Source organism: Bombina bombina, chromosome 2 (genome assembly GCF_027579735.1).
Source record: "Bombina bombina isolate aBomBom1 chromosome 2, aBomBom1.pri, whole genome shotgun sequence".
NCBI classification, from domain to species: Eukaryota; Metazoa; Chordata; class Amphibia; order Anura; family Bombinatoridae; genus Bombina; species Bombina bombina.
Window position 1 is genome coordinate 191,970,469 of NC_069500.1, and position 72,089 is coordinate 192,042,557.

A 72,089-nucleotide genomic window follows, 5' to 3' on the forward strand; every position below is an offset into this window, starting at 1 on the left:
CATCATATAATAAATCAGCCACATAGAGGTAATCACTCAAGAAAATTCGGAAACTTAAAACGGGGATTGGAGAAATTAACCTATGAGGAGAGGCTAGCCAAACTGGGTCTGTTTTCTTTAAAAAAAAGGCGCTTGAGAGGTGACATGATTACTTTATATAAATATATTCAAGGCCCATATACAGAGATGGCAGAAGCTCTGTTTATTCCAAGAAAATTGTTTCTGACAAGAGGTCATAATTTAAGGTTGGAGGAAAGAAGATTTAATCTCCTGCAACAGAAACGTTTTTTCACTGTAAGAGCAATAAAATTGTGGAACTCATTACCAAAGGAGGTAGTGAATGCCAATACCATAGATACATTTAAAAATAGTCTGGATAAATTTCTGTATATAAACGAAATTCATGGATATGATTGCTAGTATTAAATGGGTCACATTTCAATGGGGTTATTGAAGCTTAACTGGAGCTTTTTGAAAGTATTTTAGATTTGTATAGGTTGAACTCGATGGACTTCAGTCTTTTTTCAACCTTATCTACTATGTTACTATGTTACTATGTTACTATGTTAAACCAGAATTGTTTCATCTTGGGGCAATCCCATAGCAGGTGCCCGAGTCTGGATTCTCGAGACAACACAACACAAACATTTCTAGCTTCTTTCTTCCACTTGGCCACCCTCCCTGGAGGTAATCCCTATGAAGTAATCTTGAGTTTCCCTCAAATACGCAGACGTAGTTAGATATTGAGTGTTATTAAGACTTTTTTGCAGTATTTTATACAATTGGGGAATTTTAAACATATCTATCCATTTATCTCTCAACTATCTCAATAATCTTCTTATATCTGTAGTTCAAAGTACTTTTTAAATTGATGAGAGCGACCATTTCTCAATTTGAATGAGATCAATTAATTGGTGTTTATGCCAAATGTAAGGAAAATGTCTTGCTACTTGAGCAATATAGTGTTTTATTGAAGAAAATAGAATTTGTGTCTAGTTTGAACTCTAGAAAAATTCTTCTGAAATTAATCAAAGGTATAGAGTTTCTTAGTAACAGAATCATAGAGATCTTTAATTGTTAACATTTTATTAGAAGACCATAAGGCAAATATGTTTGTTGTGGAGCCCAGAGGGTTCCCTCTACCGGCAACCACTTGGAGACCCTTGAAGTGACTCCCAATAATTTTATAGACTTTCTCTATTTCCCAAAGAATATCCCTAAATAGGGGATAAGTATAATAATTCCTTCCAAGATCTCTATTTGACGCATGAACTATAACATTTAGGGAGTGAGGATAGCAAACATACTCCTCGGAATTCCCTAAATAAATATCTAGATGTATGCAAGAACCAATCTTTTGTAAAGCAGAGAATTGTTGCATAATTATAAGATTCCAGGTGATCATAATTTAAGCTTAAAACTGTCTTACTTGCATAAAGTGTCCTTCCTTCTTCTGAATAAATAAACAATAAAGGCACCACCACCTTTTTCTGAGTATTATATTGTATTATATTGCAACATGTGTTTATCTGTCACATCTAGCCATGCATAGCAAGATATACAGCTTTCAAGCTAAAATTTGCCTTTCTAAAATTCTCTGAGGGACCTTACAGTACTGATGAGACTTCTTAGAAAATCTTGTTAAAGAGGTGAGCTTTAGATCATTGGGCCCTACATCTTTTTATCTGTTTCTCTATCTCTCCCCATTTGTCTCTTTTCTCCCGTATCACTCAGTCTGTCTTCTTTTCTGTTACTCTCACTGACCCCACATCCCTTTTATTGGTGCTAATCTGTCTCTGTGAAATATGTCTCTCTTAGCTCCTAATGATCAAAGAGTCTCCTGCTTGGAGAGAAATTGCAGTGCAGACTTCACAGGGGCTGAACTCCATGAATGGTCAAAGAAAAAGGGTGGAACTCTCCAGCACTGTGAGATCTCTCTCATTTCTGAAGAGAGACAAGCCCAGTGCTATCTAGCTCTGCATGATATGAGATTTTGTTACACTTACAATTTGTACATAACATTTTATATTACTTTGCACCTTAGATTGGGGTATTTCGGTATTATTACATTTAAACTTTGCACTTAGATCAGCAGTGATTTTACAAATTCTGATTATGTTTTGAAAGTTTCTGAGTTTCTGTTTTACTTTCACAAATCTTGTATCTTTTACAACTTACATTTTCTATTGTAAAATAAAACACAGCTTCAGAAAGTGGGAGGCACAGGTGTGTTCCATGGGCTGAACAGGGTAGTTCCCTGGGTATGTTTGAAGCACTCTCACAAGTCTTCTGAAATGCTGTAAGCATTTAAAACAAGATGGTTTTGCTGATTTTTCTTGCCAGCTGTATGCAGATTAAGTTTGCTCAAAATTCACAATGGGTAGCTTATGTTTTTTTTAGAGGTAGGTTTTTATTTTGGGGGGTTGGTTGGGTGGTGAGTTTTACTGTTGGGGGGACTTTTTTTTAACAGGTAAAAGAGCTGTTTAACTTAGGGCAATGCCCTACAAAATGCCCTTTAAAGGGCTATTGGTAGTTTATTGTAGGCTGGGGGGGGGTTGGAGGGCTTTTTTTATTTTTATAGGGCTATTAGATTAGGTGTAATTGTTTTTATTTTTGATCATTTTGTTTATTATTTTTTATAAGTTTAGTGTTTTGTATTTTTCGTAATTTAGTGTTTATTATTTTTTGTAATTTTAGATTTTTTTATTTTTTTCGTAGTGTTAGGTTTTTTAAATTTGTCATTTAGATTTTTTAATTGGTAGTATTTTTTTATTTTATTTGAATAGTTATGTTAGGTTAAGTTATAGTTTAATGTTAGGTTTATACTTATTTCACAGTAAAGTTTTTAAACATTTTTGTTTCGCAAATCTATAACTACTGGTCTCAGACAAAGGTATGGATCGTTCCATTAAAGGATGTAACGCAAGGTTTTTAGCCGGACAGCACAACCTGTAATACCGGCACTATGAAAAGCCCACACAAAAACGTCATTTTTTTGAGTACAGAATGGACGTTGCGTTACAGGCTAAAATGCTTGCGGTATAGCTATACCAACACTACTCGTAATATGCGTTTCTGGTAATTACGCTGGAATGGCCATTTTTTCAGTGTTAAAAGCCGTACCGCAACACTTGTAATCTAGCCGTATGTATTTAAAAAATGAGTGAAACTAGAAGGGTTGGTAAGGCCAGAGAAGCTGAGTGGCTAAAGACACTTTTAGAGTAAAGCTATGATGTCAAGTCAGTGTTATTGTGTAAAGCTCAATGACACAGATAAATAACTCCTCATGGTATTCCATTCCTTCCATGTTTGTAGTTAGTCAAGCTAAACGTTTTTGAAGTAATACCACAGAAATTATTGCTGATTGTTGTAATAAAAGCTAATTTGTCCTTACTTTTTATATCAGCGAACACATTAAAACCCTATTTTAAAGTTTTTAGTTGTTATTTATGGCTTTATTGTACTATTTTTGAAAATGTATCTTCAAATTTGCAGCAATAATAAGCCATTCTAGTGAGCAAGAAAATGTTACTTTTTCTGCACAGTAATTGCATTTAAAAAGCACTATTTTTACTCTGGTTTTACAAATTATATTATCCTCATGTACAGAACACATCAATAAATCTTTATTCTGAATATGAAGATAGTTAACGTAAAAATCCGATTATTCTTTCCCTGTGATTACATCATGAGGATAGTTTGTGAGAGACAAAATAGATGTATCTTCCAGACCTTCTGCATATATTTTAATAAAACCTAGTAATAAAAAGTCAATATAATATAATAACTCCTCAAACTATTTTTAGAAATGTGGAGGTTGAGTCATAACAACCGCAATAAAATCAAACTAAAGTCAACACAATGTCAAATAGAGACATTTTTTTTATGTGCATATCCATATGTGGTCCCAACTAAATTTAGTCCTTATCAATTATAATGTCTGCTTATATTGAATTACACGAACATATTTATAAAACAAATGTAATTCTTTGATCTGTCAAGGTTTGTAAAATGTCTAAATTTTGCTTTCACACATATTGAAGAATTTGTTAATACTTCCCCCCCCCCCCAAAATGTTTTTATTAGCATTTTCGTAGTTACAGAGATGTAGTAAAATGATAACAACAAAGGCTTTGTTAACATATAGTATACATTAGGTGACAAATTATGAACAGTATCACATTTCAAAGTCTTTCTAAACATACGGCTAGATTACGAATTTTGCGGTAAGCTTAAAAAGCAGCGTTAACAGGTCCTAACGCTGCTTTTTAACGCCCGCTGGTATTACGAGTCTTGCAGGTTTAGGAGCACCGCACACTTCTTTGGCCTTAACACAAATCAACTTACGTAAATTTTGTAAAGTCTTTTTTCAATGGGACTTGCATAGCGCCGGTATTACAAGTTTGTCCTGGGAGACCAAAAAGTGAGTAGTACACCCTCTACCTCCAAGATTCCTAACGCATTCTAAAGTTAGTAGTTATGAGTTTTACACCACAAAGCTGTAGCATAAAACTCATAACTAAAGTGCTAAAAAGTACACTAACACCCATAAACTACCTATTAACCCCTAAACCGAGGCCCTCCCGCATCGCAAACACTATAATACATTTTTTAACCCCTAATCTGCTGCTCCGGACATCGCCGCAACTATAATAAACATATTAACCCCTAAACCATCGCACTCCCGCCTCGCAAACACTAGTTAAATATTATTAACCCCTAATCTGCTGCCCCCAACATCGCCGCCACCTACATTATACTTATTAACCCCTAATTTTCCGCTCCGGACATCGCCGCCACCTACATTATATTTATTAACCCCTAATCTGCTGCCCCAACATTTCCGCTACCTACTTACATTTATTAACCCCTAATCTGCCATCCGCAACGTCGCCGCCACTATTCTAAATCTATTAACCCTATTAACCCTAACACCCCCAACGTAAATATAATTTAAATACATCTAAATCCAAATTACTATCATTCCCTAAATTATTTCTATTTAAAACTAAATACTTACCTGTAAAATAAACCCTAAGATAGCTACAATATAACTAATAGTTACATTGTATCTAGCGTAGGGTTTATTTTTATTTTACAGGCAAGTTTGTATTTATTTTAATAGGTAGAATAGTTAGTAAATAGTTATTAACTATTTAATAACTACCTAGCTAAAATAAATACAACTTTACCTGTAAAATAAAACCTAACCTAAGTTACAATAACACCTAACACTACACTACAATTAAATAAATTCCCTACATTAAATACAATTAACTAAATTCAATAAATTTAGCTAAAATACCAACAAAACCCCCCCACTAAATTACAGAAAATAAAAAACAAATTAAAAGATATTTAAACTAATTACACCTAATCTAAGAGCCCTATAAAAATAAAAAAGCCCCCCCCCCCCCCCAAATAATAAAACCTTTTGCGGGGCATTGCTCCAAATAAATCAGCTCTTTTACCTGTAAATAAAAAATACAAATACCCCCCAACAGTAAAACCCACCACCCACACAACCAACACCCCAAATAAAAGCCTAACTAAAAAAAAATAAGCTCTTAAGCAGGCGTATGTGCTCTCCTCACAGCTTGAGACTGGGCATATTACACTTTGCACTCGTAGAGGGCAGACTACGTTCACATCAAGAGATGATAGAAATACATGGGAACATATTCTTATCCTGGCTAAGATATCATCAACTATCACATTTTCTAATGCACCACAAAAACAAAACTGAATTCCTTAGGGATCTCACTCCTTTTGAAATCCTATGTACAGGGATTACTCCACCAAAAAGATTGATCTCAAAAATATATAAATTGCTTCTCACCCCCCCAGACACACAATTACCGACATACACTAGAACATGGAACAGGGATCTTAACAACACAATTGAGGAAGAGGAATGGCTTAAATCATTTAGACTGGTTAAGCAATCCTCCGTATCGGCTACTGTCCAGGAAATACAACTTAAGTTGTTAACTAGATGGTATTATATACCCGCCAGACTCCACCAGTTCTTCCCGGCGGCCTCTGCTTTATGCTGGAGGGGGTGCGGCGAGATGGGTACGCTCATACACATATGGTGGGCATGTCCCAAATTGACAAACTACTGGGCGACTGTTCTAGGGGAAATGACAAACAAGCTCAATACACACATTCCAGTCACACCCGAGACAATACTATTCCTGCATCTTCCCAACACTCTCGGCAGGCATGAGCGGGCCCTTCTCCTGATCATGCTTACAGGAGCAAAGAGGCTCATTCCCAGACATTGGAAGTCGGGGGAGGTGCCCACTCTTGCTGAATGGCGCTCTGCTGTAGATGAGTTACTAACTCTGGAAAGGCTACACTATTACAAGTGCGACCAATTGGATCAGCATGACATGATGCTGGCTGCTTGGAACCCCACTCCTGCAAAATCCATATAGCCAGCGATTCCTACAAGTAGAACTAACGTTCACATAATTACGGCCATATCCTTGCTAAAAGATGCGTTGTATGTCTTTTTTTTTTTTCCTCCCCCTCTTCTCTTACTCTCTTCAGGCCCCCTTTTCCTCTCCTCGTAAGCATATTTCTTCACTCTTCTTTTCCCGGTGTAGGTATGATGTCTTAACTTGAATTTTTTGTTTAAAAAAGGGTTTGTATAGTTGTTTGTTAAAAAATATGTTGAAAAGTCAAGCTTTGCTTAATAGAGATCACTGTCTTAGTACCCAGGCGACTCATTCACTATGTACGCATGGGCAGCTTGGGGCCCCATGGATCTTTAGAAGGGAACCCCCTCACGCCAAGCTCAAGAGTTGGACATTATCAGATAGTAAAAAGAAAGACTTTATTTCTATCCCACATGGGTACTTATTTTCTTAAATTGTATGTTTTGAAAATCACTTTTTGAACTGTATGCTTGAATTCACAATAAAGCTTGTTGGAAAAGAAAACAAAAAAAACTAAGCTCCCCATTGCCCTGAAAAGGGCATTTGGATGGGCATTGCCCTTAAAAGGGCATTTAGCTCTATTGCTGCCCAAGGCCCTAACCTAAAAATTAAACCCACCCAATAAACCCTTAAAAAAATCCTAACACTAACCCCCGAAGATTCACTTATCGGGAGAAGTCTTCATCCAAGCGGCAAGATGTCCTCAACGAAGCCGGCAGAGGTGGTCCTCCAGACGGGCAAAAGTCTTCATCCAGATGGCATCTTCTATCTTCATCCATCCGGCGTGGAGCGACTCCATCTTCAAGACATCTGGGGCGCAGAGAATCCTCTTCAATCGACGGCTTCTTCGGAATGAATGTTTCTTTAAGTGACGTCATCCAAGATTGCGTCCCTTAGATTCTGATTGGCTGATAGAATTCTATCAGCCGATCGGAATTAAGGTAGAAAAAATCCTATTGGCTGATGCAATCAGCCAATAGGATTGAGCTGACATTCTATTGGCTGTTCCAATCAGCCAATAGAATGCGAGCTCAATCCTATTAGCTGATTGGATCAGCCAATAGGATCGATCAAGCCGGATGGATGAAGATAGAAGTTGCCGTTTGGAGAACCACTTCTTGCCTTTTGGGTGAAGACTTCTGCCCATCTGGAGCAGGGCAATGGGGAGCTTAGGTTTTTTAGTTAGGCTTTTATTTGGGGGGTTGGTTGTGTGGGTGGTGGGTTTTACTGTTGGGGGGTATTTGTATTTTTTATTTACAGGTAAAAGAGCTGATTTATTTGGGGCAATGCCCCGCAAAAGGCCCTTTTAAGGGCTATTGATAGTTTAGTTTAGGCTAGGGGGGTTTATTATTTTTTGGGGGGGGGTTTATTTTTATAGGGCTCTTAGATTATGTGTAATTAGTTTAAATATCTTGTTTTTAATTTTCTGTAATTTAGTGGGTTTTTTTGTGGTAATTTAGCTAAATTTATTGAATTTAGTTAATTGTATTTAATGTAGGGAATTTATTTAATTGTAGTGTAGTGTTAGGTGTTATTGTAACTTAGGTTAGGTTTTATTTTACAGGTAAATTTGTATTTATTTTAGCTAGGTAGTTATTAAATAGTTAATAACTATTTACTAACTATTCTACCTATTAAAATAAATACAAACTATGTCTTGAAGATGGAGCCGCTCCGCGCCGGATGGATGAAGATAGAAGATGCCGTCTGGAGGACCACTTCTTGCCGCTTGGATGAAGACTTCTGCCCGTCTGGAGCACCACTGGAGCTAAATGCCCTTTTAAGGGCAATTCCCATCCAAATGCCCTTTTCAGGGCAATGGGGAGCTTAGGTTTTTTTAGTTAGGCTTTTATCTGGGGGGTTGGTTGTGTGGGTGGTGGGTTTTACTGTTGGGGGGTATTTGTATTTTTTATTTACAGGTAAAAGAGCTGATTTCTTTGGGGCAATGCTCCGCAAAAGGCCCTTTTAAGGGCTATTATTATTATTATTATCTGTTATTTGTAGAGCGCCAACAGATTCCGCAGCGCTATTGATAGTTTAGTTTAGGCTAGGGGGTTTTATTATTTGGGGGGTATTTTTTTAGGGCTCTTAGATTAGGTGTAATTAGTTTAAATATCTTCTAATTTGTTTTTTATTTTCTGTAATGTAGTGTTTGGTTTTTTTGGTAATTCAGCTAATTGTATTTAATTTATTTAATTGTATTTAATTTAGGTAAGTTATTAAATTGTAGTGTAGTGTTAGGTGTTAGTGTAACTTAGGTTAGGTTTTATTTTACAGGTAAATGCGTATTTATTTTAGCTAGGTAGTTAGCAAATACTTAATAACTATTTAGTAACTATTCTACCTAGTTAAAATAAATACAAAACTTGCCTGTAAAATAAAAATAAACCCTAAGCTAACTATAATGTAACTATTAGTTATATTGTAGCTAGCTTAGGGTTTATTTTATAGGTAAATATTTAGTTTTAAATAGGAATAATTTAGTTAATGATAGAAATTTTATTTAGATTTATTTAAATTACATTTAAGTTAGGGGGTGTTAGGGTTAGGGTTAGACTTAGGTTTAGGGGTTAATACATTTAGAATAGTGGCGGTAATGTTGGGGGCGGCAGATTAGGGGTTAATAAATATAATGTAGGTGTCGGCGATGTTGGGGGCAGCAGGTTAGGGGTTAATAAATATAATGTAGGTGGCGGCGATGTCCGGAGCGGCAGATTAGGGGTTAATAAGTATAACGCAGGTGTCGGAGATGTTGGGGGCGGCATATTAGGGGTTAATAAGTGTAAGATTAGGGGTGTTTAGACTCGGGGTTCATGTTAGGGTGTTGGGTGTAAACATAAAATGTGTTTCCCCATAGGAATCAATGGGGCTGCGTTACTGAGATTTACGCTGCTTTTTTGCAGGTGTTAAACTTTTTCTCAGCCATCTCTCCTCATTGATGTCTATGGGGAAATCGTGCACGAGCACGTACAACCAGCTCACCACTGACTTAAGCAGCGCTGGTATTGGAGTGCGGTATGGAGCTCAATTTTGCTCTACGCTCACTTCTTGTCTTTTAACGCCGGGTTTGTAACAACCCGTAATACCAGCGCTGCAGGTAAGTGAGCGGTGATAAAAAACTGCACGTTAGCACTGCACCCCTCATAATGCAATACTCGTAATCTAGCCGATAGATTGGAATTAAAAGGTTCTAATGTCCAGACTGGGGTAAGTCCTGCATATGAATGACGAAACATACTGTCAATCATGGATCAAGAATACTTTGTTGTAGTAGATTGTCTAAACTTATATTAGTGATAAAATTCTTGTTCAATTTAACTTTTTATAACCATAAGAATAAGGATAACAATAAAAAAGTGGGTTAGGAGAGGAGAGGTAGTTAGTTGTATCAATTAATATCATACACTAATATGCTTTAGGTGGGTAGTAAACTAGTGTGTGGGAGATTACAGAGTCCTGTTCTCTTTTTTTTAGTACAGAATTTTATCTAGGTATTGGTTTGATTTAGGGAAAAGGATGGGGAGGGGGAAAGGGAGGAGGGGAGGAGAAGGGGGGATGCCTTGGGGTTAATCACGGTTTCATCTTTTCCCTATTGGAGTTTGGAGTTGCCCCACAGGTCCAATATCTCCTGGAAGTAATCCAATTTGTCTGTTTTTAGATAATGGTAGCATTTTAATTGTATTAAATCAGACATTTGTGAGTGCCATTCCTGACGTGAGGGGATGGTACTTGATTTGCTATTAGTCATTACCAGTAGAAGGGATGTTTTAATTTGGTTCTGTATTTTAGGTATGTCTAGAAACAGTAGCAGCTGCATGCTGAGTGTTATGGCAATGAACATCTATAATTTTGGACATGTGTTTAAATAAGGATTTCCAGAATTCTACGCTAAGAGGGCATGTCCACCATATGTCGTGCATGGAGCCTCTCTGTCCGCATCCTCTCCAGCATCTGTTGCTGTTGTGTGGGTTAGTTTTATGTAGTCAGTAGGGGGTAAGGTACCATCCACTGAGAAGTTTGAAGTGTACCTCTTGTGTATTAGCAGAAGAGGAGGCTTTTGCTGCTGTTTAAAAGGCTTTGAGCCATGCTCTTGGGTCATGTTCTATGTTTATTTCCATGCACCATGCCCAGGAGTATTAAGGTAGTATTTGTTCGTCAGGTAGTAATAGGAGCTTATAAAGGAGGGAAATTGTATGTCTTGGGGGAGTTTGCTGAGTGCATAAGCGTTCAAAGTAAGTGAGGTCTCATTGCATTCTGGATTTGTGTCTATGAGTTGAGATGTAATGTGTGAGTTGCAAGCGGGATAGCCATGTAGAAAAGATTGTTTTGTGACATTAAATTATCTCGGTTGATTGCGAAATGGAGAGTTCTGTCTCTGAGTCTGTTTGTGGGAATTGTAAATTCCCTAATGGTAGGTCGGGTTCTGTTTGAAATCCGAAATGATTCCTAGAGGACTCTGTTTGCGCTTACCCTGGCATTTGGATTAGAGTAAAGGGAGAAGACCATATTGAGAAAAAAATCTCTGAAGTTCATTTTGGTCATGACCTGTCTAAGATAGAGCCAGTCAACTCTATCAAAGGCTTTTTTAATGTCAGTTGAAAAAAGGGTTAAGGGGAGAGAGTGATGTTTAGCATAATCTATGATGTGTTGTACTCTAATAGTATTCTCCTTTGCCTTTCGGCCTGGTACAAACCCCACCTGGTCTGTAGAAATGATTTGTGGGAGGAATTTATTGAGTCTAGTGGCAAGGACTTTGGCCAGTATTTTAATATCGGTATTCAGAAGTGAGATTGGTCGGAAGCTACCAGGGCTATCAGGGGTTTTTCCTGACTTAGGTAGAACCGAAATGTGAGCTTCGAGCATTTGTTGAGGCAATAATTGGTGGTGGTTAGGTCATTTTAAAGGGTAAGAAGATGTGGGATAAGGAGGGTTTTGTAGGTGTTATAATATTTGGGAGTGAACCAATTGGGCCCTGGGCATTTGTCTGAGGGCAGATCTTTTATCGCATATTCTAAATCCGTAGCGGTTATGGGGGAGTCTAAGGATTCCTCTTTACTCAGTTTTGCTAAGGGGGAGATCTTTTAGGTAGTCTGAGATGAGAGAGTGTTTAGTAGCATGCTGTGCAGTTAAGGGGAGTGTATGGGGAGTATCTAAATTGTATAGATTATGGTAATATTTACGGAATGCATTGGCTATTCCTTTGATGTCCTGTATTTCCCTTGTATTAGAGTACTTCAAGGTGTGAATGTATTATTTGTATTTTTTACGATGTATGGATCTGGCCAGCAATTTGCCAGGTTTGTTGTCATAGTATAGCTGTCAGAGATAAAGGGCTTTTCTTTGGGAGTTGGCAGTCAGGAGGTCTTTAAGTTCTTTTCTCGCTTGTGTTAGGGACATCATAAATGCTGAATTATTGGGTTCTTGTTTGTGTTCTTGCTCTAACTGCTGTATTGTAGTGTGTAGCTTTTCATAATGTGTCCTCTTCTCTATCAGTTTTTTTGCTCTGAGTTTAATCAATTCGCCTCTAATGACACACTTATGTGCCTCCCAATTGTTTGTGCAAGAGGTATCTGTATGTGGGTTGAGGGTGAAGAATTAGCTGTACCTATTTTTTCTGTTATCATTGGGTCTAATAATAAGTGGGCGTCTAATTTCCATACAAATTCTGTTAGTGGGGTCTCTTGCCAAAGAAGGGTGCATGTAACAGGTGCGTGATCCATCCATGTGATTGTGCCTATTTCACATAAAGTGATAGTTGTGAGACCCGTGGATTCTGTAAATAGATAATCAATGAAGGAATATTTTTTATGTACACTAGAGTAAAATGTGTAATCTTTGGTTGCAGGGTACAGCGTGTGCCAAATGTCATGTAGGTTTAGGGCCATTAAAGTGGTTCAAAATTATTTTAATACATTTTTGGGAACACTAGATGTACCGTTGGACGTGTCTTGTTGAGTGGGAAGTTAAAATCCCCGCCCAGTAGCACTGTTCCTTTGTGGTTGTCTAGAAGAAGGCATGTCATTTTTTTCATATGGCGGTGTTGGTTGTTATTAGGGGCGTAACTATTAAGAAGAGTGTTGGGTCTTCCAAAGAGGAGGCCCAGTATTGTCCCTCAGTGTCGTTGATAACTGACGAGGGTTGAAGAGACATGGACCTGTGGAGCAGCACCCCCACCCCATTTTTTTGCGGGGGGCAGGATGCAAAGAACGCAGTGGGGTATTTGGGGATAGACTACTTGGGTTCTCTCCCCTTTTGGTAGTGGGTTTCTTGCAGGAAAACTATGGAATGGTTAAGTTTTGAAAGTGCTCTTTTTACAATTGACCTTTTACCAGGGCTATTGAGACCTTTTGACGTTTATAGTGGTCAACGTTATAGTCTGATCTAGTTGGGAGTGTAGTTTAGAAGGCATGACTACAGGGGGCTGCTGGTGAAGGTCTTGGTGAGTGTGTTGTGGAGAGGGGGTAAGTCAAAGGCAAATAGGAGGTTGGGATTTAGGAAAGAAGAGGTTTTTTTGTGAGAAAAAGGCTCCGAAAGGAGGTGGGGGGTAGGGAGTGGTAGTAGGTATAGGAGTAGCAATAGGTAATTGTAGATTAAGTACAAGTTTTAGGGTTACTATCTGCAGATGTGGATAATGGATGGTACAAAGGGGTATTCAAGGGCAGGGGGTATACCAGTGAGGATTTACCCCCATGGAGCTTGTACAATAGTTACTTATAATCTGTGTTAACAGATGATGGGGGTATGCCCTCCTTCATCTATTAAGGCATGAAACCTAGTATGATCTAGTGGCCTGTGACGTCATGCCTTGGGAGGTAACGGGTATGAGGATGCTATTGTGTTCACCTGTTCTTGGTCTGCAGGTGAGATATAATAATAGAGGGGTTGGGCGGCAATTTAGTATAGGAAGGGAAAATGGTCCGCCCAGTGTTTTAGTAGAAGACATCAGCAATGCAGAAATAAACATAGCAGTTAAATTCTATAATATTTAAGAACTATAGCATATACATTTTTAAAGAGAATAATTCAACATTAAAATAGTGTTAAACAAGTTCCTCTACATATGTGAAATAATATTAGGCTTGGAATGTGGTTAACAGATAATTCTGGGCCCTGGTACAGAGCCTGGTTGTAGCCAACATGGCTATGGTGAGCTAACAATATTTTAAAATGTGTGCACATGCAATACAACTATAATCTATTATTTAATATCAATAACAAGTTTTTAAGCAATTAGGATAGTCAGTCTACCCGACCGGTGTGTCTGTAAAGCTCAAGAACTGCAGGTAAGGAGTTCTAGGTTGTGCACCTGAATAGTGTGGTGCACCTGTATTGTGAGGTCTCTTTTCTGCAGCTTAAAGAGTGTTTGTTACCTTTCCATCGAGTGCTTTAGTGTCCTTTATTCTCGGCATACTTCTAATGATCATGAGTCAGTTGGTCCTTGCTACGAGCGCCTATCTGGATCATCTGCTGAGGTGCTTGATGTCGTTGAGACACTTGGAGGTGGAACTTTGATGGATAGCTGTTGACAGAATTGTTTAAGATCTCCTTTTGTGTGGTAGATCACGTTCTTGTTGTCTTTTGTGGCAATTATAGAAACTGGGAATCCCCATCTATATGGAATTTTGTGAGCGAGCAGGGTGGCAGTAATGTGCAATAGGGATCACTTAAGATCACTAAAGATCACTAAAGATTTGGCTTGGGATACCTGCAATTTGAAGTGGGTGTTTAGCCCTTGAGTTCCGTAGTATGTCCTCTTTGTCCTGGAAGTTGAGGAGCTTGAGGATAATGTCACACGGTGGGGCGTTAGGAAGAGAGATCTGGCCCGCAGTGCTCTGTGGGCTCTCTCAATGGGTATATCTGCTGAGTTTGGAGTGCCTTTAATAGTCCTGAATAGGACCTGGAGGTAGCCTCCCAGGGCAGTGGAAGAGATGGACTCTGGGACTCCTCTCACTCACAAATTATTGTGGCAGCTGTGAAGACATTTTGGTAGAAAGTTGTGTAATATTTGTAGTGGATGAAGTTTGGTCTTCTTCTATTACTGTGATCCTTTCTCTCAGTGTAGAGATATCTTTGTGAAGTTCTTTGTATAGTGTTCTTAAGTCATGCATCACAACTTTTATATCATCTTTAGGTGAAAGATGACTGAAATCTTCTTTGATTACATAATTTGGTGGACGGTTATCTGCGTTGTATACCATTGCTACTGTGGTTTGTTGCTTGTTGCTAGAGTGTGTTTCTGGCGTAGGTTCTATTGGCTCCATTGGTTTTAAGTAGTGGCATAGGCCCTAGAGTTCTGGGGGTAGTGCCTTTTTCTTCTCTGGCTGGTTCCAGTGGTGTTTGCATAAAACAATGGTAAAGGTTCCCTTTAAGTGAAGGGTGCAGAGGGGTAATGCAATATTCTGCCTAGTTATTAGGCTGTATAAGTGAGGTGCTGCTGCCAAGAGTATAGTTATTTTGTGCTCCTCAGGGAGTGTTTCAAGGCCTCTTTGTGTGTTGCTGCTTGAGTTCCAGGACTTATTAAGCCGTGCCTCAGTTTTTGGGGCCTTAGGCTTAGTAAGCAGGTGTTTATGCCGGTTGTATGGGCAGCAGATTTGTGTTGTGAGCCTGCTTGTGTGTAGATCATTTAGGCCTAGGGGTGATTTACTGCCTGTTCCCTCTTCCCATAAAGGACTCTGAAGCCCTCTTTCTTACCACCATGGACAAGTGGGATGCGGCCGCAAATGCAGCGTTTCTTTAGTGGCGTCTCTAGGCGGGTTCAGGGTATCGGCTGCTGTTTCATCAGCAATGCGGGGCTGAAGTGTCAACTGATTTGATGTTGGGCTAGCAGGTCTTTGCTGGCTCGTGATTTGTGGCCGTAGATGTTGTAGGCCCCGATGCACCCGATTTCTTTTCAGTGCCGGTATTATGTAGCGATCTAGTTCTGGATGATGGCGGAACCTTGTCCCTGGTCCCCTCTACATGAGCCGTGAATTAGGCATAAATTGGAAGGCTTACATGCCTGGTATCAGCACCTTAGCTACCATGGGGCCTAGGAACTCTAACACAGTGCTGCCATCGGCCTGCGTGGCTAAGCTCCACCCCAATTTGTTATGACTTTATTGCTTGAAAAATAAGTAATGTGTAATATGGTAACCCTGGTATCTATTAGATAAGGTATGCTGCTGCATTGTTTGATGAGATATTCAGCTTGATAGGTGCTGTCAATCTTAATAAGGCCTAAGCAGAGCAGGTTTTATAACTGTTCCAGGTGAGACCATGGGACCCAGACAACACTTGAGAGATGCAGCACAGAGAGAGGGCTATTTTTGGATAATAACATTTGTTAAAGTAATTGAAAATTTGAGCTTTCTGCAATAGCTCATTATGTTATAATTATTATATATGTTGCTTACTTTTTTTTTTATTTAAAGGGATAGTCAAGTCCAAATTTAACTTTCATGATTCGGATAGGGTATGAAAATTTAAACACCTTTCTAATTTACTTGTATCATCAAATTTGCTTTTTCCTCTTTGCAGGGCCGGCCTTTGGGCAAGGCGGGTAAGGCGACCGCCTCAGGTCCCTGCCGCAAAGGTGAAAAAAATATAATTTTTTTAAAATTTTAATATTTTTTTTCCAAATTTTTTTTAACATTTCTCTTTTTTTTGGCGCCTTTTTTTTTTTTTTGGCCACACAATTTTTTTTTCAGGCAGGGGGAGGGAGGCCACGTCAGACTCAGCAGCACATGGCACAGCCAGGTGACAGCATCACTGAATGATTGGATGATATACATTTTTATCTCCAATAATTCGGTGCTGTCACTGAGGGGAGGAGGCAGAGCATGTCACCAGAGGGCGGAGGCGGAGCATAGCTGCCTGCTGCCTGTCATGAGGGACTTCAGTGCGCAGTAGGCAGCAGAGTGAGCAGCAGTCGCAGACCATCGTAGTCAGGTGATATGCCCTGCTTTGGCCCAGGCCCTAAGACAGTCAGACACAGTGAGTGTGACTAGTGCCACTCAGTAAGTTAGCATGTGGGGGAGACTGAGAGTCAGTCAGGCCGTCGCCGGACGGTGGAGTCACGGACCCGACCGAGTGTGACATAATCATTCATTTTTCGTATATGGATGGTGGATTAATTCATTGGATAGCATTTTAATTATTCAAAGGCACTCTGGCAGGTGCTGGGGGCATAATCTTATTGCAGGGGGCTGGGCCCTAGGCATAATTTTATTGCAGGGGGCTGGGGTATAATTTTATTGCAGGGGGACTGGGCTTCATTTTATTGCAGGGGGCTTCATTTTATTTCTGGAGGCAATTGAAGGGGGCTGGGGCATCATTTTAATACAGGGTGGATTAATTTTATTTTGTTGGGGGGCCGGGGGCATCAGTTTTGTGCTGGGGGCATCAGTTTTTTGCAGGGGGGCCTGGGGTATATTTTTATTGCAGGGGGCATCATTTTATTGCAGGGGGGCTGGGGGCTTCATTTTATTGCTGGGTGCATCATTTATTGCAGGGGTGCTGCGGGCATCATATTTTTGTTGGGGGCATCATTTTATTGCAGGGGCTGGGGGCATCATTTTATTGCAGGGGAGCTGGGCATCATTTTATTGCTGGGGCATCATTTTTTGCAGGGGGCTGGGGGCATCATTTTATTACAGGGGGCATCATTTTATTGCAGGGGGACTGGGCATTATTTTATTGCAGGGGGGTTCATTTTATTGCTGGGGGCTTAATTGTATTGTTGGCAGCATCATTTTATTGCAGTGGGGATGGGGCATCATTTTATTGCAGGGGGACTGGGCATCATTTTATTGCTGGGGATATCATTGCAGTGGGGCTGGGGTAATCATTTATTGCAGGGGTATTGGGGCATCATTTTATTGCAGGGGCATCATCTTATTGCAGTGGGGCTGGGGCATCATTTTATTGCAGTAGGGCTGGGGCATCATTTTATTGCAGTGGGGCTGGGGGCATCATTTTATTGCAGTGGGGCTGGGGCATCATTTTATTGCAGGGGGACTGGGGGTTTCATTTTATTGCTGGGTACATCATTTATTGCAGTGGTGCTGGGGGCATCATATTTTTTTGGGGGGGGCATCATTTTATTGCAGGGAAGCTGGGGCATAATTTTATTGCTGGGGCATCATTTTTTGCAGGGGGGCTGGAGGCATCATTTTATTGCAGGGGGGCATCATTTTATTGCAGATGGACTGGGCATTATTTTATTGCAGGGAGGTTTCATTTTATTGCTGCAGGCTTCGTTTTATTGCTGGGGGCATAATTTTATTGCAGTGGGGATGGGGCATCATTTTATTGCAGGGGGACTGGGCATCATTTTATTGCTGGGGGAATCATTGCAGTGGAACTGGGGGAATCATTTATTGCAGGGGGACTGGGGGCATCATTTTATTGCAGGGGCATCATCTTATTGCAGGGGGCTTCATTGTATTGCTGGGGGCATCATTTATTGCAGGGGGCTGGGGGCATCATTTTATTGCAGTGGGGCTGGGGCATCATTTTATTGCAGGGGGACTGGTGGCTTCATTTTATTGCTGGGTGCATCATTTATTGCAGGGGTGCTGGGGGCACCATATTTTTGTTGGGGCATCATTTTATTGCAGGGGAGCTGGGGCATAATTTTATTGCTGCGGCATCATTTTATTGCAGTGGGGCTGGGGGCATCATTTTATTGCCATGGGGCTAGGGCATCATTTTATTGCAGGGGGACTGGGGGCTTCATTTTATTGTTGGGGGTATCATTTATTGCAGGGGTGCTGGGGTCATCATATTTTTGTTGGGGACATCATTTTATTGCAGGAGAGCTGGGGCATTATTTTATTGCTGGTGGCATAATTTATTGCAGTGGGGATGGGGTAACATTTTATTGCAGGGGGACTGGGCTTCATTTTATTGCTGGGTGCATCATTTATTGCAGGGGTGCTGGGGGCACCATATTTTTGTTGGGGCATCATTTTATTGCAGGGGAGCTGGGGCATAATTTTATTGCTGCGGCATCATTTTATTGCAGTGGGGCTGGGGGCATCATTTTATTGCCATGGGGCTAGGGCATCATTTTATTGCAGGGGGACTGGGGGCTTCATTTTATTGTTGGGGGTATCATTTATTGCAGGGGTGCTGGGGTCATCATATTTTTGTTGGGGACATCATTTTATTGCAGGAGAGCTGGGGCATTATTTTATTGCTGGTGGCATAATTTATTGCAGTGGGGATGGGGTAACATTTTATTGCAGGGGGACTGGGCTTCATTTTATTGCTGGGGCATCATTGCAGTGGGGCTGGGGGAATCATTTATTGCAGGGGGCTGGGGGCATCATTTATTGCAGGGGGGCTGGGCATCATTTTATTGCAGGGGGCTTCATTTTATTGCTCGGTGCATCATTTATTGCAGTGGGGATGGGGGCATCATTTTATTGCAGGGGGGCTGGGGGCTTCATTTTATTGCTGGGTGCATCATTTATTGCAGGGGTGCTGGGGGCATCATATTTTTGTTGGGGCATAATTTTATTGCAGGGGCTGGGGCATAATTTTATTGCTGGGGCATCATTTTTTGCAGGGGGGCTGGGGCATCATTTTATTGCAGGGGCATCATGTTATTGCAGGGGGACTGTGCATTATTTTATTGCAGGGCACTTCATTTTATTGCTGGGGCATCATTTTATTGCTGGGGGCATCATTTATTGCAGTGGGGATGGGGCATCATTTTATTGCAGGGGGACTGGGCATCATTTTATTGCTGGGGGCATCATTGCAGTGGGGCTGGGGGAATCATTTATTGCAGGGGGCTGGGGGCAATTTTATTGCAGGGGCATTATTTTATTGCAGGGGCATCATTTTATTGCAGGGGGCTTCATTTTATTGCTGGGGGCATCATTTATTGCAGTGGGGCTGGGGGCATCATTTTATTGCAGTGGGACTGGGCATCATTTTATTGCAGGGGGGCTGGGGGCTTCATTTTATTGCTGGGTGCATCATTTATTGCAGGGGGGCTGGGGGCATCATATTTTTGTTGGGGGCATCATTTTATTGCAGGGGAGCTGGGGCATCATTTTATTTATGGGGCATCCATTTTTGCAGGGGGGCTGGGGGCATCATTTTATTGCAGGGGGACTGGGCATTATTTTATTGCAGGGGGCTTCATATTATTGCTAGAGGCATCATTTATTACAGTGGGGACTGGGCATCATTTTATTGCAGGGGGACTGGGCATCATTTTATTGCTGGGGGCATCATTGCAGTGGGGCTAGGGGAATAATTTATTGCAGGGGGCTGGGGGCATCATTTTATTACAGGGGCATAATTTTTGTGCAGGGGGCATAATTTTTTTGCAGGGGGCTGGGGCATAATTTTATTGCAGGGAGACTGTGCTTCAATTTATTGCAGGGGGCTTCATTTTATTGCAGGGGGCTGGGGCATCATTTTATTGCAGGTTTGAAGGGGGATTCATTTTATTGCTGGGGGGCTGAGGACATCATATTTTTGTTGGGGGCATCATATTTTTGTTGGGGGGCATCATTTTATTGCAGGGAAGATGGGACATCATTTCATTGCTGGGGGCATCATTTTCTTGCAGGGGGCTGGGGGGATATTTTTATTGCAGGAGCATCATTTTATTTCAGGGGGCATCATTTTATTGCAGGGGGACTGGGCTTCATTTTATTGCTGGGGGCATCATTTTATTGCAGTGGGGATGGGGCATCATTTTATTGCAGGGGGACTGGGCATTATTTTATTGCAGGGGGGCTGGGGTTTAATTTTATTGCTGGGGGCATCATTGCAGTGGGGCTGGGGGAATCATTTATTGCTGGGGGCATCATACATTTGTTGGGGGCATCATACTTTTGTTGGGGGCATCATTTTATTGCAGCGGAGATAGGGCATCATATTTTTTGCAGTGGGGCTGGGGCATCATTTTATTGCAGTGGGGCTGGGGTGTCATTTTATTGCAGGGGGGCTGGGGGCTTCATTTTATTGCTGGGGGCACCATTTATTTTATTTATTTATTGCGTGTGTGTGGGGGCTGTGTGTGTGGGGGGGGGGCTGTGTGTGTGTGTGGGCTGTGTGTGTGTGTGCTGTGTATGTGTGGGATGTGTGTGTGTGTGGGGGGGCTGTGTGTGTGTGTGGGGGAGCTGTGTGTGTGGGGGGGGTGTGGGGGGGCTGTGTACACCTGTGTCCCTGTGTATGTGTCTGAGTGTTTGGATGTATGTGTATATAAATATCTCTGTGTGTATTATATCTGTGTGTTTGTGTGGTACAGTGCATTGCCCTATTTCTTTTAAGTATTTTTTGTTCTGTGTAGAGGCCCTGGGCTGTCAATCTGCCTAGGGACCTGCACTTGCTAGGGTTGGCCCTGGCATCTCTAATGTTCTTGTTATCATAAGAAAACACATAAAAATAAGGCCCAGTTCAACTCAACTGTTCCTAATTGTCAGCATAATTCTTCTTTATATACATAAACAGTTGTTCCAATAGTACAAATGGTATATTGCAATATATACAATGTTATAGTGCTCCACATTAGTGGATTTATGTTTTTATATATATAAAATGTTGTGCATTACCGTAAATGATTTTTTTTTTCATTATAAAAGCTGTGGGGCGGAGATTGGGTGGGGTTGGGGTGGAAAGAAAGGGGGCCCCATTTTGTCATCTTGCCTTGGGCCCCGCAATGGCTTGGGCCGGCCCTGCCTCTTTGTATTCTTAGTTTAAAGCTAAACCTAGGTAGGCTCATATGCTAATTTCTAAGCCATTGAAGGCCGCTTTTTATCTTAATGCATTTGACAGTTTTTCACAGCTAGAGGGCGTTAGTTAATGTGTTTCATATAAATAACATTGTGCTCATGCACGTGGAGTTATTTAAAGGGACATTAAACCCAATTTTTTTCTTTCATGATTTAGAAAGAGAATGCAATTTTAAACATCTTTCTAATTTACTTCTATTATCTAATTTGTTTTATTCTCTTGATATTCTTTGCTGAAAAGCATATCTAGATATGCTCAGTAGCTGCTGATTGGTTCCTGCACATAGATGCCTCATGTTATTGGCTCTCCCATGTGCATTGCTCTTTCTTCAGCAAAGGATATCTAACAAATTAACGGCTAGATTTAGAGTTCTGCGGCCAAAGGGGTGCTTTAGCTAGGCGTGCTTTTTTTCCCCCGCACCTTTTAAATACCGCTGGTATTTAGAGTTCACAGAAGGGCTGGGTTTTCAGTGCGTTAGGCTCCAAAAAGGGAGCGTAGAGCATCATTTAACGCCACTGCAACTCTAGATACCAGCAGTGCTTACGGACGCGGCCAGCTTCAAAAACGTGCTTGTGCACGATATCCCCATAGAAAACAATGGGGCAGTTTGAGCTGAAAAAAAACCTAACACCTGCAAAAAAGCAGCGTTCAGCTCTTAACGCAGCCCCATTGTTTTCTATGGGGAAACACTTCCTACGTCTGCACCTAACACTCTAACATGTACCCCGAGTCCAAACACCCCTAACCTTACACTTATTAACCTCTAATCTGCCGCCCCCGCTATCGCTGACCCCTGCATATTATTATTAACCCCTAATCTGCCGCTCCGTATACTGCCGCAACATACATTATAGTTATGTACCCCTAATCTGCTGCCCCTAACACCGCCGACCCCTATATTATATTTATTAACCCTAATCTGCCCCCCACAACGTCGCCGCCAGCTACCTACAATAATTAACCCCTAATCTGCCGATCGGAGCTCACCGCTACTATAATAAATGTATTAACCCCTAAAGCTAAGTCTAACCCTAACACTAACACCCCCCTAAGTTAAATATAATTTTTATCTAACGAAATAAATTAACTCTTATTAAATAAATTATTCCTATTTAAATCTAAATACTTACCTGTAAAATAAACCCTAATATAGCTACAATATAAATTATAATTATATTGTAGCTATTTTAGGATTAATATTTATTTTACAGGCAACTTTGTATTTATTTTAACCAGGTACAATAGCTATTAAATAGTTAAGAACTATTTAATAGCTACCTAGTTAAAATAATTACAAAATTACCTGTAAAATAAATCCTAACCTAAGTTACAATTAAACCTAACACTACACTATCAATAAATAAATTAAATAAACTACCTACAATTATCTACAATTAAACCTAACACTACACTATCAATAAATAAATAAACTACCTACAATTACCTACAATTAAACCTAACACTACACTATCAATAAATAAATTAAATACAATTCCTACAAATAAATACAATTAAATAAACTAACTAAAGTACAAAAAATAAAAAAGAACTAAGTTACAAAAAATAAAAAAATATTTACAAACATTAGAAAAAAATTACAACAATTTTAAACTAATTACACCTACTCTAAGCCCCCTAATAAAATAACAAAGACCCCCAAAATAAAAAAATGCCCTACCCTATTCTAAATTACAAAAGTTCAAAGCTCTTTTACCTTACCAGCCCTGAACAGGGCCCTTTGCGGGGCATGCCCCAAAGAATTCAGCTCTTTTGCCTGTAAAAAAAACATACAATACCCCCCCCCCAACATTACAACCCACCACCCACATACCCCTAATCTAACCCAAATCCCCCTTAAATAAACCTAACACTAAGCCCCTGAAGATCTTCCTACCTTGTCTTCACCATGCCAGGTATCACCGATCGTTCCAGGCTCTGAAATCTTCATCCAAGCCCAAGCGGGGGCTAGACATCCATCATCCGGCTGAAGTCTTCTATCAAGCGACGGCTGAAGAAGTCCAGAAGAGGCTCCAAAGTCTTCATCCTATCCGGGAAGAAGAGTAGATCCGGACCGGCAACCATCTTCTTCCAAGCGGCATCTTCTATCTTCATCCGATGACGACCGGCTCCATCTTGAAGACCTCCACCGCGGACCCATCTTCTTCTTCCGACGACTTCCCGATGAATGACAGTTCCTTTAAGGGATGTCATCCAAGATGGCGTCCCTCGAATTCCGATTGGCTGATTCTATCAGCCAATCGGAATTAAGGTAGGAAAATTCTGATTGGCTGATGGAATCAGCCAATCAGAATCAAGTTCAATCCGATTGGCTGATTCAATCAGCCAATCAGATTGAGCTTGCATTCTATTGGCTGTTCCGATCAGCCAATAGAATGCAAGCTCAATCTGATTGGCTGATCGGATCGGATCGGAAGAAGAAGATGGGTCCGCGGTGGAGGTCTTCAAGATGGAGCCGGTCGTCATCAGATGAAGATAGAAGATGCCGCTTGGAAGAAGATGGTTGCCGGTCCGGATCTACTCTTCTTCCCGGATAGGATGAAGACTTTGGAGCCTCTTCTGGACTTCTTCAGCCGTCGCTTGATAGAAGACTTCAGCCGGCTGATGGATGTCTAGCCCCCGCTTGGGCTTGGATGAAGATTTCAGAGCCTGGAACGATCGGTGATACCTGGCGTGGTGAAGACAAGGTAGGAAGATCTTCAGGGGCTTAGTGTTAGGTTTATTTAAGGGGGGTTTGGGTTAGATTAGGGGTATGTGGGTGGTGGGTTGTAATGTTGGGGGGGGGGTATTGTATGTTTTTTTTTACAGGCAAAAGAGCTGAATTCTTTGGGGCATGCCCCGCAAAGGTCCCTGTTCAGGGCTGGTAAGGTAAAAGAGCTTTGAACTTTTGTAATTTAGAATAGGGTAGGGCATTATTTTATTTTGGGGGTCTTTGTTATTTTATTAGGGGGCTTAGAGTAGGTGTAATTAGTTTAAAATTGTAATATTTTTCTAATGTTTGTTAATATTTTTTTATTTTTTGTAACTTAGTTCTTTTTTATTTTTTGTACTTTAGTTAGTTTATTTAATTGTAGTTATTTGTAGGTATTGTATTTAATTAATTTATTGATAGTGTAGTGTTAGGTTTAATTGTAGATAATTGTAGGTATTGTATTTAATACATTTTTAGATAGTGTAGTGTTAGGTTTAATTGTAACTTAGGTTAGGATTCATTTTACAGGTAAATTTGTAATTATTTTAACTAGGTAACTATTAAATAGTTCTTAACTATTTAATAGCTATTGTACCTGGTTAAAATAAATACAAAGTTGCCTGTAAAATAAATATTAATCCTAAAATAGCTATAATATAATTATAATTTATATTGTAGCTATATTAGGGTTTATTTTACAGGTAAGTATTTAGCTTTAAATAGGAATAATTTATTTAATAAGAGTTAATTTATTTCGTTAGATTTAAATTATATTTAACTTAGGGGGGTGTTAGTGTTAAGGTTAGACTTAGCTTTAGGGGTTAATCCATTTATTACAGTAGCGGCGAGATTCGGTCATCAGATTAGGGGTTAATAATTGAAGTTAGGTGTCGGCGATGTTAGGGAGGGCAGATTAGGGGTTAATACTATTTATTATAGGGTTATTGAGGCGGGAGTGAGGCGGATTAGGGGTTAATAACTTTATTATAGTAGCGGTGCGGTCCGCTCGGCAGATTAGGGGTTAATAAGTGTAGGCAGGTGGAGGCGACGTTGAGGGGGGCAAATTAGGGGTTAATAAATATAATATAGGGGTCGGCGGTGTTAGGGGCAGCAGATTAGGGGTACATAGCTATAATGTAGCTGGCGGACGGCAGATTAGGGGTTAAAACATTTAAATAGAGTGGCGGCGATGTGGGGGGACCTCGGTTTAGGGGTACATAGGTAGTTTATGGGTGTTAGTGTACTTTAGAGCACAGTAGTTAAGATCTTTATAAACCGGCGTTAGCCCAGAAAGCTCTTAACTACTGACTTTTTTCTGCGGCTGGAGTTTTGTCGTTAGATTTCTAACGCTCACTTCAGCCACGACTCTAAATACCGGCGTTAGAAAGATCCCATTGAAAAGATAGGATACGCAAATGGCGTAGGGGGATCTGCGGTATGGAAAAGTCGCGGCTGTAAAGTGAGCGTTAGACCCTTTAATGACTGACTCTAAATACCAGAGGGCGGTAAAAAACAACGTTAGTAGCCTCTAACGCTGGTTTTGACGGCTACCGCCCAACTCTAAATCTAGCCGTAAGCAAATTAGATAATAGAAGTAAATTGGAAAGTTGTTTAAAATTGTATTCTCTATCTGAATCATGAAAGAAAAAATGTGGGTTTAGTGTCCCTTTAAGAGTCAGTACTAATTGCCTGAAATGCAAGTCTGTCAAAAGGTCTGAGATAAGGAGGCAGTCTGCAGAAGCTTAGATACAAGGTTGGTTATGCAAAACTGGGGAATGTTAAATAAAGGGATTATCTATCTTTTTGAACAATAACATTTTTGGTGTTTACTATCCCTTTAATCATAACTTTTTTTTAAATTTTATTGGCTATTTAGTGGTCCTTGCTCCACCCCCTTGTTTTTCTGGCTTTAAACTTTCTGTGATGTAGAGAGCGGTCCCACCCACTCTCTACGTAGATATCCAGGAGCTCGGCAAATGTGCGCATGCACAATTCTCATCACTAAATCTAGTAAGATGCACTTGTCAGGATTCTAACCAGTGAGTGAGGTAAGATGGGATTCTCATGTCGGTGTCGGGTACTAGGTAGCGCATGCGCAAAGAATTGAAGGTGTGTATTAGCTGAACTCATGGACCCCAAATGGCCCATATTTCAATTAGCTTAAAGAAGAAATGTCATATAAAAAATAAAAGTTGATACGGAGCCAGGCGGATTAACATAGACAAGGATTCATAAAGATCATTGGTAACTTTAGTATGAGCAATAAAAAAAATTATGAATGAAAGTCGTTTATTTACAACGCTTTTTTACATGCTGCTTTCCAGATGTCTGAAATTTACCATCACTTTAAGAGAAATAAATATATTCTCAAATTTTTCAAATGAAATTTCAATCTACTGAATTTTAATATTTGAGACTCTAGTTTAGACTGTAGTTGAGATAGACAGATATGTATTGTCTGTCATGACTTTATTTTAATTTTAATTTGTAATGTGTCCAAATTTACTAATAAAGAGTGTTTTTAGAAGCTTGCTAGCAATTGTGTTTTTCTATGGAAAGTTTAAGGGGCGTCATTTTATTCTTGGACCCAGCAGCACAATGGGGTAGATTTATTAAAGGTCGGCCGGACATGATTCGCTGTAGTGAATAATGCCCGCTGGACCTTGCTAATTTTTTTTATCATTGAACAAGCATTTCTAGTGAAATGCTCATGCAATGCCGCCCCCTGCTCACTGGCGGCCAATGGGCCGCTAGCAGGGGATGTCAATCATCCCAATTTTATCGAATCAGGATGATTTCTGAAGTTATGGAGCAGCAGTCTTATGCTTAATAAATCTACCCCAATGTCTTGACCTGGCCCTGAGTCTAGGGGTGACATACTGGCTACTCATAATTTTCGCACTTCTGTACATTATGTAATTTTTTTAGTCTGAACCATGAAGATATTCAGTAGCCATTTCTATGAGACTGCATGTGCAGCAAATAATTGTAATATGCTGTATTGAAGCATTTGGCTTTGATCGCAGACTATTCCTCTAGTCCTCACCATTAGCATAGCTCCTAACCATCACAGATGTTGTGGGATTGTCACAGGTTGGGAAATTTGCCCACAGTCCCTGGCACAGCTTCCCAAGTCAGGGAAAATGTCCAAGTTTCCAGGGACTGCTTGGTTCCACCCCTGGCACACCACACCCAACACTGCCTATGACATACCCCATCCTGCCCAAGGCACACAAGCAGCCTCACTATTCTTGTCATGTCTTCACTCGCCACACACCCATTGCCCACAGGTCTCCCTCACCATCCTGAAAAGCATCCAGGAAATTTTCTGAAGTATGTATTAGCATCAAATAGAATCAGCAGCAATATGACTCAGAACTACCATCTGTCATTCATTTTACTGGGATTAACATGAACTCTGATCTGCTGTGCCTTTTCCTAAACCCACCCAGAGACTGCCACAATTGTACCTGTAAGTATGCAAACACAAGAGAGGCGCCCAAATGTGTGTATCTGTGATGGATAATGGCATATGCAGCAAAAATTCTTTGTACAGTTTTACACAGCAATTTTACACAGCACACCTATGTGCTTGTAGACGCAGGCTGGTTATTAGAGCTAACCAGCTGGCTCCCTCCATCTCCACTTTCTTCAGGACAGGTGCATGGTAGTAGTCAGCTCACCCAATAAGGATTAAAGCCACAAAGTAAAATCAAAATTCTTTATTGCTGTAACATGCAGCTTAATGTACAAAACAATCCTTCAGGTGAGCATATAGCAATATGCTACGCGTTTCTCGGCTCTAACGGCCGTTTCATCAGGCATATGCGCAGCAGGTGTGCTGTGTAAAATTGTGAGTACCCTGTACAAAGAATTTTTGCTGCATATGCCATTATCCATCGAAGATACACACATTTGGGCGCCTCTCTTGTGTTTGCATACTTACAGATTGACTACCCTGCAGTGGAGGAAGGGAGAGTGCAGCCTGAAAATTGGAGTATTACTAAGATCGTTGGGAGAAAGCACACTTCTGTTTTAGATATCTGGGTATCCCTTGTGAAAAGTCTGTTTACAGTTTGGACTTTTAAAAAGACTACAAATTTGCCTTGTACATTCTTTCTTTTTATAGTTACGGTTTAGATTCTAATCATTAAGGCCTAGATTTGGAGTTCGGCGGTAGCCGTCAAAACCAGCGTTAGAGGCTCCTAACGCTGGTTTTGGCCGCCCGCTGGTATTTGGAGTCAGTGATTAAAGGGTCTAACGCTCACTTTTCAGCCGCAACTTTTCCATACCGCAGATCCCCCTACGCCATTTGCGTAGCCTATCTTTTCAATGGGATCTTTCTAACGCCGGTATTTAGAGTCGTTTCCGAAGTGAGCGTTAGAGCTCTAACGACAAGATTCCAGCCGCCTGAAAATAGCAGGAGTTAAGAGCTTTCTGGCTAACGCCGGTTCATAAAGCTCTTAACTACTGTACCCTAAAGTACACTAACACCCATAAACTACCTATGTACCCCTAAACCGAGGTCCCCCCACACCGCCGCCACTCGATTAAAATTTTTAACCCCTAATCTGCCGACCGCCACCTACGTTATATTTATGTACCCCTAATCTGCTGCCCCTAACCCCGCCGACCCCTGTATTACATTTATTAACCCCTAACTTGCCCCCCACAACGTCGCCGCCAGCTACTTAAAATAATTAACCCCTAATCTTCCGACCGCAAATCGCCGCCACCTACGTTATCCCTATGTACCCCTAATCTGCTGCCCCTAACATCGCCGACCCCTATATTATATTTATTAACCCCTAATCTGCCCCCCTCAACGTCGCCGACACCTGCCTACACTTATTAACCCCTAATCTGCCGAGCGGACCTGAGCGCTACTATAATAAATGTATTAACCCCTAATCCGCCTCACTAACCCTATCATAAATAGTATTAACCCCTAATCTGCCCTCCCTAACATCGCCGACACCTAACTTCAATTATTAACCCCTAATCTGCCGACCGGAGCTCACCGCTATTCTAATAAATGTATTAACCCCTAAAGCTAAGTCTAACCCCCCCTAAGTTAAATATAATTTAAATCTAACGAAATAAATTAACTCTTATTAAATAAATTATTCCTATTTAAAGCTAAATACTTACCTGTAAAATAAATCCTAATATAGCTACAATATAAATTATAATTATATTATAGCTATTTTAGGATTAATATTTATTTTACAGGCAACTTTGTAATTATTTTAACCAGGTACAATAGCTATTAAATAGTTAAGAACTATTTAATAGTTACCTAGTTAAAATAATAACAAATTTACCTGTAAAATAAATCCTAACCTAAGTTATAATTAAACCTAACACTACCCTATCAATAAAATAATTAAATAAACTACCTACAATTACCTACAATTAACCTAACACTACACTATCAATAAATTAATTAAACACAATTCCTACAAATAAATACAATTAAATAAACTAGCTAAAGTACAAAAAATAAAAAAGAACTAAGTTACAGAAAATAAAAAAATATTTACAAACATAAGAAAAATATTACAACAATTTTAAACTAATTACACCTACTCTAAGCCCCCTAATAAAATAACAAAGCCCCCCAAAATAAAAAATTCCCTACCCTATTCTAAATTAAAAAAGTTACAAGCTCTTTTACCTTACCAGCCCTGAACAGGGCCCTTTGCGGGGCATGCCCCAAGAATTTCAGCTCTTTTGCCTGTAAAAAAAAACATACAATACCCCCCCCCAACATTACAACCCACCACCCACATACCCCTAATCTAACCCAAACCCCCTTAAAGAAACCTAACACTAAGCCCCTGAAGATCTTCCTACCTTGTCTTCACCATACCAGGTTCACCGATCCGTCCTGGCTCCAACATCTTCATCCAACCCAAGCGGGGGTTGGCGATCCATAATCCGGTCCAGAAGAGGCTCCAAAGTCTTCCTCCTATCCGGCAAGAAGAGGACATCCGGACCGGCAAACATCTTCTCCAAGCGGCATCTTCGATCTTCTTCCATCCGGAGCGAAGCGGCAGGATCCTGAAGACATCCAGCGCGGAACATCCATCCGGACCGACGACTGAACGACGAATGACTGTTCCTTTACAAACATAAGAAAAATATTACAACAATTTTAAACTAATTACACCTACTCTAAGCCCCCTAATAAAATAACAAAGCCCCCCAAAATAAAAAATTCCCTACCCTATTCTAAATTAAAAAAGTTACAAGCTCTTTTACCTTACCAGCCCTGAACAGGGCCCTTTGCGGGGCATGCCCCAAAGAATTCAGCTCTTTTGCCTGTAAAAAAAACATACAATACCCCCCCCCCCCCCAACATTACAACCCACCACCCACATACCCCTAATCTAACCCAAATCCCCCTTAAATAAACCTAACACTAAGCCCCTGAAGATCTTCCTACCTTGTCTTCACCATGCCAGGTATCACCGATCGTTCCAGGCTCTGAAATCTTCATCCAAGCCCAAGCGGGGGCTAGACATCCATCATCCGGCTGAAGTCTTCTATCAAGCGACGGCTGAAGAAGTCCAGAAGAGGCTCCAAAGTCTTCATCCTATCCGGGAAGAAGAGTAGATCCGGACCGGCAACCATCTTCTTCCAAGCGGCATCTTCTATCTTCATCCGATGACGACCGGCTCCATCTTGAAGACCTCCACCGCGGACCCATCTTCTTCTTCCGACGACTTCCCGATGAATGACAGTTCCTTTAAGGGATGTCATCCAAGATGGCGTCCCTCGAATTCCGATTGGCTGATTCTATCAGCCAATCGGAATTAAGGTAGGAAAATTCTGATTGGCTGATGGAATCAGCCAATCAGAATCAAGTTCAATCCGATTGGCTGATTCAATCAGCCAATCAGATTGAGCTTGCATTCTATTGGCTGTTCCGATCAGCCAATAGAATGCAAGCTCAATCTGATTGGCTGATCGGATCGGATCGGAAGAAGAAGATGGGTCCGCGGTGGAGGTCTTCAAGATGGAGCCGGTCGTCATCAGATGAAGATAGAAGATGCCGCTTGGAAGAAGATGGTTGCCGGTCCGGATCTACTCTTCTTCCCGGATAGGATGAAGACTTTGGAGCCTCTTCTGGACTTCTTCAGCCGTCGCTTGATAGAAGACTTCAGCCGGCTGATGGATGTCTAGCCCCCGCTTGGGCTTGGATGAAGATTTCAGAGCCTGGAACGATCGGTGATACCTGGCGTGGTGAAGACAAGGTAGGAAGATCTTCAGGGGCTTAGTGTTAGGTTTATTTAAGGGGGGTTTGGGTTAGATTAGGGGTATGTGGGTGGTGGGTTGTAATGTTGGGGGGGGGTATTGTATGTTTTTTTTTACAGGCAAAAGAGCTGAATTCTTTGGGGCATGCCCCGCAAAGGTCCCTGTTCAGGGCTGGTAAGGTAAAAGAGCTTTGAACTTTTGTAATTTAGAATAGGGTAGGGCATTATTTTATTTTGGGGGTCTTTGTTATTTTATTAGGGGGCTTAGAGTAGGTGTAATTAGTTTAAAATTGTAATATTTTTCTAATGTTTGTTAATATTTTTTTATTTTTTGTAACTTAGTTCTTTTTTATTTTTTGTACTTTAGTTAGTTTATTTAATTGTAGTTATTTGTAGGTATTGTATTTAATTAATTTATTGATAGTGTAGTGTTAGGTTTAATTGTAGATAATTGTAGGTATTGTATTTAATAAATTTTTAGATAGTGTAGTGTTAGGTTTAATTGTAACTTAGGTTAGGATTCATTTTACAGGTAAATTTGTAATTATTTTAACTAGGTAACTATTAAATAGTTCTTAACTATTTAATAGCTATTGTACCTGGTTAAAATAAATACAAAGTTGCCTGTAAAATAAATATTAATCCTAAAATAGCTATAATATAATTATAATTTATATTGTAGCTATATTAGGGTTTATTTTACAGGTAAGTATTTAGCTTTAAATAGGAATAATTTATTTAATAAGAGTTAATTTATTTCGTTAGATTTAAATTATATTTAACTTAGGGGGGTGTTAGTGTTAAGGTTAGACTTAGCTTTAGGGGTTAATCCATTTATTACAGTAGCGGCGAGATTCGGTCGTCAGATTAGGGGTTAATAATTGAAGTTAGGTGTCGGCGATGTTAGGGAGGGCAGATTAGGGGTTAATACTATTTATTATAGGGTTATTGAGGCGGGAGTGAGGCGGATTAGGGGTTAATAACTTTATTATAGTAGCGGTGCGGTCCGCTCGGCAGATTAGGGGTTAATAAGTGTAGGCAGGTGGAGGCGACGTTGAGGGGGGCAAATTAGGGGTTAATAAATATAATATAGGGGTCGGCGGTGTTAGGGGCAGCAGATTAGGGGTACATAGCTATAATGTAGCTGGCGGACGGCAGATTAGGGGTTAAAACATTTAAATAGAGTGGCGGCGATGTGGGGGGACCTCGGTTTAGGGGTACATAGGTAGTTTATGGGTGTTAGTGTACTTTAGAGCACAGTAGTTAAGATCTTTATAAACCGGCGTTAGCCCAGAAAGCTCTTAACTACTGACTTTTTTCTGCGGCTGGAGTTTTGTCGTTAGATTTCTAACGCTCACTTCAGCCACGACTCTAAATACCGGCGTTAGAAAGATCCCATTGAAAAGATAGGATACGCAAATGGCGTAGGGGGATCTGCGGTATGGAAAAGTCGCGGCTGTAAAGTGAGCGTTAGACCCTTTAATGACTGACTCTAAATACCAGAGGGCGGTAAAAAACAACGTTAGTAGCCTCTAACGCTGGTTTTGACGGCTACCGCCCAACTCTAAATCTAGCCGTAAGCAAATTAGATAATAGAAGTAAATTGGAAAGTTGTTTAAAATTGTATTCTCTATCTGAATCATGAAAGAAAAAATGTGGGTTTAGTGTCCCTTTAAGAGTCAGTACTAATTGCCTGAAATGCAAGTCTGTCAAAAGGTCTGAGATAAGGAGGCAGTCTGCAGAAGCTTAGATACAAGGTTGGTTATGCAAAACAGGGGAATGTTAAATAAAGGGATTATCTATCTTTTTGAACAATAACATTTTTGGTGTTTACTATCCCTTTAATCATAACTTTTTTTTAAATTTTATTGGCTATTTAGTGGTCCTTGCTCCACCCCCTTGTTTTTCTGGCTTTAAACTTTCTGTGATGTAGAGAGCGGTCCCACCCACTCTCTACGTAGATATCCAGGAGCTCGGCAAATGTGCGCATGCACAATTCTCATCACTAAATCTAGTAAGATGCACTTGTCAGGATTCTAACCAGTGAGTGAGGTAAGATGGGATTCTCATGTCGGTGTCGGGTACTAGGTAGCGCATGCGCAAAGAATTGAAGGTGTGTATTAGCTGAACTCATGGACCCCAAATGGCCCATATTTCAATTAGCTTAAAGAAGAAATGTCATATAAAAAATAAAAGTTGATACGGAGCCAGGCGGATTAACATAGACAAGGATTCATAAAGATCATTGGTAACTTTAGTATGAGCAATAAAAAAAATTATGAATGAAAGTCGTTTATTTACAACGCTTTTTTACATGCTGCTTTCCAGATGTCTGAAATTTACCATCACTTTAAGAGAAATAAATATATTCTCAAATTTTTCAAATGAAATTTCAATCTACTGAATTTTAATATTTGAGACTCTAGTTTAGACTGTAGTTGAGATAGACAGATATGTATTGTCTGTCATGACTTTATTTTAATTTTAATTTGTAATGTGTCCAAATTTACTAATAAAGAGTGTTTTTAGAAGCTTGCTAGCAATTGTGTTTTTCTATGGAAAGTTTAAGGGGCGTAATTTTATTCTTGGACCCAGCAGCACAATGGGGTAGATTTATTAAAGGTCGGCCGGACATGATTCGCTGTAGTGAATAATGCCCGCTGGACCTTGCTAATTTTTTTTATCATTGAACAAGCATTTCTAGTGAAATGCTCATGCAATGCCGCCCCCTGCTCACTGGCGGCCAATGGGCCGCTAGCAGGGGATGTCAATCATCCCAATTTTATCGAATCAGGATGATTTCTGAAGTTATGGAGCAGCAGTCTTATGCTTAATAAATCTACCCCAATGTCTTGACCTGGCCCTGAGTCTAGGGGTGACATACTGGCTACTCATAATTTTCGCACTTCTGTACATTATGTAATTTTTTTTAGTCTGAACCATGAAGATATTCAGTAGCCATTTCTATGAGACTGCATGTGCAGCAAATAATTGTAATATGCTGTATTGAAGCATTTGGCTTTGATCGCAGACTATTCCTCTAGTCCTCACCATTAGCATAGCTCCTAACCATCACAGATGTTGTGGGATTGTCACAGGTTGGGAAATTTGCCCACAGTCCCTGGCACAGCTTCCCAAGTCAGGGAAAATGTCCAAGTTTCCAGGGACTGCTTGGTTCCACCCCTGGCACACCACACCCAACACTGCCTATGACATACCCCATCCTGCCCAAGGCACACAAGCAGCCTCACTATTCTTGTCATGTCTTCACTCGCCACACACCCATTGCCCACAGGTCTCCCTCACCATCCTGAAAAGCATCCAGGAAATTTTCTGAAGTATGTATTAGCATCAAATAGAATCAGCAGCAATATGACTCAGAACTACCATCTGTCATTCATTTTACTGGGATTAACATGAACTCTGATCTGCTGTGCCTTTTCCTAAACCCACCCAGAGACTGCCACAATTGTACCCGTAAGTATGCAAACACAAGAGAGGCGCCCAAATGTGTGTATCTGTGATGGATAATGGCATATGCAGCAAAAATTCTTTGTACAGTTTTACACAGCAATTTTACACAGCACACCTATGTGCTTGTAGACGCAGGCTGGTTATTAGAGCTAACCAGCTGGCTCCCTCCATCTCCACTTTCTTCAGGACAGGTGCATGGTAGTAGTCAGCTCACCCAATAAGGATTAAAGCCACAAAGTAAAATCAAAATTCTTTATTGCTGTAACATGCAGCTTAATGTACAAAACAATCCTTCAGGTGAGCATATAGCAATATGCTACGCGTTTCTCGGCTCTAACGGCCGTTTCATCAGGCATATGCGCAGCAGGTGTGCTGTGTAAAATTGTGAGTACCCTGTACAAAGAATTTTTGCTGCATATGCCATTATCCATCGAAGATACACACATTTGGGCGCCTCTCTTGTGTTTGCATACTTACAGATTGACTACCCTGCAGTGGAGGAAGGGAGAGTGCAGCCTGAAAATTGGAGTATTACTAAGATCGTTGGGAGAAAGCACACTTCTGTTTTAGATATCTGGGTATCCCTTGTGAAAAGTCTGTTTACAGTTTGGACTTTTAAAAAGACTACAAATTTGCCTTGTACATTCTTTCTTTTTATAGTTACGGTTTAGATTCTAATCATTAAGGCCTAGATTTGGAGTTCGGCGGTAGCCGTCAAAACCAGCGTTAGAGGCTCCTAACGCTGGTTTTGGCCGCCCGCTGGTATTTGGAGTCAGTGATTAAAGGGTCTAACGCTCACTTTTCAGCCGCAACTTTTCCATACCGCAGATCCCCCTACGCCATTTGCGTAGCCTATCTTTTCAATGGGATCTTTCTAACGCCGGTATTTAGAGTCGTTTCCGAAGTGAGCGTTAGAGCTCTAACGACAAGATTCCAGCCGCCTGAAAATAGCAGGAGTTAAGAGCTTTCTGGCTAACGCCGGTTCATAAAGCTCTTAACTACTGTACCCTAAAGTACACTAACACCCATAAACTACCTATGTACCCCTAAACCGAGGTCCCCCCACACCGCCGCCACTCGATTAAAATTTTTAACCCCTAATCTGCCGACCGCCACCTACGTTATATTTATGTACCCCTAATCTGCTGCCCCTAACCCCGCCGACCCCTGTATTACATTTATTAACCCCTAACTTGCCCCCCACAACGTCGCCGCCAGCTACTTAAAATAATTAACCCCTAATCTTCCGACCGCAAATCGCCGCCACCTACGTTATCCCTATGTACCCCTAATCTGCTGCCCCTAACATCGCCGACCCCTATATTATATTTATTAACCCCTAATCTGCCCCCCTCAACGTCGCCGACACCTGCCTACACTTATTAACCCCTAATCTGCCGAGCGGACCTGAGCGCTACTATAATAAATGTATTAACCCCTAATCCGCCTCACTAACCCTATCATAAATAGTATTAACCCCTAATCTGCCCTCCCTAACATCGCCGACACCTAACTTCAATTATTAACCCCTAATCTGCCGACCGGAGCTCACCGCTATTCTAATAAATGTATTAACCCCTAAAGCTAAGTCTAACCCCCCCTAAGTTAAATATAATTTAAATCTAACGAAATAAATTAACTCTTATTAAATAAATTATTCCTATTTAAAGCTAAATACTTACCTGTAAAATAAATCCTAATATAGCTACAATATAAATTATAATTATATTATAGCTATTTTAGGATTAATATTTATTTTACAGGCAACTTTGTAATTATTTTAACCAGGTACAATAGCTATTAAATAGTTAAGAACTATTTAATAGTTACCTAGTTAAAATAATAACAAATTTACCTGTAAAATAAATCCTAACCTAAGATATAATTAAACCTAACACTACCCTATCAATAAAATAATTAAATAAACTACCTACAATTACCTACAATTAACCTAACACTACACTATCAATAAATTAATTAAACACAATTCCTACAAATAAATACAATTAAATAAACTAGCTAAAGTACAAAAAATAAAAAAGAACTAAGTTACAGAAAATAAAAAAATATTTACAAACATAAGAAAAATATTACAACAATTTTAAACTAATTACACCTACTCTAAGCCCCCTAATAAAATAACAAAGCCCCCCAAAATAAAAAATTCCCTACCCTATTCTAAATTAAAAAAGTTACAAGCTCTTTTACCTTACCAGCCCTGAACAGGGCCCTTTGCGGGGCATGCCCCAAGAATTTCAGCTCTTTTGCCTGTAAAAAAAAACATACAATACCCCCCCCCAACATTACAACCCACCACCCACATACCCCTAATCTAACCCAAACCCCCTTAAAGAAACCTAACACTAAGCCCCTGAAGATCTTCCTACCTTGTCTTCACCATACCAGGTTCACCGATCCGTCCTGGCTCCAACATCTTCATCCAACCCAAGCGGGGGTTGGCGATCCATAATCCGGTCCAGAAGAGGCTCCAAAGTCTTCCTCCTATCCGGCAAGAAGAGGACATCCGGACCGGCAAACATCTTCTCCAAGCGGCATCTTCAATCTTCTTCCATCCGGAGCGAAGCGGCAGGATCCTGAAGACATCCAGCGCGGAACATCCATCCGGACCGACGACTGAACGACGAATGACTGTTCCTTTAAGGGACGTCATCCAAGATGGCGTCCCTCGAATTCCGATTGGCTGATAGGATTCTATCAGCCAATCGGAATTAAGGTAGGAATTTTCTGATTGGCTGATGGAATCAGCCAATCAGAATCAAGTTCAATCCGATTGGCCGATCCAATCAGCCAATCAGATTGAGCTCGCATTCTATTGGCTGTTCCGATCAGCCAATAGAATGCGAGCTCAATCTGATTGGCTGATTGGATCGGCCAATCGGATTGAACTAGATTCTGATTGGCTGATTCCATCAGCCAATCAGAAAATTCCTACCTTAATTCCGATTGGCTGATAGAATCCTATCAGCCAATCGGAATTCGAGGGACGCCATCTTGGATGACGTCCCTTAAAGGAACAGTCATTCGTCGTTCAGTCGTCGGTCCGGATGGATGTTCCGCGCTGGATGTCTTCAGGATCCTGCCGCTTCGCTCCGGATGGAAGAAGATCGAAGATGCCGCTTGGAGAAGATGTTTGCCGGTCCGGATGTCCTCTTCTTGCCGGATAGGAGGAAGACTTTGGAGCCTCTTCTGGACCGGATTATGGATCGCCAACCCCCGCTTGGGTTGGATGAAGATGTTGGAGCCAGGACGGATCGGTGAACCTGGCATGGTGAAGACAAGGTAGGAAGATCTTCAGGGGCTTAGTGTTAGGTTTCTTTAAGGGGGTTTGGGTTAGATTAGGGGTATGTGGGTGGTGGGTTGTAATGTTGGGGGGGGGGTATTGTATGTTTTTTTTTACAGGCAAAAGAGCTGAAATTCTTGGGGCATGCCCCGCAAAGGGCCCTGTTCAGGGCTGGTAAGGTAAAAGAGCTTGTAACTTTTTTAATTTAGAATAGGGTAGGGAATTTTTTATTTTGGGGGGCTTTGTTATTTTATTAGGGGGCTTAGAGTAGGTGTAATTAGTTTAAAATTGTTGTAATATTTTTCTTATGTTTGTAAATATTTTTTTATTTTCTGTAACTTAGTTCTTTTTTATTTTTTGTACTTTAGCTAGTTTATTTAATTGTATTTATTTGTAGGAATTGTGTTTAATTAATTTATTGATAGTGTAGTGTTAGGTTAATTGTAGGTAATTGTAGGTAGTTTATTTAATTATTTTATAGATAGGGTAGTGTTAGGTTTAATTATAACTTAGGTTAGGATTTATTTTACAGGTAAATTTGTTATTATTTTAACTAGGTAACTATTAAATAGTTCTTAACTATTTAATAGCTATTGTACCTGGTTAAAATAATTACAAAGTTGCCTGTAAAATAAATATTAATCCTAAAATAGCTATAATATAATTATAATTTATATTGTAGCTATATTAGGGTTTATTTTACAGGTAAGTATTTAGCTTTAAATAGAAATAAGTTATTTATTAAGAGTTAATTTATTTCGTTAGATAAATATTATATTTAACTTAGGGGGGTGTTAGTGTTAGGGTTAGACTTAGCTTTAGGGGTTAATCCATTTATTAGAATAGCGGTGAGCTCCGATCGGAAGATTAGGGGTTAATAATTGAAGTTAGGTGTCGGCGATGTTAGGGAGGGCAGATTAGGGGTTAATACTATTTATGATAGGGTTAGTGAGGCGGATTAGGGGTTAATAACTTTATTATAGTAGCGCTCAGGTCCGCTCGGCAGATTAGGGGTTAATAAATGTAGGCAGGTGTCGGCGACGTTGTGGGGGGCAGGTTAGGGGTTAATAAATATAATATAGGGGTCGGCGGTGTTAGGGGTAGCAGATTAGGGGTACATAGGGATAACGTAGGTGGCGGCGGTTTACGGAGCGGCAGATTAGGGGTTTAAAAAAATATGCAGGGGTCAGCAATAGCGGGGGCGGCAGATTAGGGGTTAATAAGTGTAAGGTTAGGGGTGTTTAGACTCGGGTACATGTTAGAGTGTTAGGTGCAGACGTAGGAAGTGTTTCCCCATAGGAAACAATGGGGCTGCGTTAGGAGCTGAACGCTGCTTTTTTGCAGGTGTTAGGTTTTTTTTCAGCTCAAACAGCCCCATTGTTTCCTATGGGGGAATCGTGCACAAGCACGTTTTTGAGGCCGGCCGCGTCCGTAAGCAACTCTGGTATCGAGAGTTGCTTTTGCGGTAAAAATGCTCTACGCTCCTTTTTTGGAGCCTAACGCAGCATTTGTTTGAACTCTCGATACCAGAGTTAATTTTATGGTGCGGCCAGAAAAAAGCCCGCGGAGCGTTAACAGCCCTTTTACCGCCGAACTCCAAATCTAGGCCTAAGTAATTTATTTTCTTAATATTCACTTATATTGATCGTCCTACACAGCGCCCTCTAGTGAAGATCATTATCTTCTTTTGGTTTCACAATTGTACCCGAAATTCGTCAGCGATACTCACAGGGCTCCTTGACCAATTACACTTCTGAACCACCCCAATGCCACCCTGTGCTCCTCAGCCAAGCCCTTAAGCCATCCTGACTTTATTTAGGTAGTTTGCAGTTTGGGGGGATGGCGATTTAGGGGTTAATAGTGAAGTAGGGACTTTGTGGTGGGCTATGTGGCAGTGGGTCCTTATGGTGATTCGGGTTAGCGCGCAAGTAGGCTGTTAGGTTTTTTTGTTAAGCTTTTTTTGCTCCATTGACTTCTATGGAGCAGTAGGTGATCACGCTATCAGTAACCATTTTCATGGGTCAGGTTAGCGCTAGAGCAATAATTTTTTACTTTCAACTTGTAATATCAGCGGAAACCCGATTCGCGCAAAAGGTTTACCACTAGCGCAATTAGTACTCTAGCGAAAGAGCTAGTTAGCGCTCCACTTGTAATCTAGCCCTAAGCCTTTTGAGGCAGAACAATTTTTGAGTGACACAACATCACAACTAAATTTTTCATAATTTTTTTACAAACACCACAATAAATGCACCAGCATGAACATGAACTTGTGGGCCCCATCTCAGGGGGGGACCACACCCATTGTGGTGGGACGGAAAAATGAAGGGAGAACCCATGGCATAGCAGGACCCAAATAAGTTTGACCAAAGACCACCACTGAAAGTCAAGGTATGCCACTGGATCCTCCCCACCCCACACCGCAGCACCTACATGCCAGACCACAATTTCACTGCCACAAAAAAAGAGCGTTCTCTTTTCTGCCATACCCCAAGAAAAACTTCTGAAACCGTAACCTCCACTATTCTTTGATCACGCCCATGATGTCCGCCAAGAACTGGTCGTTCCCTTGATTAGTCAGATGCAACCCATACATTTTGAAGAGATCCTCTCTTCTCACGGTAATCATCAGGTGTTTAAGGATTTCACCTCCTACCCCCAGCACTGCCTTCCTGGCTGCCTGCTCTTTCTGCATCTATAACCTGTCCTCTGCTGGTCTACCCCCCTCCAGTGTAGCCTTGAAATTATGTTGAACCACACTACCTTTACTTTTGGCAATGCTACAGTGAACCACTGTAAAAGCTTGCTTACTTTTTCCTGCAACTCCATAATGGGCTAGATTACAAGTGGAGCGCTAATTTATTAGTGCCCATAAACAGGCAAATTAGTCCAAATTAGTCTATTTATGGACACACAATAAATAACCAGCCATTACAAGTGACTGGTTATTGCTACCGCAAGCTCAAAATCAGATCAGATCTCTGGTTAATTTCCAAAATGTGCGCCAATTGCCCCCAAATTTCAGTGTAGTGTAGCTTTTAATTTTAAAAAATGTAGCATTTTTTTTATTAAAAAAAAAAACTGTGCAAAGCAGTTTTAAGGGGTTAAAGTGAGCGGGTGTGGAGTGAAAACTGAAAACTGCCTTTACATTGCGGTCTTCTATGGAGAACTGTGTGTTCTCTATAAATATATATGTATATGCTTATATTTATATATATTTATGTGTTAATATATGTATATGCACATATAAACACATAAATACGGTATATATGTATATATTCATATACATATATATTTAAAACCTGCTGCCCATCGCTGTACTTAGGTTCTTTGCCGTGTCTGACGGCATTAGAAAAAATGCTCCGATTGGAGCCTATGGAAGCGCGCTCTCGTCAGCACAATGCTTCCATGCAATGTGAACGCAAGGTCGCATTCGCATTGCGGGTCGCTTCTAATACCAGAGCACAATATTCAGCTTTATAGGTGCTGTCCAACTTAATAAGGCCTAAACAGAGCAGGTTTTATAACTGTTCCAGGTGACACCATGGCCCCAATTTATCAAGGTCTGGTGGACCTGATCCGACAGTGCAGATCAGGTCCGACAGACCTCGCTGAATACGGCGAGCAATACGCTCACAGTATTCAGCATTGCAACGCCTCCCCCTGCAGATTCTCAGCCAATAGGCTGCCAGCAGGGGGGTGTCAGTCAACCCGATCGTACTTGATCGAGTTGATTTCCGGCGATGTCTGTCCGTCTGCTCAGAGCAGGCGGACAGGTTATGGAGCAGCGGTCTTTGTGACCGCTGTTTTATAACTGCTGTTTCTGGTGAGCCTGCAGGCTCGCCAGAAACACAGGGCATCAAGCTCCATTCGGAGCTTGATACATATGCCCCCATGGGACCCAGACAGCACTTGACAGGTGAAGCACAGAGGGAGAGCTATTTTTGGATAATAACGTTTGTTAAAGTAATTGTAAATTTGAGCTTTCTGGAATAGCTCATTATGTTACAATTATTATATATGTTGCTTACTTTTTTTTTATTTAAAGGGAAGTCTAAATTTAACTTTCATGATTCAGATAGGGCATGAAAATTTAAACAACATTCTAATTTACTTGTATCATCAAATTAGCTTTTTCCTCTTTGTATTCTTAGTTTAAAGCTAAACCTAGGTAGGCTCATATGCTAATTTCTAAGCCATTGAAGGCCGCTTTTTATCTGAATGCACTTGACAGTTTTTCACAGCTAGAGGGCGTTAGTTCACATGTTTCATATAAATAACATTGTACTCATGCACATGGAGTTATTTAAGAGTCAGTACTAATTGCCTGAAATGCAAGTCTGTCAAAAGATCTGAGATAAGGAGGCAGTCTGCAGAAGCTTAGATACAAGGTAGGTTATGCAAAACTGGGGAATGTTAAATAAAGGGATTATCTATCTTTTTGAACAATAACATTTTTGGCGTTTACTATCCCTTTAATCATTTAGTGGTCCTTGCTCCACCCACTTGCCGTTCTGGCTTTAAACTTTCTGTGATGTAGAGAGCGGTCCCACCCACTCTCTACGTAGATATCCAGGAGCTCGGCAAATGTGCGCATGCACAATTCTCATCTATAACTCTAGTAAGATGCGCTTGTCAAGATTCTAAGCAGTGAGTGAGGTAAGATGGGATTCCCATGTCGGGTACTAGGTAGCGCATGCGCAAAGAATTGAAGGTGTGTATTAGCTGAACTCATGGACCCCAAATGGCCCATATTTCAATTAGCTTAAAGAAGAAATGTCATATAAAAAAAAAGTTGATACGGAGCCAGGCGGATTAACATAGACAAGGATAAACAAGCATAAACAAGCTTGCTAGCAATTGTGTTTTTCTATGGAGAGTTTAAGGGGCTTCATTTTATTCTTGGACCCAGCAGCACAATGGGGTAGATTTATTAAAGGTTGGGCGGACATGATTTGCTATATCGAATAATGCCCGCTTGACCTTGCTGAACGCTGACAGCATACGCTGTCGGCATTTATCATTGCACAAGCATTTCTAGTGAAATGCTTGTGCAATGCTGCCCCCTGCTCACTGGCGCTGAGTCTAGAGGTGACATACTGGCTACTCATAATTTTCTATGTCAGGCACTTCTGTACATTATGTAATTTTTTAGTCTGAACCATGAAGATATTCAGTAGCCATTTCTATGAGACTGCATGTGCAGCAAATAATTGTATTATGCTGTATTGAAGCATTTGACTTTGATCGCAGACTATTCCCCTAGTCCTCACCATTAGCATAGCTCCTAACCATCACAAATGTTGTGGGATTGTCACAGGTTGGGAAATTTACCCACAGTCCCTGACATAGCTTCCCAAGTCAGGGAAAATGTCCAAGTTTCCAGGGACTGCTTGGTTCCACCCATGGCACACCAAACCCAAAACTGCCTATGACATACCCCATGCTGCCCAAGGCACATAAGCAGCCTCACTATTCTTGTCATGTCTTCACTCACCACACACCCATTGCCCACAAGTCTCCCTCACCATCCTGAAAAGCATCCAGGAAATGTTCTGAGGTATGTATAAGCATCAAATAGAATGAGCAGCAATATGACTCAGGCTACCATCTGTGATGCATTTTACTGGGATTAACATGAACTCTGATCTGCTGTCCCTTTTCCTAAACCCACCCAGAGACTGCCACAATTGTACCCGAAATTAGTCAGCAATACTCACAGGGCTCCTTGACCAATTTCACTTCTGAAACACCCCAATGCCACCCTGTGCTACTCAGCCAAGCCATTAAGCCATATTGACTTTATTTAGGTAGTTTGCAGTTTGGGGGATGGTGGTTTAGGGGTTAATAGTGAAGTGGGGACTTTGCGGTGGGCTATGTGGCAGTAGGGCCTTATGGTGATTCGGGTTAGAGCGCAAGTAGGGTGTCTATGGAGCAGTAGGAGATCACGCTATCAGTAACCATTTTCATGGGTCAGGTTAGCGCTAGAGCAATAATTTTTTACTTTCAACTTGTAATATCAGCTGAAACCCGATTCGCGCAAAAGGTTTACCACTAGCGCAATTTGTACTCTAGCGAAAGAGCTAGTTAGCGCTCCACTTGTAATCTAGCCCTAAGCCTTTTGAGGCAGAACAATTTTTGAGTGACACAACATCACAACTAAATTTTTCATAATTTTTTACAAACACCACAATAAATGCACCAGCATGAACATGAACTTGGGGGCCCCATCTCAGGGGGAGACCACACCCATTGTGGCGGGACGGAAAAATTAAGGGAGAACCCATGGCATAGCAGGACCCAAATAAGTTTGACCAAAGAAAGTCAAGGTATGCCACTGGATCCTCCCCACCCCACACCGCAGCACCTACATGCCAGACCGCAATTTCACTGCCACAAAAAAAAGAGAATAATCTTTTCTGCCAAACACCAAGAAAAACTTCTGAAACCGTAACCTCCACAATTCTTTGATCACGCCCATGATGTCCGCCAATAACTGGTCATTCCCTTGATTAGTCAGACGCAACCCATACATTTTGAATAGATCCTCTCTTCTCACGGTAATCATCAGGTGTTTAAGGATTTCACCTCCTACCCCCAGCACTGCCTTCCTGGCTGCCTGCTCTTTCTGCATCTATAACCTGCTGGTCTATCCCCCTCCAGTGTAGCCTTGAAATTATGTTGAACCACACTACCTTTACTTTTGGCCATGCTACAGTCAACCACTGTAAAAGCTTGCTTACTTTTTCCTGCAACTCCATAAATGGTTAGTCTCCTATATTATTGCCCTCCTATGGGCTAGATTACAAGTGGAGTGCTAATTTATTAGTGCCCATAAACGGGCAAATTAGTCCATTTATGGACGCACAATAAATAACCAGCCATTACAAGTGACTGGTTATTGCTACCGCAAGCTCAAAATCAGATCAGATCTCTGGTTAATTTCCAAAATGCGCCCCAATTGCCCCCAAATTTCAGTGTAGTGCAGTTTTTAATTTTAAAAAATGTAGCTTTTTTTTTTATTAAAAAAAAACTGCACAAAGCAGTTTTAAGGGGTTAAAATGAGCGGGTGTGGGGTGAAAACTGAAAACTACCTTTACATTGCGGTCTTCTATGGAGAACTGTGTGTTCTCCATAAATATATATGTATATGCTTATATTTATATTTATATATGTGTTAATATATGTATATACACATATAAACACATAAATAAATATGTATTGTATTGTCTGTTTCTGTAATTCTTCCTAAGGACCTGCACCCTGGCAGGCCCGGGGTTAACTGCCTGTGACTCTGAAGCTAGAGGAGCTTTAAGTGAGTGCATTAGCAACCAAAGCTGAGTCTGTTTATGAGTCATAGGATATGTACCCGGTCCAGTCTGGATGTGCTGTCCTTATTCCTTTTTTTTTTTTTTGCTTTTTCCTAGGATGAATACAAAAGTCTGTGAACCCTGACTTGTTCCCAGTTTGTTTGATTATTAGCTTGCATTTGTGTACATGGCTGCAGCTGTGTGGCTGTATTAGGGACCCAGGTGAGTGGAAGAGACCTTGATGTGGTACCTGGGCTTGTCCCATTTGGCCAAATGCGGTAACTAACTCTTCCGGTTTTGCTTTTTAATCCTAGCTGAGAGCTTGTTTGTGAGTGCTGGACTTTATGTGTGTTGTATTGCATTGTCTGTTTCTGTAATTCTCCCTAAGGTCTTGCACTCTGGCAGGCACGGGGTTAACTGCCTGTGACTCTGCAGATAGAGGATCTTTATGTGAGTGCGTTAGCAACCAAAGCTGAGCCTGTTTGTGGGTCATGGGATGTGTACCCGGTCCAGTCTGGATGTGCTGTCCTTATTCCCTTTTTTGCTATTTCCCAGGATGATTACAAAAGTCTGTGAACCCTGACTTGTTCCAAGTTTGTTTGATTATTAGCTTGCATTTGTGCACATGGCTGCAGTTGTGTGGCTGTATTAGGGACCCAGGTGAGTGGAAGAGACCTTGATGTGGTACCTGGGCTTGTCCCATCTTTTTAATCCTAGCTGAGAGCTTGTTTATGAGTGCTGGACTTTATGTGTGTTGTATTGTATTGTCTATATGCTTATATTTATATATATTCATGTGTTAATATACAGTATGTATAAACACATATAAACACATAAATATATATGTATATATTCATATACATATATATTTAAAACCTACACACCATTTTTATGGGGAGAGGATACAATATTATTTTCTACTTTTAAATTGTTACTTGGGTGCAGACCCTGTTAAACACATATCTACTCTTCCAAAATAGAGAGAAACAAGAGAGGATACTATTGTGCCCCCTACAAAAGCCAGGGGTTTCAGCACTCCAAGTTTTATAAAAAATAATTTAGTCAATGACATATATAGAAAAAAATATATAGAATTTATTGTAGTCAGGTAATCTCCGCTCCGGTGTAAATTAATCAACAGCTGGGTCCCCTAAGCGAAAACCACACACACATTAAATATCAATTAATTTATTTATATGTGCAAATAAATAGATACATTTTAATAAACAAAAATGTATAAACTAGAAGAATAGAAAAAGCTGGCCAGCTCACTAAAAGTTAACTCGATACAAGCAAGGTCCTTATTAAGCTAAAGTAGTTAATTTGCAACACCCCTACCAGAGGGTAACCCTGTAAAGCCCACAGGAATCTGCTACCATGGATAATAGTGGGGATCTATGCAAAGTAACACATCACACAGTAATAGATTAAATGGCAACACCTCTCTCAGAGGATAACCCAATAGAAATTGGAAATCTGTTATCTTGAGAAAATAACACCTGAGGATCTATGCCAATTAGTATGTAACACTGTATTATTGAACAATATAAGAGATAAGTACATGCTTGACACTTTACACACTAAGTTCAATAAACAACTCCCCAACCAGAGGGTAGCACCAATATTTCAAAAAGGTAACCACTACCATGGTAACAAAGAGGGATCTATGTTTATATAATACTAAGTGCGTAATAACAGCCACATTTGGGAACACATTTGTCATAGCAAACAAATAAATCTTATGAAATATATTGCAATGCAGTTTAAATGGCATTTTAGTTCCACTCCGGCATTGTTAGAACTGCAGTGTATAATGTTCATTACCACTCGTTATCCTCAGAAGGTACATTCCTTTATAGAGTGTCTAGACTCGTAAGTCCATTTATACGTACGTTACAGTGACTTGTTAGTATTGGGAATCCTCCTCCTTTAAGGTCCTTTAAAGCAATTTAATCCGGAGACAGAACCTGTTTTTTTCCGTGGCTGTTAAGCTTTGTTTGCAGCGTGCATCGAGTAAACTCAGGACCCGATTCTCAGCTGTGAGAATTGACGTCACATGCCTGACACAGCTGAGAACCGGGTCCTGAGTTTACTCGATGCACGCTGCAAACAAAGCTTAACAGCCACGGAAGAAAACAGGTTCTGTCTCCGGATTAAACTGCCTTAAAGGAGGAGGATTCCCAATACTAAAAAGTCACTGTAACGTATAAATGGACTTACGAGTCTAGACACTCTATAAAAGAATGATAGTGTCCTCTCTTGTTTCTCTCTATTTTGGAAGTGTAGATATATTTAAAACCTGCTGCCCATCGCTGTGCTTAGGTTCTTTGCCGTGTCTGATGGCATCAGAATAATCTTGATAATTAAGTGAGTTTGGGGGGTGGCAGAGTTTATTTTACTGTGACAGGTATTCCGTGTATTATTATCTGTATAGTAGCAATTAAATACTTAATTTATTACAAGGGAGGCCTGTTGTGGTTGACTGGTTAAAAGAAGTATATAACAACTAGTTAAACTAATTGTAACAGAGGATACAATCCAGTTTAAAGAAAGAACCAGTTACCACAATGGTGTAATACCAAAGGACTCTGCTATGACAGAGATTATATAAATGTTAAAAAATGTTCCATATCATTCATACATTTAAATTTTATTGTTAACAACTAGGAACATGCACACATTCAGTAGCAAGGCTGAAGATTAAAAACACTTAAACTCAGTGGATTGCACAATCGCAATGAGTACTAGTATTCAATGACAGATACTATCTTCAAACACAGGGTACCGCGATGGGTACTGCCTGTGCGCCAACGTACGCGAACCTGTTTCTTGGTTATTGGGAACAATTCTGGGTATTTTGTGATGAATTTCAAACATATACTGAACACATACCTTTGTGGTTAAGATTTATAGATGATGTTCTATTTATCTGGGAGGGGACACTTACAGAATTACAACACTTTATGTTGAAGTTAAATGAGAACAAACTAAACATAAAATTAACTTATTCAGCAAGTCAACAGGAGATCTGCTTCCTAGACCTAAAAATATTTAAAAATAATGAGGGTCTCATCAACACTACAATTTACAGAAAAGAAACGGCTACTAACACCCTACTTCATCAATCCAGTGCACATTCACCCAGTACTTTAAAGGCTATACCCTATGGTGAATTTTTAAGACTTCGTCGAAATTGTACCAACACTGAGATCTATATAAAAGAAAGTATAGATCTAACTCAAAGATTAATCTCTCGTGGGTACAATAAAAAGTCTGTTAAAAGAGCAAAGTATAAGGCACTGAGAATATGCAGACAAGAATTATTAGTACCTAAAAACAAGGTACAAGCAGAATCATGTCCGAGATTAATTACCACATATAATCCCCAGATAACACACATTACTAAAATCATAAATGACCACTGGAAAATCTTACAGAATGATGAAACTCTAAAAACTATCATCGGAGACAAAGTATCCCTAGGGTTCAAAAGACCCCACAACATAAGAGATAAGTTGGTATCCAGTCATTTTGTTAGATCTCAGAAGAAACCAGATAGAGATCTGGGTATGTATCCTTGTGGCACCTGCTCAGCATGCAAATTTGTGTGGAAAACCAAAACCATAACAGAAAGAAATGGTAGAGTGTATAAATTACAATCTCACTTCTCATGCTCAACAACAGGAGTAGTACTCTTTTGTTCTTGCCAAATGAGCTATGTTGGCATGACGACCAGAGAGGTCAAAATTCCAATTCTACAACATGCACAAAGAGATTTGAATAATGGCAAAAAAATAACCTCAGTTGCCAAACACTTTCTATCTCATCACAAGAGCTCAACCAAAGATCTGAAATATACAGTAATTCAAAAAGAATCCCTGGGTATCAGGGGTGGTAACATTGAAAAAGTACTTCTAAAAATGGAATGTAATTGGATATATTCACTTAATGCGGTTAAACCGCATGGGATGAATGACTATAACAATTACTTTGTATACTTATAGTATAATCTTAATATCCTGAGGCATCACCCCCTACAAAGATATATAAACTCCATGCCTTGACAATATATCTAATCATAAATAGAATCTTGTGATTCGCATTCTATGAAGTAAATATACATATATTTTTATTGTCATGTAAGGGTTATAAATACAATAAATTTAAAATGAGAATTGAATTATAATCATTAGCCCTGAACTAATATACACTTTAGAGTCGTTTAAAGGCTTCGTACCAGTTCATATTCGGGTTAGCCGAGTCTTATTGTTGTTGATTATAGACTAGCATGTCTCAGGCTTTTATTTAAATAACACCTCACCTTTTTAGCATTGCACACATTACCAACAGCACCGAACACATAGCTCATGGTGTACTTACTCACAATTTTTGCTATTTTTTCTATTTTTATCAACACATAACATATTTTTTCGATAAATATACGACATTTATTATATTCAACACTCCTATCCATGTATTATTTTTCAATTTTTATTGTCACCTCACTGTCAAACAATTCACCTTAGCACATTAATTTTAAATTCAATTTTTTAACACTTTAATCAGTGTTTATTCACATCGCAGTACATATCATCACTTGTTTTTCACCTTTTACACTCTTTTCCTTTAGAGATATTTCTTTAATTCTGTAACGGTACCAAGTCACATTATATCACACAGTCACTTTTCTGCCCCCTTTATTTTATACACATATAAAATTCCTTCACTTTGAGACCTGGTTAGATACTGTTATGACTATACTTTCATTTATACACTTATCGGTATTGCCCATATTTCATTATTCAATACAGGTTATAAGTACCACGAAAGCGATTATTTAGAATACAGACAATCACCAAGTTATATTAATATTTTCTGGGAGTGTGAATTAAAAACCTTGGGTAAAACTGTATATGGAGTAAAGAATTCATCCACTTGGATTCAACTTTGAGACCATTCAAGTAATACATAAAATGAGTTAACAACAGCACCATAGTCTCATTGTATTAGGTTGCCTCTATCTTTGTGCTTAATTGTAAACTACAAGTATCCTCATATGGTCTCCGTGACCTGTTGAGCCCGATCTATGCAAATTATAATCTGCACATTTTAAATCTTTATTTTCCGACTACCCACCGGGACATACTCTATTCATGCATATAATGTGTATAATTTTATATTAAGGATGCTTTACATATCGATATCCAAACGATTAATATTGCTGCATCATGGTTGATATTGTGTTTACATGATCTGCCAATAATATTAGCCTATTTCCACACACCCATTCTTGACATTCATTACTAGCTATTGATTGGCTAACAGCATTGATGACACATTGATCCAAACACTGGTCGGAATACGCCTACTGTATGGCGCTTAGTGTGGGAGTTATTAAAACTTGATTCATTTGATTGACAGCCGCTACGTCCAATCAGAGGCAGACAACACCTACTGCAGAGTCCAATGATCAGAAGGAGGTGGGATAATTGCTGCAATATACCACGCTGAGTAGCAGCGGCCCGCACCCCTTCTGAGGAAGCGTTCGTGAAACGCGCGTCAGGGGTCTGTCAGGAGCAGCTCTGTCTCTCCTGTTCGTCCTTTTTTAATTTGCTTGCTTGTGTGGATAATAGTTATGTACTATTAATTTAAAGACTTAGTATCATATCCTCTGGTCCTTATAAGAAATAGAAGTAAAATTTAATCAGCCCTCGGATTGTAAGGGCTTAGTTTACTGCTAATAATTTATGGACTGAGGTTAGCTTAATACTATGGTTTATTACTTATACTAGTACTCATTGCGATTGTGCATTCCACTGAGTTTGTGTTTTTAATCTTCAGTCTTGCTACTGAATGTGTGCATGTTCCTAGTTGTTAACAATAAAATTTAAATGTATGAATGATATGGAACATTTTTTAACATTTATATAATCTCTGTCATAGCAGAGTCCTTTGGTATTACACCATTGTGGTAACTGGTTCTTTCTTTAAATTGGATTGTATCCTCTGTTACAATTAGTTTAACTAGTTGTTATAGGCATCAGAATAATGCTCCCGTTGGAGCCTATGGAAGCGCGCTCTCGTGAGCACAAAGCTTCCATGCAATGTGAGCGCAAGGTCGCATTTGCATTTTGGGTCACTTCTGATACCAGAGCACAATGGCGTGCAAATATTGCTCGCACGAAAGCGCAATCTTGCGTTCCACTCGTAATCTGGCCCTAAGTGTATTTTACGTACTTCAGGTACACCCCATCTTAGCCTAGCTTCCTGAATTGCGGTTCTCAATCCCCCCATTTGATTCCCCTTTTTCCTCTCCACCTTATACTAGCCTCCCTATGAGCAGAGGAAGCAGCTATCGCACATGCACAGTAAATGTATGAGTGACCGACTATACCATATATATTGCTTTTGTCCTGATGTCTAAGGAACCTGTCTCCTCCCCGCTTTGTCATAGCATCATATTCTTTTACGCGAGCAACTGGGCATGTTAACTCATCAGCTGTTTTTGCAGAGACCCATGACCCCCTCCCTTCTGTCTGTGTTAGAATCCTCACTATGATTAATACAGCCTCCTCCCCCTATCCTAACATCTTCCGTCCTAATTCCAATGCTTTTTATCTGTTTTGCTGTCCGCCACCAACTCACCTATTATGAGTGCCCAGTTAGACACTAAGGAAAAAGCCGCTCTAAATATTATTGCCTCTGCCGCACTGATACACACGCTGCTAGCATTTTTTCAAATCTGTCTTCGGTGATCGGCTCCCTTTTGTCAATACTCCTCGCCTCCCCTGCTGCACATGCTTTCAATATTTTTAACAAGGGACCTCTTTGCCATATCCCTTTCACTATATAAGTATGGAAAATAATTATTTCCCCACCATCACAGTCCCTAGCAGCGCCTTTTTTCACTCCCCTCTCCCTCGCATTCCATAACCATTTTAACCCTTTGAGTGCTAAGCACTTTCCCACCTGGGTGCTAAGATTTTTTTAATGTTATTTTTATTTTATTTATTTAACAATTTTTTTTAACATTTTTCCTTTCTTTTTCAGACCCCCAACACTTACACTGTTGGACAGGTTATGCTATGCAATTACCTTTCCAATGGTGGGTCTTAGGGGTCTGTAGCTGCTTAGATGCCTGAGATACAGGCTTCTAAGCAGCATGCCCCCTGCTCCTATACTTAACATTGTTAAGTATAAATAAAGTTGCGCGGTGACGTCATCACGTTATTGCGCGTGATGTCACCACGCAAAACGGGAAGCCCCGGCGATGCCCGACACTCTACAGGCACGATCGCCGGGGTAGGAGCCCATAAGGTCACTGCCACCACTATTGGGAATAAGTCCAGCAACACTATTTTTTTTACCCTAACCATTTCCCTTCCATTATTGGGGCCATTCTCCTGTGCACCAATCTTCTTGCAAAAAAGCTCCAAAACCACAACTGCCTGCTGCATCAGTGAACAACTGCAACTCTGCTGAAATCTGCTCCTCCCAGATTCTTATCCCATTAAACTGCACCAGGAATGAATCCCAAACTTTAAGGTCCTCATTTAACTCCCTAGTTATTCTGATTTTATGCTCCGGTTTCTTTATTCCTCTTGTGCTAATCTCTAGCCTTCTCTACCCACTGGAATAACCTTATACACAAAGTTGAATACGCCTAACACCTTTTGTATTTCCCTGAGAAACACTTTCTTCCTCTCAACCATTGCCACAATCAGTTCCCTTGCTTTCTCCACCTTGTCACCTGGCAACTCACACTGACCCTTCATGGAATCTATTATTATGCCTAGGAAAGCTAGCCTGGTACATATTTTCCCTTGCCCCTAGAACACCTAAATCCTTCAACATCTCTAGCAATTCAACCTTTAATTTTACACAATCCTGAGATCTAGCTGAACCTATCAACAAACAAACATCTAAATAATGGACAATTGTGTCACAACCAACCAATGTAAGAAAGAACAGAACTTCTCAAACACCACACAGTTTAATTTAAAATTTACTGGACTAAAGGACAACAATACACCCCAGGGTGTGTTCCACTACAATATCTGCATATGTGCCTGTACCCCTCCCCCCCATCACACCTCTTGTCATTATAAGCCCAGCGTTCTTTACCTTCCCCTTACCTACACAATGGGCCTAATGGTCTGTGGCTCTGAATTCTTTACTAATCTGGATCATAAATCCATTAACTTAACCCCAAAATATTATCTCTCTTTTTTATCCAATTGCAGGTTCCCTCTTCTAAGTTCCCCATCGTAATCTTTCCAGGAGTATAAGTATTTATTTACAGACATATAAACACATATAAACACATAAATACATATGTGCACATATATAGACATATATATATATAATTGTATAGGAGCCCTTTGCATTCAAGTAGATGAAAACATGTAATATTTATGCAATATTCATATTTAATATAGTGTTATACTATGTATTTACTGTAAATATTAATATTCCAATGTTCTGCACATAGTAGAATATGTTCTAAGTATTTTTAAATAGATATTCCTGTATAAATCTGTGAATAACTATACCTATATATAAACTATATATATATATATATATATATAAATATATATATAGTACTCAAAAATATGAGATATATGTGTATGTATTTACGAATAAATAGAATATATTCTGCAATGTGAAAAACAATAGAATGTGAAATATTCATATTTTCATGTGGATTAGCACACTTGAGAATATATCTGATTGGGTTTGCGTGCAAGTAGGGTGTTTATTTTCCACTTTTTTTGCTCCATTGACTTGGGAAACTATGTAACATGCATCAAGAGCGAATAATCTTTACTTTCAACTTGTAATACAAGCGCTACCCAACACGCAAAAAACTTACTTGTAGCGTAGTTAGTGCTCGAGAAGGAGCGTTAAATACCACTCCACTTGTAATCTGGTCCTTAATTATAATAAATATTATTATATTTTAATTTATCTAGTTTGGTCCTATTGTAAATATATTGTATCTATTTATTAATTCTCTGGGGCATATTTATCAAGCTCTGCTGTTCCATAACTTGTTTGTCTGCTCTGTGGCCGCGGACAGAAATCAACCTGATCGAATACGACCGGGTTGATTGGCACCCCCTGCTAGCGGCCGATTGGCCGCAAATCTTCAGGGGGTGGCATTGCACCAGCAGTTCACAAGAACTGCTGGTGCAATGATAAATGCTGACAGCGTATGCTGTCGGCATTTACCAATGTGCGGCGGACATCATGTCCGCTCACACATTGATAAATATGCCCCTATATGTTTATCTAGTCACAGAGTAACAGATTAAAAACTAATTCCAACAATGTTATTTTCCTTCAAAATTGTTCAACACAGGAGCACAGTGTTGCAGTGGTTACACATTAAAATTAAATGATGAATGTTTAACAAAATTATCGGCTAGATTACGAGTTTTGCGTTAGAGGCTATGCGATGCTAACGAGCAGTTTTCTCTCACCGCTCACTTACCTGCAGCGCTGGTATTATGGGTTTTTACAAACCCGTCGTTAAAAGAGTCTAAAAGACAAGAAGTGAGCATTGAGCAAAATTTTGCTCATTACCGCACTCCAATACCAGCGCTGCTTAATTTAGCGGTGAGCTGGTCATATGTGCTTGTGCACAATTTCCCCATAGGAATCAACGGGGAGAGCCGGCTGAGAAAAAGTCTAATACCTGCAAAAAAGCAGCATAAAACTCACTAACGCAGCCCCATTGATTCCTATGGGGAAATAAAAGTTATGTCTACACCTAACACCCTAACATGAACCCTGAGTCTAAACACCCCTAATCTTACACTTATTAACCCTAATCTGCCGCCCCCAACATCACCGACACCTGCATTATATTTATTAACCCCTAATCTGCTGCTCCGGACACCGCCGCCACCTACATCGCAGCCACTATACTAAATGTATTAACCCCTAAACCTAAGTCTAACCCTAACACACCCTAACTTAAATATAATTACAATAAATCTAAATAAAATTACTATAATTAACTACATTATTCCTATTTAAAACTAACTACTACTTACCTGTAAAATAAACCCTAAGATAGCTACAATATAACTAATAGTTACATTGTATCTATCTTAGGGTTTATTTTTATTTTACAGGCAACTTTGTATTTATTTTAACTAGGTACAATAGTTATTAAATAGTTATTAACTACCTAGCTAAAATAAATACAAAAGTACCTGTAAAATAAAACCTAACCTAAGTTAGAATAACACCTAACACTACACTATAATTAAATAAATTAACTAAATTAAATACAATTACCTAAATTAAATTAAATTAGCTAAAGTACAAAAAAAAACACTAAATTACAGAAAATAATAAACAAATTACAGATATTTAAACTAATTACACCTAATCTAATAGCCCTATCAAAATTAAAAAAGCCCCCCAAAATAAAAAAAAACCCTAGCCTAAACTAAACTACCAATATTAATACTAATTAAAAGGGCCTTTTGTGGGGCATTGCCCCAAAGTAATCAGCTCTTTTACCTGTAAAAACAACCCCCCAACAGTAAAACCCACCACCCGCACAAACATCCCCCCAAATAAAATGCTATCTAAAAAAATCTAAGCTCCCTATTGCCGTGAAAAGGGCATTTGGATGGGCATTGCCCTTAAAAGGGCAGTTAGCTCTTTTGCAGGCCCAAACCCTAACCTAAAAATAAAACCCACCCAATACACCCTTAAAAAAACCTAACACTAACCCCCTGAAAATCAACTTTCAGTTCTGAAGACCGGACATCCATCCTCAAGGAAGCGGCAGAAGTCTTCATCCAACCGGGCCAAAGTCCTCAATGAAGCCGGGAGAAGTCTTCATCCAAGCCGGGTGAAGTGGTCCTCCAGACGGGCAGAAGTCTTCATCCAGACGGCATCTTCTATCTTCATCCATCCGACTCGGAGCGGGTCCATCTTCAAGACATCCGATGTGGAGCATCCTCTTCATCCGACGACTACCCGAGGAATGAAGGTTCCTTTAAGTGACGTCATCCAAGATGGCGTCCCTTAGATTCCGATTGGCTGATAGAATTCTATCAGCCAATCAGAATTAAGGTAGAAAAAATCCTATTGGCTGATGCAATCAGCCAATAGGATTGAGCTTGCATTCTGTTGGCTGATTGGAACAGCCAATAGAATGCAAACTCAATCCTATTGGCTGATTGCATCAGCCTATAGGATTTTTTCTACCTTAATTCCGATTGGCTGATAGAATTCTATCAGCCAATCGGAATCTAAGGAACGCCATCTTGGATGACGTCACTTAAAGGTACCTTCATTCGTCTTTAGTCGTCGGATGAAAAGGATGCTCCGCGTTGGATGTCTTGAAGATGGACCCGCTCCGCATCGGATGGATGAAGATAGAAGATGCCATCTGGATGAAGACTACTGCCCGTCTGGAGGACCACTTCGCCCGGTTTGGATGAAGACTTCTCCCGGCTTCGTTGAAGACTTCAGCCCGGTTGGATGAAGACTTCTGCCACTTCCTTGATGATGGATGTCCCGTCTTCAGAACTGTAATTCGATCTTCAGTGTTAGGCTTTTTTAAGGGTGTATTGTGTGGGTTTTATATTTAGGTTAGGGTTTGGGCCTGCAAAAGAGCTAACTGCCCTTTTAAGGGCAATGCCCATTCAAATGCCATTTTCAGGGCAATGGGGAGCTTAGGTTTTTTTAGATAGTATTTTATTTGGGGGTTTGTTTGTGTGGGTGGTGGGTTTTACTGTTGGGGGGTTGTTTGTATCTTTTTTAGAGGTAAAAGAGCTTATTACTTTGGGGTAATGCCCCGCAAAAGGCCCTTTTAAGGGCTATTGATAGTTTAGTTTAGGCTAGGGTTTTTTTTATTTTGGGGGGGCTTTTTTTATTTTTATAGGGCTATTAGATTAGGTGTAATTAGTTTAAATATCTGTAATTTGTTTATTATTTTCTGTAATTTAGTGGTTTTTATGTACTTTAGCTAATTTAATTTAGGTAATTGTATTTAATTTAGTTAATTTATTTAATTATAGTGTAGTGTTAGGTGTTATTGTAACTTAGGTTAGGTTTTATTTTACAGGTACTTTTGTATTTATTTTAGCTAGGCAGTTAATAACTATTTAATAACTATTGTACCTAGTTAAAATAAATACAAACTTGCCTGTAAAATAAAAATAAACCCTAAGATAGATACAATGTAACTATTAGTTATATTGTAGCTAGCTTAGGGTTTATTTTATAGGTAAGTATTTAGTTTTTAATAGGAATAATTTAGGTAATGATAGGAATTTTTATTTAGATTTATTGTAATTATATTTAAGTTAGGGGGTGTTAGGGTTAGACTTAGGTTTAGGGGTTAATAAATTTAGTATAGTGGCGGTGACTTTGGGGGCGGCAGATTAGGGGTTAATAAGTGTAGGTAGGTTGCGGAAACATTGGGGGAGGCAGATTAGGGGTTAATAAATATAATGTAGGTGGCGGCAATGTTTGGGGCAGCAGATTAGGGGTTCATAAATATAATGTAGGTGGTGGCGGTGTCCGGAGCGGCAGATTAGGGGTTAAAAATTTATTTTTAGTGTTTGCGATGCTGGAGGGCCTCGTTTTAGGGGTTAATAGGTAGTTTATGTGTGTTAGTGTACTTTTTAGCACTTTAGTTATGAGTTTTATGTTACGTCGTTGTACCATAAAACTCTTAACTACTGACTTTTAAATGCGTTAGGACTCTTGACAGGGTAGGGTGTACCGCTCACTTTATGTCCTCCCAGGACAGACTCGTAATACCGGCGCTATGGAAGTCCCATAGAAAAAAGACTTTACAAAGTTTACGTAAGTCGTTTTGCGGTAAGGCCAAAGAAGTGTGCGGTGCCCCTAAACCTGCAAGACTCGTAATAGCAGTGGTAGTGAAAAAGCAGCGTTAGGACCTCTTAACGCTGCTTTTTAACCTTAACGCACAACTCATAATCTAGCTGTATTTTATTTTCACACTGAATCTTTCTTTTGTATTTTGTATTGTTTTATAATTGGTAGAAATGGAATAATGAACGTTGTTATACCAATTATCTGTACAAAAGCTGTTTGTATTTCAAAGTAAATATTAAAGGAATGCGAAACTCAAAATGTACTTCTGTTATTTAATTTACTTCATTCATTTGGTATACTTTGTTGAGAAACATATACTTAGGTAGGCTCAGGAGCAACAACGTGCATAGATATATGCAAGAAATAGTGCAATATTCAAATACTTTAACTCAAAAGAGCATTTTCTTTTTGCATTTTTATGTCAGAAATAAAATAACAATTATAGTACTCAGTGTGATCTTCACAAACATATGTCAGACAAAAACAAAAAGAGATATTATACCATAAAGTAACATAGTAGATGAGGTTGAAAAAAGGCCGAAGTCCATCAAGTTCAACCTATACAAATCTAAAATACTTACAAGCTCGAGTTAAACTTAAATAACCCCACTAAACGGTGACCCATTTAATACTAGCAATCATATCTATGAATTTTTTTTATAGACAGAAATGTATCCAAACAATTTTTAAAAGTAACTACATTATATTTACATTTGAAAACTGGATTATCACTTGAGATGTTTTATTTTGAGCAATATATTTTTATGTTATTCAGAAAAGAGAAAAAGATAAAGCGACATATACATATCCTTGACAACTGCACTTCCCTTTCTTCAGTGGTTTTTGAGTACAAACACATAAATTCCAGCTTTATCTCAGAACTGCTCAACAGTCAACACATCATGTAATCTCTTTAGCCAGCTGTGTTATAATGTCTAAATAGTAATTGGATATTTTTTTGCTTTCAACCTTGGAGTAGATTACAGTATAATTTAATAAAGTATATTTGTACTCTGAGTTTTACTGTAATGTAACAATGAACAAACAATAAAGTAAAGGGAAAGTGACCTGAGGTGTACCGTGGTCACATGGTCAGTATGCCTAAAAGGGGGCATACCCAAAGAAGGTAAATGATAAGGAGAAAAGGGAAAAAATAAATAAAGGGATGGGTGGGTGAGGTGGGTGGAAATCGCAGACAAAGACGGAAACACCAGAGCAACTAAGGTGTAAGACTCCTCCTACAAATTCAGGCTAGCTAATAGATAGCCTTCCTACTTTTACTCGGAGCCTTACTGTAATGTAACAATGAACAAACAATAAAGTAAAGGGAAAGTGACCTGAGGTGTGCCGTGGTCACATGGTCTGTATGCCTAAAACTGGGCAAAAAGAGACAAAATATGATAGAGTAATCATGAAAATAAATAATACAACAAAATAATTCAATCAAAAAGTAAGGCACGTAATATCACAACTTTTGGATCAGGAATATATCTAAGAAACAAGAAGAAATCCAACTCCCTAGCCTTTTGATGACATGAACTGGAACCCCAAATAGAGAGACTGCTGAAGCCACTACTATTCTAAGGGAATGGCAAAAATGGCTAAGGATTAAGACATAAATCCACTAAAACATGCAATGTTTGAGAAAATGGGTGGAAGTATGGGAAGAAAAGGGAAAGAAATCAAGCCATACCTGGGTCTAACTAATGGCTGAAACATGAGCTGGTACAAGACGGCTACCGGCTACCGTGAGTTAAGATTAAATAGGATATAAATACAAGAGCAAAGAAATCTAAGAAAACCTGGACAACAGAAAATCATCTGGTGCTGACAGCAAATGAGTATCAAAAATAGCAGTATAGCCTGGGGAAGCTGCAACATCCGTGACTACATAAGGAGAAGACTCCGAAACTGCTGGAATAACATGGAGATGCTGTGCCTGCATTGATAAACTAGACCCACATATATAAATAAATAAAACAGTAACAAGTTTTATACAAGATGCAGCTAAATCTATATCTTAAACTTAAAGGGACAGTATACTGTAAAATACTTTTTCCCTTAATGTGTTTACAATTGCTTTTTTTACCAACTGCAGAGTAAAAAATACATGAAAATTAGCTTTTTAAGGCTTATTTGTGTATATTAAAGCTCTGATTTTGTGTTTTGAAGCCACAACCTAATAAAATGGGTTGAGCTTGTAGGTATAATCAGATCTCATTACTGTATCACATTGTGCACATATACCTGCTTCTTTATCTTATATCTGTCCTTAAAACAATCACCAGTACTTTGAGAGAACAATGGAAAATCAACATTGTATTACCTTATCTCTGCTATATCCGACTGGGAGTGTAATTTCTTCTGCTGGCTGTGTTTACAAAGCTTATCTATAGCTGGTACGCGTGGCCACAAACTTTCATGGGGATACCACATGCTAAATCAACAATTTCAAATGCTAATATAAGGGTAAAGGAGCTACTTGTAAACAATTTAATACACTCTAGCAGGTAAAGTTGATCATTGGGAACAAATTAAAGGGGAGAAAATTTTTGAGTAAACTGTCCCTTTAACAGCCACTGAGACACTACCACAAGCATAGCACTTAATCTCAGCTATGACATGGCCGCACCCAGGAGGAAAGCCAAATTCACATTCTAGGCCTCTAATAAACTTCTAGATAGTAGCAGGCATGAAATGCAGGGCCGCCATCAGGAGGTGAATAGGGTGACTCCTGTCAGGGACCCAGTGGGCCCCATGAGGCAAGCACAACTATTATTTAAAAAAAACATTTTCTTTATTTTTTTTACATTTTGGCAGCCATCAGAGGGCGCTACAGCAGAATGCTATTGAGCGTGGGAAATGTCATTACAAGGAGTAAAGCATTATCATTTGCGAGAATTTCGGAGTGTGCACTAAACCACTGTGCACAGTGTGAGACAGACTTGGCACTTCAGTTAGTACAGTGTGTGCCAGAGTCAGGCGGCAGAACACTTTCATTTGCAGAGTAGGTAGGACTTACTTAGTAAATGTTTTTTATTTATTTGTGCAATTTCAGATTGTAACTTCAGTGTGACGGTTGTGTGGTGGGGTCAGGGGTCCATAAAAACACATTTCTTTTAGCAATATGCAGCAGTGTATTTATAATTATTTGACAATGCTGTAGGAATTCTATATTTAAAACCATGCAGAAATGTTTTCTCCTCAATAGACAAATGGTAGGTGCCCTTTTGGCAGATATGATTTTTTTTATTTATATATATTTTTAATTACATCCCAGTTTACTGCCCCCTTATGCAAGGACTTTCCAGATGGAATTTTATCTACGATTTTTACATCTGCATAAAATGTTATACTCTCAGACTAAGATTGTGCAGTGTTTGAAATGAGACAGGTTAACTTAGCACTGTCCAGTTTACACTACAGCTGTCTTAAGTTTGAAATACATACAAACAAGCCTAAATCCTGCATTTATTCAGATTTAATGGTATGAAACCTAGTGCCACAGCTTATGGTTCCACCAAGACCATATAGAGAACAACATTTTCATAATCCATAAGTACAGCTGACAGATGGGAATATTTGTACATCAGATTTGAAGTGGTGCTCTTGGTTGGGGAAAATGGTGTGGGGACCCCAAACATATGTCAAACTTTAAAAACTACTTTTCTTCACCTACCCATTCAGACAGATCAATAATGTACAATTTTGAATTGACAGAAGTATTTTTGTTTGAACATTTACAAATATGATTCTTTAAAAAGTGACCTCTTAATTTCTGCTATTATTTTTATCATGCATGTCACACACTGTTGATTTAGGGAATGGTAATTTGCAGAAATTTTGCCTCCTGTGAATGTTTCTGTGAGTTTCTGTGTTTATGTCTTTGTGCTTTTGTTGGTGTTTCTATGAGTGTGTATGTATTTTCTTTCCGTTGATCTCTCTGTGAGGGTTTGTATGTCTGTCTTTGTGCATTTTCTGTGTATGTCTCTGTGAGTGTGTGTGTGTATGTATGTCTTTGTGTGTTTTCTGTGGGTGTCTCTCTCTCTGTGTGTATGCCTTTTAATGTTTTCTGTGGGTGTCTGTGAGTGTGTATATCTATGTGTGTTTTCTGAGGCTGTCTCTGTGGGTGTTTCCTTGGGTGTATGTGCAAGTTTGAGTGTGTGTGTATCCATTGTCTGTTCCTTTTTAGGATATTTTGACCTTACTACTGATTATTCACATCTTTCTACAGACTTTGAGACTAATGAGACCTTTCTGGAAGTCACCAATCCACCACTTAACTTTTAAAGTATTGTTTAGGTAGTACAGGAACCTTCCTTCATAAAGTTGGCATCTTCCTTGACAAAAAGATAATAAGAATTCCATATTTTGTCTTGTAAATCTCCTTTTTTGTAGTCTACCTCATTACTTGTCAGGTCAATGAAAATAAGTGCTAAGTGTCTGTGTAGGTGTCTGTCTGAGATTGTTAGTGTGTTTCTTTGTGTGTCTGCTAGAGTGTCTATATGTGAATCTTTATGGGTGTCTGTGTGTTTCTGTGTTTGTGTGTTATTACCTTTACAACATTTCCAAATTTGACTACACTTAAGAATACAGTGCATATACGTTTTTGTCACTTGGTCAAAAATTGCACATGTCAAGGGGGGGGGGGGGTTGCTGATCAATGGTTAAGTAAGGGGCCCTAAAATTTTTAGTGGCGGCCCTGATGAAATGTACTGGAGTGTCAACAAGGGTGCCAGCAAGAACACCTAAGGCTATGTCAAAAGCAGAGATAGTAATGATTGTGAAGCAGCGGGTGTCTCAGGGGCAAAAATAGTAGACGGGAGACTCAGATAGTACCAACCTTAGCACCAAAGTCATGAAATGAAATCGACAACAAAAACAGAAAAGTATAAATCCGAGTCAGAGATGTAGAAACAAAAACACAAAGACCCATTCAGCGCTGATGCCAGGTGTACTGAGGAGCAGACTTATAAATTAGCTGTGCATGCAGTAGCCGAGTAAGAAATACCCCTGTGCTATAACCAGCAATGAGCTTAGGGATGGCATAAAACCTAAATAAAGTGAACTCCAGAACCTTGGTCCCCTGGTAGGAGATGGCAGGATATTGGCAAACATAGATGTCTGAGACTTGAGACATAACCTATATAACTGAGAAAAAATAATTTAGTTAACAACAGATTAAACATTAAAGATATATCAGAAACCTAAACATAACATGTAAAAGGTAGGAATGTCATTGTATGACATGAAAGTATGACGAATACAGCTACGGATGAGAAACTTGCCACCAAACAAGTTATTTAATAAATGACAACTCAGTCCGTATGCACCCATAAAAGTGATGGGTAACAGCAAGTGGTGAAAAACCCCTGTCCAGAAATAACAGAAAATACAGTTATACATGAAAAGTAATGAGGACATGAAGTAATATGCTAGATAAATGTGATGCAAATGAACAGACACATAATTGTGATAACAAACCACAAACTTGATTTGTACGTGGCTGAAAATATAAGAAGTGAGAGGTTGGAATATTTGTGTTCCTTAACAAATAATCAGAAATATGTAGTGCATGCGAGCAGATTCACTAGGGTGATAGTCTATCAATTATAAAGGAAAACTCAACATGCACGGGACTGAAAATGTGTCTGTCGCTATGTGTAACATAATTAAAATAGGCCTATTTTTTTTTTTTTAAATGGGGTATTAGAATAAGAATAATTTTATTATTTTTGGATCATTTCGTTGGGGTGTTTTTTGTTTTTTTTAGATTAGGCTTTTTTTTTTTTTTTTATTGGACCAAAAAAGAGCTGAATGCCCATACAAATGCCCTTTTCTGGGGGAATCGCTAGATTAGGTTTATTTTTATTTTGTGGGTTTGGGGGGTGGGGGTTTGTTATGTTGGGGGGGGTTTGTTTTTATTTTTTTGCAAAAGGGCTGCTAACTTTAGGCAATGCCCTACAAAAGTCCCTTTTAAGGGGTTTATTATAGATTTGTGGTTTTTATTTTGGGGTGTTTTTTTTTATTCTATTTTTATTAGAATAAGAATAATTTTAATTTTAATTTTGGATAATATTGGATATGAATAAAAAATGGATCTGAAAAAACAAAGGGATCCGAAAAAATGATTTAACTTAACTAATTTGCCGAAAGGATTTTTTTTTTTAACTTAACTAAACTAATTTGAAATTATTTATTTAACTAATGAAAATGAAACAAAACAAATTTTGTCTAATTGTAAATGAATATCACAGCCTTACAGCAGAGGTGCTATGAGCAAATACAGTAAAAATAGAACCAGAGTATAAATATTATAAAAATGGAATAAGATTTGACATCTCAAATAGAAAAACAAATGTTAACAGTCTAGTCAGAGCTGCTGTATAATTACCATTAATAAAATATTCAGAACCATGATTCAAACAGGATTTAATATTACCATCAATAAGATTTATACCCTCCCTTCTGTGTTTTAGTATTAAAACAGTTAACATAGAAATACCATGAGCACCTTTCCAAAAAATGTAGGTTACTGATACAAATACATGAGATTAGTTGCAGTTAGTTCAGACTCAAACAGTAAAAGCTGTTTGTGAATGTACTGTATGTATAGGATTGCTGGCTACTCTCTCTATACACAGCAGATTAACAAGTGAAAGAAAGTTTTCTTTATTTTTATTTTATTTTTTTAAAACAACTGATGGTAATGTGTACAATTCCCAGTGATTAGGACTGTTGTCCTCAAACTGAATACATAGGGGCTGATTTATTAAGATGCAGGCAGACATCATCCGCTGTAGCGCATCATGTCTGCCCGACATCGCTAAAAAATGCAGACAGCATACGCTGTTGGCATTTATCATTGCACAAGCATTGCTTGTGAAATGCTTGTGCAATGCAGCCCCCTGAAGATTCAAGGCCAATCGGCAGCTAGCAAGGGGTGTCAATCATCCTGATCGTATCTGATCGGAATGATTGCTATCCGCCGTCTCAGAGGTGGCGGATGAGTTAAGAAGCAACTTATGTTTCCGGCGAGCCAAACAGACGCATTCGCAGCTACATAAATCTACCCCATAGTTTGTGTTAGTTAGTTTAATACATCAATTTAGTACATACATTTAGTTTAGTTTACTACATTAAGCACATTCCTTTCCATTTGAAAAGTATAAAGCTTGCCGCCTCTGCAAGTGCATGACAAAACTTACAAGGTACATTTAAAGGGACACTGTACCCAAATTTTTTCTTTTGTGATTCAGATAGAGCATGACATTTTAAGCAACTTTCTAATTTACTCCTATTATCAAATGTTCTTTATTATCTTGGTATCTTTATTTGAAATGCAAGAATGTAAGTTTAGATGCCGGCCCATTTTTGGTGAACAACCTAGGTTGTCCTTGCTGATTGGTGGATAAATTCATCCACCAATCAAAAACTGCTGTCCAGAGTCTGAACCAAGAAAAAAAGCTTAGATGCCTTCTTTTTCATATAAAAATAGCAAGAGAAAGAAGAAACATTGATAATAGGAGTAAATTAGAAAGTTGCTTAAAATTGCATGCTCTATCTGAATCACTAAAGAAAAATGTTGGGTTCAGTGTCCCTTTAACTTTTCTGAGGATTATACAATTGTATGGTAATACCCACTCTAACTAACACGGTCACTGCACACTCTGCAAAACTGTTGCCAATGGCCGTGTAGTCCAGTGAGCCATGTGACCTAAACCAAGTACCAAAAACTACAACTCCCAAAATGCTCTGGCACAGTGAGTGCAATCAATAATGATATAACATCAATAAAAAAAGACATTACGTGGCAGTTTTAATGAGGGGAGTGATTTAACACTTCGTAGCCTGGCACATAAAACATTACACAACTAAAATATACAGCAACATCTGAAAATAAAAACGTCAAACTAAGAACAAAACACAAAAATTCCGAACATTTTTAACATCAAAGCAATATAAAAACGAATGTGATCAAATAATGAAGCGCCAAACGGAAAAAAAGGAAACGGAAACCATGTAAACCAGAAACGTAAAGAAAATGCAGACAAAGAGGGAGAGACCAGAGCAACTATTTATAAGGTGTAAGACTCCTCCTACAAATTCAGGCTAGCTGATAGCTAGCCTTCCTACATATATAAATAGATAGATAGATAGATAGATAGATAGATAGATAGATAGAGAGATAGATAGATAGATAGATAGATAGATAAAATAACAATGCATTGAGCAATAATACTTTTTTATGTATGTAAATAAATATTGTCACATGTTTTGTGTCTGAACTTCTGTATTGTGATGCACTGTATTTATTATAGATAGAAAAAAAGGTAAATTAAAAGCAAAACGGAAGAGTTAGTTACAGCATTTGGCCCAGTACCACATCATGGTGTGTTCCTCCCTGGACTCCTAACCTGCAGCCACACAATGCCTGCCTGCCTGCCTTCTACCTAACTGAGATACAAACAAGGGTGACACAGGTCCTATGTAATTTCCTTAGACACATACAAAACAAGGATATGGACTGCAGCTTTTTAAGGAGGTTCATTTACCAGTTATCCGCTCTTTTAGCAATAGCAGCACAGTCCAATGCATCACTTTGTTTTATTTTGAAGAGAGATGAGAACTATTATGTTGCATAGGTTCTTCTTAAAGCTAAAGAAGAAATCTTTTTTTTTCTTTATTAAGGTACTACAAACAATAGCAAATATCTTGTTTTGTAAATAAGTGGACTCAAAAGAAGAATGGATAAAATGAAAACAAATATTTATCAGCTCCTCCAAGCTCTTGGGCTATCTTTATAAAAATGCTTTCTGCATACTATCACAAAATCCCCTTGTAAGTACCAGAGTCAGCATCATCAAAGCTTGTTTCTGCTGCTAGGGATCAAAGCTCAGTGGCAAAATCCCATATGCTTTTGTCAAGATCTATCAAGTAGTGGCAGCACAAGATGCTCTTCAGTCAAATACTGTTTTAACTGTACCATTAACATGTGAGAAGAGTGTGTTTCTCACTTATATCAGAATCCCAGAGAAGTGATTTTAAGAACTATATAGAGACTATGTAGGCTGCCCTAGCCAGACAAAAAAAAGTTATTGGCTGTAAAGTGAGAAGAATCTCACATTGGTTTAAATTAAAATCCTCTACAGTGTGTTCGATTTCCATCAAAGATAACTGACGTAGGTATTTTAGGCACATATATAGACATTTGTGTTAGTACACATATATAGACATTTGTGTTAGTACACATATATAGACATTTGTGTTAGTACACATATATAGACATTTGTGTTAGTACACATATATAGACATTTGTGTTAGTACACATATATAGACATTTGTGTTAGTACACATATATAGACATTTGTGTTAGTACACATATATAGACATTTGTGTTAGTACACATATATAGACATTTGTGTTAGTACACATATATAGACATTTGTGTTAGTACACATATATAGACATTTGTGTTAGTACACATATATAGACATTTGTGTTAGTACACATATATAGACATTTGTGTTAGTACACATATATAGACATTTGTGCTAGTACACATATATAGACATTTGTGTTAGTACACATATATAGACATTTGTGTTAGTACACATATATAGACATTTATGTTAGTACACATATATAGACATTTGTGTTAGTACACATATATAGACATTTGTGTTAGTACACATATATAGACATTTGTGTTAGTACACATATATAGACATTTGTGTTAGTACACATATATAGACATTTGTGTTAGTACACATATATAGACATTTGTGTTAGTACACATATATAGACATTTGTGTTAGTACACATATATAGACATTTGTGTTAGTACACATATATAGACATTTGTGTTAGTACACCTATATAGACATTTGTGTTAGTACACATATATAGACATTTGTGTTAGTACACATATATAGACATTTGTGTTAGTACACATATATAGACATTTGTGTTAGTACACATATATAGACATTTGTGTTAGTATACATATATAGACATTTGTATTAGTACACATATATAGACATTTGTGTTAGTACACATATAGACATTTGTGTTAGTACACATATATAGACATTTGTGTTAGTACACATATATAGACATTTGTGTTAGTATACATATATAGACATTTGTGTTAGTACACATATATAGACATATATATAAGTGCATTGGAGCCCTTTGCAGTTAAGCAGATGAAAACGTAAAAGTATATTTATGCAATATTCATATTCTATAAAGTGTTATACTGTGTATTAAGTGTAAATATTTTGCATTCCAATGTTCTGCACATAGGAGAATATGTTCTAAGTATTTATAAATAGATATTTCTATATATAGCTGTATATATCTATACCTATATATAATCATGTATAAATATATAGGTATATATTGTACCAAAATTCCATCAGATATAGGTAGAAATATTTATTTATGAATTAATAGAACATATTCTTCTATGTGAAGAACATTGGAATGTGAAATATTCATATTTACATGTCGAGATAGCACACATGGTAATCTGCGATCGGGTTTGCACGCGAGTAGGGTGTTAGGTTTTTTCCACTTTTTTTGCTCCATTGACTTCTATGGCTGGAATACGTGAACAACCACTTAATGTTCTAACTTCGTTTTTTTTGCACTCATCAGGCTAGCACGAGAGCTAAAACAGTTTACTTTTAATTCATAATACAAGTGCAACCAAACGAGCGCAAGCTTACTTCTAGCACAGATAACACTAGAATGGGAGCGTTATATATAGCATATATAGCACTCCACTCGTAATCTGGCCCTAAATAAATGCTAGATAGAATTCTGCATTCAGAATGGAATTACAGGAAAAGGGGGCAAAATAAATAGTGAACGTTTATTTAAGAGTTTATATATATATAGTTTTTCAAAGGGATTATGAACAAGAATAAAATGCCACACCTTGTTTGTCCATCAGTTTTTGTTTATATCTTACATCATTTTAATTTATATAAACTTTCCCCTTTGTATAAACAGATCAGGGATGTTAGCAATATTTTAGAGGGAGTTTAATTCATCAGTTGTAATGAAGATGCGTTTTAACTTACTTTTAAATGTAGCACTGAAATTCAAATACCCGTGTGACGGATACCCCAGCTACCCCGACTGGGTAGCTCCACCAAAAGGGTCCTGCTTCCTCCCTGCCGGCTGTAGCTGTGTAGCCGCCAAGTGATTACAGCCAGTAGCCCACCCCACCCTGATACCAGACAGCACCAGTATTCAGGATCCCACCCTGTGACAGACTCTGGCTACCCCGACTGGGTAGATCTGCCAGAGGGTCCTACCTATACCTGACAACAGGCCGCTATGTAGAAAAAAAAGTGATTATAGCAATTCCCACACAAATAACTAAACAGACTAGCATTCAGGTATAACAAGAACTGCTTTTATTAGGAAACACACACTGATGGTAATGTGTACAATTCCCAGTGATTAGGACTGTTGTCCTCAAACTGAATACATAGGGGCTGATTTATTAAGATGCAGGCAGACATGATCCGCTGTAGCGCATCATTTCTGCCCGACATCGCTAAAAAATGCAGACAGCATACACTGTCGGCATTTATCATTGCACAAGCATTGCTTGTGAAATGCTTGTGCAATGCAGCCCCCTGCAGATTCAAGGCCAATCGGCAGCTAGCAGGGGGTGTCAATCATCCTGATCGTATCTGATCGGAATGATTGCTGTCCGCCGTCTCAGAGGTGGCGGATGAGTTAAGAAGCAGTGGTCTTAAGTGGTCTTCTAAAGTTATGTTTCCGGCGAGCCTGAAGGCTCGCGCGGAAACAGACGCATTCGCAGCTACATAAATCTACCCCATAGTTTGTGTTAGTTAGTTTAATACATCAATTTAGTACATACATTTAGTTTAGTTTACTACATTAAGCACATTCCTTTCCATTTGAAAAGTATAAAGCTTGCCGCCTCTGCAAGTGCATGACAAAACTTACAAGGTACATTTAAAGGGACACTGTACCCAAATTTTTTCTTTTGTGATTCAGATAGAGCATGACATTTTAAGTAACTTTCTAATTTATTCCTATTATCAAATGTTTTTTATTCTCTTGGTATCTTTATTTGAAATGCAAGAATGTAAGTTTCGATGCCGGACCATTTTTGGTGAACAACCTAGGTAGTCCTGGCTGATTGGTGGATAAATTCATCCACCAATCAAAAACTGCTGTCCAGAGTCTGAACCAAGAAAAAAGCTTAGATGCCTTCTTTTTCATATAAAGATAGCAAGAGAAAGAAGAAACATTGATAATAGGAGTAAATTAGAAAGTTGCTTAAAATTGCATGCTCTATCTGAATCACTAAAGAAAAATTTTGGGTTCAGTGTCCCTTTAACTTTTCTGAGGATTATACAATTGTATGGTAATACCCACTCTAACTAACACGGTCACTGCACACTCTGCAAAACTGTTGCCAATGGGCGTGTAGTCCAGTGAGCCATGTGACCTAAACCAAGTACCAAAAACTACAACTCCCAACATGCTCTGGCGCAGTGAGTGCAATCAATAATGATATAACATCAATAAAAAAAGACATTACGTGGCGGTTTTAATGAGGGGAGTGATTTAACACTTAGCCTGGCACATAAAACATTACACAACTAAAATATACAGCAACATCTGAAAATAAAAACGTCAAACTAAGAACAAAACACAAAAATTCCGAAATTGTTTAAAATCAAAGCAATATAAAAACGAATGTGATCAAGTAATGAAGCGCCAAACGGAAAAAAAAGTGAGTCATGTGACCTAATATATTATATTGTAATATAATATATTGTACCAAAATTCCATCAGATATAGGTAGACATATTTATTTATTCTTCTATGTGAAGAACATTGGAATGTGAAATATTCATATTTACATGTCGAGTGAGCACACATGGTAATCTGCGATCGGGTTTGCACGCGAGTAGGGCGTTAGGTTTTTTCCACTTTTTTTGCTCCATTGACTTCTATGGCTGGAATACGTGAACAACCACTTAATGTTCTAACTTCGTTTTTTTGCACTCATCAGGCTAGCACGAGAGCTAAAACAGTTTACTTTTAATTCATAATACAAGTGCAACCAAACGAGCGCAAGCTTACTTCTAGCACAGATAACACTAGAATGGGAGCGTTATATATAGCATATATAGCACTCCACTCGTAATCTGGCCCTAAATAAATGCTAGATAGAATTCTGCATTCAGAATGGAATTACAGGAAAAGGGGGCAAAATAAATAGTGAACGTATATTGAAGAGTTTATATATATATATATATATATATATATATATATATATGTATATATGATTTATCATTTTATATTACCATCTCAAAGTGTTTAATGTCCCTTTAAAGTAGAGGAGTAATCAGTTTAAAGGAAGGAATCAAAAAGCAGAAATTACAGGGTCAAGTCAAATCACAAAGAACAAATGCAGAAGCATATTTAATGGTAGACACAAAAGAGTGTAAAATAGGGGCGCCTGCAACAGTATGCGACTCAAATAGAGATCCAGAAACTTAATATCAAAACAGTGATTCAGATATACATAGGATAACCACTAGTCACAAAATAATGTATATCAGTATATAATGGTTAATAAGCTGTAATTAATAACAATGTACAAATAATAATACGTATGAGAATTGAAAGTCCAAAAAGATATGTGTGCTTGAGATCACACAAATATAGGTAGGCTGCACTTCTTAGGGTAAAAGGCCAGCCACTTCAAAGATAATCTAAAAAAGAAGAAGGAGAACGCGCCAACATAGCGTATTTCTGCAAAGGTATGCCAATCAAAAGATAATAGATCAAATACACTCAGGTGTAATAAAGCACTGTAATGTAGTGCAAACTAGGCAGACCGGATCCTCTGAGTTGTCCGGTAAACTCTACTCTGGGGTGTATAGCAAAGGACTTCAGAGGTTGTATTTCACTCAAGTGTATGCTCTA